The following is a 72,089-nucleotide window of genomic DNA, read 5'->3' as shown; positions in this document are numbered from 1 at the left end:
CTAAGGAGAACGAGGGATTATATGCTCATGTATGGTGCTAAGGATCTTATCCTTACAGAATACGCTGACTTTGATTTTCATACTTATAATTATTCGAGGAAATCTACACAAGGATCAGTGTTCACTTTGAATAGAGGAGTAGTACTATGTAAGAGCATCAAGCAAAGTTGTATTGCTGACTCTACCATGGAGGCTGAGTACGTAGTTGCATCTAAAGCAGCAAAGTAAGCTATATGGCTTAAAAAGTCCTTCACAAATCTGGAAGTGGAACCAAATATGCATGTCTCTATCACCCTTTATTGTGATAACAGTGGAGGAGTTGCAAATTCTAAAGAACCCATAAGCCATAAATGCGGGAAGCACATTGAGCAAAAATATCATCTCATCTGAGAGATTGTCTAATGAAGAGATGTTATTTTGAAATAGTTAGCCTTGGAGGACAACATTGTTGATCCGTTTACAAAGGCACTAACGGCTAAAGTGTTTGAAGGGCAGCTAATGAGTCTAGGACTTCGAGTTTTATAAACTACGACAAGTGGGAGAAGACATGGATATATGTTGTATGCCCTAGTTTATTGTATTTATCTTTTTCTCTTAAACTCAACATTATGTATATATTTTCCGACTAGAGTTTTAGTCCAAGTGGAAGTATGTTGAGTTTTATGTCCTAAAGCTCGTGGATTGTAAAAAATAAAACATATTATATATTCTATAAAGTTGTTAACGTTTATTAAATAATGTTGTTATTGAATTAGTGATTTGTAATCCTAAATACAATAAACTAAGAACCATTGGCTATATCATGAATATTGAACATTATGTATAGACATAAAACTAGATCAAGTTGGATTAAATAGCCAAAACATTTTATAGTATAGGGATAAGGTTGGGTACCTTATCTTGGGGAAACTATTGGATGTGACTCACTTTGTATTTGATATAAATGATGTGATTTTGAATCGTTCATGTGGAGACATGTGAGTGAAGGTGTCCTTTGCAATGAGTTTACATAAGTTCAGACCATGAAAAAGTCACTTTTACTTTACAACGTCATTTATTATTAAGACTGACTATTTCAATACGACGATCTAGGTAACTCGATCTAAATTATGAGCTAACAATGAACTTCTGTCTACTTAAGATTATCCTTAGATCTACATGGGTGAGAGTGGGTAAAGTTTGGTGCTCAATAAGCCCCCCATTTCAAGGGTAAGGCTGGGTAGATAGTTGGGGACATAGGGTACGAGATGAAATTCACTCCTACCTGTTTCTAGGGATAGTAGAGAGGTTGTTCCCTTAAGTGTTGAGTCACAAAAGGCCCCACCCCCTCACTGATCTGAGAGGGACTCGGTTTGGTGGTTAGGCAATAGATCAATTGTTCATTAGAGGATTAGCATGACTTAAGGAACAAGAAGTAATTACATGAGTAGAACGGTAATTTTGACCTAGTTGTAATTACGGACAACTTGTGAAGGATTGACTTACTGATCATGGTTATATCAAGTGCACAAATATATATTTATAGTTAGGAGAGTGTAGCTATTGGGCTTTAGTGAAGTGTCCCAGTAGTTAACGAATGTTGGTTAACAAGTTTAAAGAGTTTAGCCGGTTAAACTCAGATCGTTGAGCTAATGATCTATAGGTGCATTATGTCCCCTTGCTATCTCATATCAGGTTAAACCTTAGAGCATTGTGATGAGCGAATTTGAAATGTTTGAATTTGATTAAAGGAATAAGGGTTAGTTATATACGTTGTACTTAAAACAAAAGTCATTTAATTATGAATTAAACAACAAGAAGCACTGGAAATATTTCAATTTCATTTAAATATTGTTTTTCAGAGATGTTGGGATTAAGTGTGAATATATTAATTTAATATTCTATTTTAAATTAATTTAAATTAACTAAAAGGTTTAATTAATTATTATTTAATTAAAATGTTTAATTAAATATTTAAATATTTAGAATTGTTTTATTTAAATTAATTTCATTTTAAAATAATTTTAAATTCAAAGTGGATTTTTTAAACTAAAATTAAAAATTGAATCTAAGAAACTCAATTTAAAATGGTTAGTGGATTTAGATGGATTTTGACTAACCTACTTGCTTGAGCACAATCTAAATCCACATCTTGCCACATGGATTTCACCAAAGAAGTAGGCAAATTTTTTGTAAATTTGTTTTTAATCCCATCATGCGTAACTTTTTCTATAAATGGAAGAAAAGAGGATGACACTTGGGGGCAATTCTATAGTGAAGTAATGCCAAAATTCTCTCTAAAAAATTTTCAACCAAGAACACCTAAATTCTAAAATTCTTTAAAATTGATCACAAATTTGGATCCCACATTTCGTTTTAAGATTAAAAAATAGTAGGGAAGACTCTAGCAATGGCCCACAACGTATTTGTAATCAAAATCATCGAGAGCAAAGGGACAAATTTGAGCTATAAAGGTTGTTATTCTTAAACCCATTGTTTCCCTTTCATGAACAAGCATGCTTAATCCGTGAAATTAGTGTAATTAGAGTTTTTTTTTTAATCCATGAAATTAGTGTAATTAAATTTTTTTTTTTAATCCATGTTTGTAACTCTATCAGTGAACTTCTAGGGAGAATGTGAAAATAAATTGACATATCATATACATTTTTTTTTTCGTCCCACTAAGTGTTTTAAACTTAGGTTTTATTACTTAGATAAATCTTGCTAATAATTTATCTAAGTCATTGTTAAATTTGTCTAATATAACACTTATATTGGATAGTTTAACAATATATGGCCACTATTTATTAAACACTTTATTAAATTTAATTATGTATTACATGCTTATAAACTATATGTCTAATTTATCTTCCAGGTCGATTCCTAGGTAACGTCGTTCTGTTTCCGTCAGCTTAAATACCCAATTCATAGACAAAACATACCTTAAACAAAGGTCCCTTATAGCAAATATTTTATAAATGGTGAATTAATTTTAAACGATTTAAAATTATTAAGATCTATGTTTGTATGCAACTCTTGATTATAGATTTTAATCTATTTCTTTAAACTTATAGCTCTTACAAATTAATGAAATATTAAAACCTATAACATGCATCTAATGAAATTTATGAAACATAACAATTATACTTACTAAATAATCTCATGCTTAATGCATCTCCATTTTCATCATATAATATAACTTTTATGTTAAAGCATGATGCATGGATATGCTTTATGAAACATACAATCATATAATATAACATTTATATTAAATATGATGCATGTGCATGCTTATAATTTTATACAATCATATGATATAACATCTATATTAAATATGATGCATGAATCATGTTTATCCTATGGTGAGATTTTAAAAAAAAAAAAAAAAAACTGTATGACATACATTATGCAACATATATTATTTAGCTATACATCACGTGCATTAATTAAATAACAGCAAAATAAATTGAATTTTTTCACCTCTAACCAAATAATTAATCAAATTAAGATAATCATATTCTATTAATTTAATTAATATAAAAAAAATGAAGGAAAAAACAAATAAAACTACTGCAAACACCAAGGATGAAACCCATGTCTAGAAACTATTTGTGGCGCGTCTCATCCTCCGACGGTAATGACGCTCTGCCCAGAGCATAGCTACGTTGGTTTTCTTTTCCGCAGTGTAACACTACGCTGCGGCACGTCGTTGCTACACTGGGCATCAATATTATTATGCTATCGCCTAGCACAGCGATACTGGGCCTTCTGTGTCACAGCATAGCTACGCTGTGCGTTACGCTTCAACACAAAATGTTATCCTCTGCCTCAGTCTTCATCCAAATTACTCCGTTTTTTATCTTTTTATTAGGGTTGATGCCCTAAATCTCGTAGAATCCTATAATTTGTAATTGACAAACATCTTATTTATCTAATAAAATATATTATGTTTTATTTGATATTTAGTTGCATTAAACTCACAATCCAATAAACTAACATCCAAGGTTATTTTGTAGCTTAAACATGTATGTAGAGACATACGAGTGAATCATGTTTAAGTGATAACCTAAATGATCTGTAGTAGATGGATAAGGCTGGACACCTTATTTTAGTGATACTACGAGTATGACATGTTTTGTAGATGTTACAATTGTTGCAAAGTGCTACAAATGATCGGATTCTAATCATTCATATGGAGACATGTGAAACCGTCTTATTATATAACACCTTTCATAATAGAGACTTACATTTCACCAGGATAACCATAGGTAACATGACGTAAATCCTGAATGAGTTGAGAACTCCTACCTATGAAGATGGTTCTTTGATTTGTATTGGTGAGAGAGGCCAGATCGTCGACTCAACAAGCCTACCATTTTGGGGATTCGTGTAATTAGGGAACTGGGAACGTAGCTACACAAGAAAGATTCACTCCTTCCCCATTGTCAGAGTAAGTAGATAAATCGCTCCTTTAAAGGTTGATTCCGGGGCTTAAACAATGTCGTGCCACACCATCTCTTGGCTCGAGAGGGGTTTTGATCATAGTTGGACTATGATTTATTGTTCATGACAGGGATCAGTGGTACTTAAGGAGTTAAATGTAACTAAGGGACAAAACGGTAATTTTGGCTTAGTGTACTTACCAACAATTTGTGAAAGGTCATTTTACTGTTGATTGGTTATATCCAATGATATAAAAATATATTTGTAGTGCGAAGAGTGCAGCTATCGGTCTTTAATGGAGTGCCCTACAGTTAACGGATGGTGAATATTTTAATTAAGAGTTTAATTAGTTACTAACGAACCATTAGAGCTTCAGGCTATAGTTCCATGAGGTCCGCTCTGTAGCTCAATAGGAATTAATGAAAATCATTTTTTGGATTAATTTGAATTATTCAAATTAAGTGAGGGAATTAATTATATGTTATATAATTATTTTATTTTAATTGTATATGATACAATTACTGTAGGATCTAAAGGCAACATAAGAGGGGAGCGAATAGGGTTGACTACCAATTTTTAAAAAAATAATTTTATCTTCAAACAATGCTCAATAAAGTTAACCCACTAATTTGATTAAAGAAAATTTATGCAAGACAAAACTTAAATCATACAAGCTATGATAACTTCAAATCTAAAAACAATTTAATCAAGGACAAATTTAAATAACACACTAAAAATTAAATCATACAATTAGGAAAGATTAAAAAATAACTAAGACAAGAAGCAAAAAATTTGAAAACAAGAAACAAAAGAAAGAGAGGAAGAAAAAATACCGGGAATTATAGTGGTTCAGCAAATTGCCTACTCCACTCTCCAAGACTCTTCTTGGGTATTTTACTAAGTGATCCTCTTGCAAGTGAGGACCAAACCGACACACGACCCTCTTTTTACTAGGCTAAAGAGAACCCAAGATCCTTTTTACTGGTTCAGGATCAAACCAATTTCTTTTTCTCACAACCCAAGGTGTACCTACACCTTAATACAATTCCCAAAAAAATAAAAGAAAACCTCACAATATTACCTCTTGAAGGCTAAATACAGAAGTTGAGCACTAAAAAAAACTCACAAAAATAACTCTAGGCCAATTTAGGAGCAAGGAGGACAAGAATTTGAGAGCTTAAGACTTGATAGCTTTTGGTGTGTCAATGAAGAGTAAAATCAAGTCGAATTTATAGGCGAGGGGGATAAATTTTGGCCATTGGATATGATTGCAAATGAAAGGTAGAGATTGAATAAAAATAGAAAAGGAAAGGATTTGTAATTAAGAGAGAAATTGAAAAAGAATTTTGAAAGATTGGAATTATTGAGATTTGGAGAATAAAAAGGATTTGAAGGATGGCAATTTAGAAAGGAAATCAAATTTGAAAAGGCTCAAAAATCTTAACCCACGCCACGTGTCGCCATACTATTGATCCGTGTGTCAATTAACGATTTTTCCTCCTTTAAAAATCAGCTACCACTTGTCATTATCTCATTTGTCCACGGTCGCCACGTCACTACCACTTTGTGCCACATCATCGCCATGTTAGCAAAAAGTGACTGGCTGGAGTGCCACGTCAACAATATTGACCGTTGGAGCACCACATCATCTGACACATAAGCTGCCACATCATCAACATGGACCGTTTTGTGTGCCACGTCAGCCGCCATGTCGGATGCCACGTGTCACTGCCACGTTGGATTACCTCTCCAATCTTCTTTTGCTTATAACTTTCTCGTTTGAACTCCAATTTGAGCGATTCAAATTTTGTTGGAATCGTCTTTCCAAGCTCTAAGAGATAGTGACTTTGAAATACTGAAAATATTAGTACAAAAAATCTGAGTTTGTTATCATCAAAATACTTGGTTTGATTGAAGCCTTAAAGCTAACAATATCCCCATTTTTTATGATGACAAACCACCATAATACTAAAAATACTTCTCCCCCTTTTGTTATCAACAAAAAGATATACAAGTGATTTTTCTCCCTCTCAATAAATTATAACATAAATTCATAGAAATATGAATAATGCTCCCCCTATCAAACATAATTAGGAACTTCTAATAATACCAAGTGCAAGTCTATTTTTATAAAAGGCTTCTTCATTTAATGCCTTTGTAAGAATATCTGCTACCTGGTTCTCAGTATTAACATAATTAATGCCAATATTCTTTTTTGCACATGCTCTCGAAGAAAATGATGTCTAATATCTATATGCTTTGTTTTAGAACGTTGAATGGGATTTTTAGTTAAATTAATTGAACTAGTATTATCACAAAAGATTTTTACTTGTTCAAAATTTGAACCAAAATCACGCAACGTTTGTTTCATCCATAAAACTTGAGAAAAACTAGTAGCAACAGCAATATACTCAGCCTCAATGGTAGATAATGCAACAAAATTTTGCTTTTTACTATACCAAGATACTAAAGAACTACGTAGAAAATGACATGTTCCACTAGTACTTTTTCTATCAGTTAGACTACCAGCAAAATCAGCATTAGAATATGCAATCAAATCTAAAGATGCATTTTTAGGAGACCATAAGCCTAAATCAATGGTACCAAGCAAATATTTAAAAATTCTTTTTACAGCATGCAAGTGCGATTCTTTAGGACATGATTGAAATCTAGCACACATGCATACACTAAACATAATATCAGGTCTACTCGCAATTAAGTAAAGCAAGGATCCGATCATACCTCTATAAGCTTTAATATCTACGTTTTACCTTTTTCATCCTTATCAAGCTTTGTAGTGGTACTCATCGGGGTCTTTGCTACTTTTGCATTATCGAACTTAAACCTTTTGAGTAGATCCCTTGTGTACTTCTCTTGATTTATGAAGATTCCATCTTCAAGTTGTTTAATTTGAAGCCCAAGGAAGAATTTAAGTTCTCTCATCATGCTCATTTCAAACTCACTATGCATACACTTAGAAAATTCCTACAAAGAGAAGAGTTAGTAGCACCAAATATAATATCATCAACATAGATTTACACTAATAAAATATTATTATCTTTAATTTTGATAAAAAGAGTAGTATCAATAAGTCCCATTTTAAAACCATTTTCTAGCAAAAATTTACTCAAACGGTTATACCAAGCTCTAGGAGCTTGTTTAAGACCATAAAGTGCTTTATTTAATTTAAAAACATGATTTGGATTATCAAAGCTTTCAAAACCAGGAGGTTATTCAACATACACTTCCTCCATTATGAAAGAATTTTGAGAAAGCACTTTTTACATCCATTTGAAGTAAATTAAAATTCTTATGAGACGCAAATGCAAGCAGCATGCGAATAGATTCTAATCTAGCAACAGGAGCAAATGTTTCCTCATAATCTATTCCTTCTTCTTGACTATAGCCTTGAGCAACAATATTACCAGATTCATCCATTTTATTTCTAAATATCTATTTAGTACCTATAATAGGATGATCACTAGAACGCGGGACTAGTTCCCACATATTATTTCTTTCAAATTGATTTAATTCTTCTTGCATAGCAATTAACCAGAACTCATCAGATTCAACATCTTTAAAGGATTTTGATTTAATTTGAGACACGAAAGCAACATTATTTAAAGCATTTAAAGAAGAGCGAGTTCTTACCCCTTGAGATACATCACCTATTATTAACTCCTGAGGATGGTGAGTGGAGAATCTCGAATCCTGAGGGAGGGATTTTTCTGGCTCTTTCTAAGATTCATTTGATACTGCTTCCTTATCTTTAATACTAAGATCTTCAACAGGTATTTCTAATTCATCACTAGCAGAAACTTTATTAGTGGCAACATGTGTTTCATCAAAAACAACATTCATTGACTCTTCAAGTACATGAGTTCTTTTATTAAAAACTCTATATGCTTTACTACATGTAGAATATCCTAAGAATATGCAATGTCCGTTTTTTACTCAAACTTTCCAAGTTTCCCTTTGTCTTTCAAAATAAAATATTTGCAACCAAAGACTTTGAAATAGCTAATATTTGGAGTTTTTATTATTAAAAAGCTCATAAGGAGTTTTATCTAAAACATGTCTTATTAAAACACGATTCATTACATAAGATGCAATATTAACAGCTTCAGCCCAAAAAGATTTGGTAAATCATATTCATTAACCATGGAGGTAGCTAATTCTTGTAAAGATCGATTTTTCCTTTCTACAAACACCATTTTGTTGAGGTGTTTTTGGAGAGGAAAAATCATGAGAAATTCCATTTTCTTCACAAAATTTTTCAAAATAAGCATTTTCAAATTCTCTCCATGATCACTTCTAATTTTCGAAATCATAAAACCTTTTTCATTTTGAATTCTTTTTGAAAAGCTAATAAAAGATTTTAAAGCTCATCCTTATGAGAAAAAAATAAAACCCAAGTAAATCTCGAAAAATCATCAACTATAACAAAAACATAATGTTTTCCACTTAGACTTGCAACACTAGTAGGTCCATATGTAACAATTGCAAAGGTCTAGAAGTAGAAACCATTTTCTTTGGTTTGAAAGAAGACTTAGTTTGTTTACCCATTTGACAAGCATCACAAACTTTATCTTTTTCAAAGTTTAATTTTGGAAGACCTCTAACAAGGGATTTCTTAGAAATATTTGAAATTAAATGCATGCTAGCATGACCGAACCTTCTATGCCATAACCACGAATCTTCATGCAATGCAGATAAACATTTATTTTTTTACTATAGGACAATCTAATAGATCAATAGTATAAACATTTTTATCTCTGTTTCCTACAAACATAACTTTTCCATCACATGCATTTTTTATTGTACAATTTTTATCACTAAAAATTACTCTATATCCTTTATCACATAATTGAGTAATACTTAATAAATCATGCTTTAAACCATCAACCAACAAAACATTTTCAATAAGAAAATTCGAACCGTTACTAATATTACCTTTGCCAACAATCTTACCTTTTTTATTGTCATTGAAGGTAACGTATACTCCATCTTTATTTTCTAGGTATGTGAATTTTGTGTGGTCCCCAGTCATATGTTTTGAACATCCACTATCCAAGTACCACTTATTCTTTACGGATCTCAAACATACCTCATCGTCGTCGTCGTCGTCATCTCTAAAAGCCACAATGCACAGATTTGCTACTTCTTCCTCGCTTTTAGATTCGCTTTCATCGCTTTCATCCCAAGTAGCTTTCACGGCCTTCTTGTTTTTTTTTTTGAAATGGCTTTTCTTTGAGGACAGTCCCACTTCATGTATCCGGGTTTTTTGCATTCATAACAGATGATTCTATCTCTTTTGCTCTTTTCTCCTTTGCCTTCTTGATTGTTGACTTTCTTTGAGAAGTTCATTTTCCTAAAATGTTTTTTGAACTTCTTGATCAAGTAAGCGAACTCCTCATCATTTAGTTCAACTTCAGTTTCAGAGTCCTCGTGAACTTGAGTGGACTTTAATGCTAGGCTCTTCTTTTTGACATCTTCTTCCACATTGGTCTTCATGATTATCTCATGTGTCATTACAGATCCAACGAGCTCCTCTAGTGGAAGTTTTGAGAGGTCTTTTGCTTCTTGAATCGCCGTCACCTTAGCTTCCCAACTCTTAGGCAATGATCTAAGAATTTTTCTCACATTTTCAGAGGTGGTATAATATTTTCCTAATCCCTTCAAAGCATTAACAATGTTAGTGAACCTAGTAAACATTTCAGATATAGTTTTATTTACATCTATTTTAAACAATTCATAATTATGAACTAACATGCTAATCTTTGACTCGTTAACTTGATTAGTTCCTTCATGAGTTACTTCAAGCATATCCCAAATTTCTTTAGCAGAATTACATGCAGAGACTCGATTAAACTCATCATGACATAAAGCACAAAACAGACAATTCATGGCTTTAACATTAATAGAAAACTTCTTTTTATCTTCATCATTAAACTCTTTTTCTTCCTTAGGAATATCTTTATTATCAACTATCTTAGTAGGAATTAAAGGGCCATTAGAAACAATTTCCCATAGATTATAGTCAATAGAAATCAAATAAATTCTCATCCTAGTTTTCCACCATGCATAATTATTTCCATCAAACAAAGGTGGCCTAGTGGTAGATTGACCTTCACCATACCCATTTATTCCAGTAGTTGTCATAAGCTCGAACAATTAAGTTTTTCGAAAAAGGAAGAGAATATAATAATTTTTTTTAAAGATTTTTATAAAGAGAAATACTTTTCCAAAATTTAGATTTTAATCAAAAATATTTCAAAGATTAAGAAGTAGAGAAAAATAAAAGGTTTTAATAACCAATTTTCAAGAAAAAATTTCTAATGAAAACGACTTTTAAAACTCATTTTTTCAAACTTTTTGCAAAAACTAGAAAAATTCCAGATTTAATAAGATTAAAAATACAGAATGTAAAATCATGAAAAAAATTACAAAACCTTTTTGAAATAAGAGAACCGAGCTACCATACCAATTGTAGGATCTAAAGGCAACACTAGGGGGGGTGAATAGGGTTGACTACCAATTTTTTAAAAAATAATTTTATCTTCAAACAATGCTCAATAAAGTTAACCTACTAATTTGATTAAAGAAAATTTATGCTGCATTAGCTACAAAAATAGAACATTGAATGCATAATTAACGCAAAATAAGACAAAACTTAAATCATGTAAGCTATGATAACTTCAAATTTAAAAATAATTTAATCAAGGATAAATTTAAATAACACACTAAAAATTAAATCATGCAATTAGGAAAGATTAAAAAATAAATAAGAGAAGAAGCAAAATATTTGAAAACAAGAAATCAAAGAGAGAAAGGAAGAGAAAACACAGGAAATTATAGTGGTTCGGCAAATTGCGTACTCCACTCTCCAAGACTCCTTATTGGGTATTTCACTAAGTGAACCTCTTGCAGGTGAGAACAAAACCGACACAGGACCCTATTTTTCCTAGGCTAAAGAGAAACCCAAGATCCTTTTTCCTAGTTCAAGATCAAACCAATTTCTTTTTCTCACAACCCAAGGTGTACCCACACCTTAAGACAATTCCCAAAAAAATAAAAGAAAACTTCACAATATTACCTCTTGAAGGCTAAATATACAAGTTGAGCACTTAAAAAAAAACTCACAAAAATAACTCTAGGCCAATTTAGGAGCAAGGAGGACAAGAATTTTAGAGTAGAGAGAATTGAGAGCTTAAGACTTGATAGCTTTTGGTGTGTCAATGAAGAGTAAAATCAAGTCGAATTTATAGGCGAGGGGGATAAATTTTGGCCATTGGATATGATTGCAAATGAAAGGTGGAGATTGAATAAAAATAGAAAAAGAAAGGATTTGTAATTAAGAGAGAAATTGAAAAGGAATTTTGAAAGATTGGAATTATTGAGATTTGGAGAATAAAAAGGATTTGAAGGATGACAATTTAGGAAGGAAATCAAATTTAAAAAGGCTGAAAAATCTTAACCCGTGCCACGTGTCGCCATACTATTAATCTGCGCGTCAATTAACGATTTCTCCTCCTTTAAAAATCAGCTGTCACTTGTCATTATCTCATTCGTCCACGGTCGCCATGTCAGCAATATTGACCATTGGAACGTCACGGCATCCGACATGCCTGCTACCACGTCATCAATATGGATCGTTTGTGTGCCACGTCAGCCGCCATGTCGGATGCCATGTCAGCAAGTTGCCATGTGTCACTGCCACATTGGATTTCCTCTCCAATTTTCTTTTGCTTATAACTTTCTCGTTTAAATTCTGATTTAAGTGATTCAAATTGCTTGGAATCGTTTTTCTGAGCTCTACAAGATAGTGACTCTGAAACAGTGAAAATGTTAGTACAAATAATATGAGTTTGTTATCATAAAAATACTTGATTTGATTGAAGCCCTAAAGCTAACAATTACTATAATGTATTTGATACATTATAATATCAAGTTTACTTGAGAGAAATTAAATATTTGAATATGATTCAAATATTAATTATGTTAATTGCATTCATATAATTAAATTTAATATAAATGGGATTTATATTAAATATCATTGTTGAGAGAATTAAACTATAGGTTATATTGTATCCATTGTATTGTATACAATATTAAACTATAGGTAATATGTTATATTTGATATAACATATAGTTTAATATATATTGTATAATAAAAAGGTTATCATATACGTATATATTAAAGTTTTTATTCAAATTATTTTATTTATGTGAATTATTATTATTTTAAATAATTTTAGGGAGGGAGTTGTAACTCTCTCCCCCTTTTTTTCTTTACATCATGAGAGTGAGAAGCAATTCATTCTTTCCTTTCCTTCTTCCTAAAGAACATTATGTAACGGTTATGTAGGTTTTCAATCTCTTCCCAGTCGCTTGCTCTTATCTCATAAAAATCATTGTCTACCAAAATAGTCAGAGTCCACATCTCCTAGATTCTCATCCAGAGAATACAGAAACTTCCACGTGGTGGTGTCCTTTCGGTTCGAGGGGTTTTACTTGAAGAACAGTTCTTCAAAGGCAAGAGTTTCTAAAGCCATTTTTTATTCCATAATTTTGTTTTAAGCGTGTTGTAATTATCTCTTAAATGTATAATTTGTATGTTTTGTTTTCTGTAAAATTTAATTATGTAAATTTTGCATTTGGGACCAATCCCGTCTTCCGCTCAAGGACCTTCAATGGTTCCTTCACTTTTTTCTTAGCAACACTTGCCAAATTAAAGTACATGGACTTACAGACTCAATAGCAAAATTTAAATACCCAAAACAATGAGCCCTTACAATTTTGATCTCATCAAAATAGTAAACTAAAGTTTCAAAATTCGAAAACATCTATTTTGCAATCCAACATTCAAAATGTAGAAATTCACCCACCCTTTCTCTTATTTTCGTTTCAAAAGAGGAAATCAAAGGCACAACCTAGCTCGGATACCAATTGAAGGAACTGAATTCCTCACGAAAGCATGTGAACGTTGTGCAATGGACAGTCAATTTTGAAAACTCCAAAAACAAAGAAATAATAAAGAAACATAGGATAAACGTTTAAATTATACAACATGCATTTTAAGAGGAAAAAGATGTGAATAACTTATCCTTGTAGAAATTTCTTCTTAATGTATTTTCTCTCTATGAAAAGGTCTTCTCAATATTCACAAACACCAAACTCTCTATCAAACGAAAAAAAAAAAACTTTTTCACGAGCAAGAATAGCCATGAGTAGTGAATGGGACACAACCACTCAATAACCTTGCTATTCTCTAGAATAAACACCAAGGATGTGTAGGCTCCTTGTTTTGGAAGGGGGAGTGAAATTTGTTTAGGAGAGATTTTGTTGTTCAAAGAATTCTTTTTGCAGAAGGAAAATTATATTCCTTCTGTATTCTCCTTCTCATTTTTAACGAGAGAACTGGGGGAGATTGTAACTCCCTCCACCACTATCGAAGCTATTTTGATTTTTATTAGATAGTATATATATATACCCATCTATCTGTGTGTGTATTATTAAATTATTCTAAAATTAAATATCACATATTTAATATCTTTGAATCATATTCAAACCACACTCTCTCATATAACATATAGTTGTAATATAAATTCCATTCATATTAATTTAAACTTATAGTTTTATATGAATCTTACTCATATAGATAATATTTGAATGTTATTCAAATATTTATCTTTCTTTTATTATAAAGTATAATTTAGAATCTCATTCATATAATGTATCTATATACATTATATTAATTGTATTTTATACAATTAATTTCCTCATTTAATCGAATAATTTAAATTAATCCAAAACTTATTAATACATATTTTTAACCCTTGATGAGCTACCAAGGGGAACTTGTGGACCTACAGATTATAAGCTCTAACGATTCAAGATTAATTGATTAAACACTTAAATTAAATTAATCAACATTCATAATCTGCGAGTAACTCCACTAAAGACCCACAATTGCACTCTTCGTGTTATTAATATATTTTTGTGTCTATGAATAGAATCAATCAACAGTAAGTCAACCCTTCACGAATTACTCGTCACTGCAACAAGGTCAAATTATCATTTTAACCCTGTAGTTACATCTAACTCCTTAAGTATCGCTGATTCCTCTAATGAACAAACAGTTTATAGTCTAACTATAAACTAATTCCTCTCGGACAAGTGAAAGGGTGAGGCCTCAATGTTTAAGACCCATAATCAACTATAAGGGAGTAATCCATCTACATACCCTAATGACAGGAAGGAGTAAATTTCATTTTGCATAACTGTTTTTCCAGCTCCATACTCAGACAAAATCCTAAAATGGTAGGCTTATTAAGTCCGCGTATCTGGTTAATCTCACAAATACAGATAAAAAAATTGCCCTTGTAGGCAAGAATTTACAACTCACTCAAGATTAAGGTCGAGTCACCTATGGTCAACTCCAAATATGTTTAAGTTACATAACATAACATTTTATCTTAGTTTATTGGATTAGATTAATGCAAACTAAATGTAGAATAAGATATTATTTTATTAAACAAATAATTCGTTACAACTTTACAAATTACAAATCTCATGAGATTTAGGGTAGCAACCCCAACAAAATTATCATAATAAATACGTATTGCACTTGCAAACTTTGGCCATAATGAAATATCTTCAAGAGAAATTTGAAATCATCTAGCTTCGTTGCTTTACTAAGAGTTGTAAACTCTAATCTTATAGTTAAAACGTGCTATACACATATATTTTGAAGATTTCCATGTTACAACTACTCCACCAGATAAAAATATATTGACTTCTTGATTTAGTCTCCATGCTATAAAAAAAAATATAATTAGCATCACTAAATCCTTGTAATATATATGGATACATCGTATAATGCAATACATGAATGAACTCGTATGAGGAGAACCTTGAGCGGAAGGAGATCAACCAAATTCAATTAATTGCTCGTAAGTACAACTGGGCTAAATTATCGTTTTGCCCCTATAGTTACATCTAACTCCTTAAGTACTACTGATTCCTCTAATGAATCATAGTCCTACTATGACTAACCCCTCTCGGGCCAAGAGAGGGTGTGGCGCCACATTGTTCAAGACCCATAATCTGCCCTTAAAGGAGCAATTTATCTACTTACCCCTGCTTTGGGGAATGAGTGAATTCAATCTTATGTAGCTATGTTCCCAGCTATCCAATCAGATGAATTTCCAAAATGGTAGGCTTGTTGAGTTGCCTATATGGCCACTCTCACCCATAGAAATCAAAGGACTACACTCATAGGCAGGAGTTCACAACTCATTCAGGATTCAGGTCATGTTACCTATGGTCATCTCGGTGAAATATATGTCTATATTATGAACGGTGTTATATAATGAGACTAAACATTTCGTGGTTTGGTCTTATACAAACTTCTTTGTATAGAATATCCTCGCTCACATGTCTAATACATTAATGATCAAGATCAGATCGTTTGTAGCACTTTACAACAGTTGTAACACCTACAAAGCGGGTCATACTCGTAATGTCACCAGGGTAAGGTACTCAGCCTTATCCTGTTAGAACCAGAGAACACTCAGCGGAAGTGAAATAGATCAATAAACATTCTAATTCATTAATTTTGGATTTAAATTAAGCATGCTCATAAACTAATAAGAGGTTTTCATGTACCTTTGTAGAACCACTTGAATCTCGATTTGAACTACAACTCTTCTCCAAACCAACATGTGAACTACCTCAAGGCCTTCCCTACTATTCTCTTAGTACCTTAGATTGAGTTGTGAGACTCAAAATAAGTTTGATTAAAGGAAATTTTGAGAAGAAGATCACTGCTACACCATGTAAGAAGACATTTTCCAACCTTAAGTTTTTCAGCAAAAACTCATATGTTGCATCAGTTTCATGCTCCATTTCCACTTTAATCTTCTCTTGTAAGATCATCATGCAAAGAAAATTGCTACATGAAATGCACCTCATGCTTGGAAACTTGACTCAAGGAAATGGTGAAAAATGAGTGAGCAAGTTGGAATGGAAGTGGAGAAATCCCACTTTTTCCATTTTCCAACTTTTCAATTTTGTTTTACAAATTGATTTCCGAAATCATTTTTTGTTTTCAAAATTGAAAACTTTATTAATCTTACAAAATTAATTCATTAATTAATTTTCTAATAAAATTAATAATAAATAAATAATTAAACAATTTAATTAATTCTAATTAATTTAATATCAAATATTAAATTATTTTTTCAATAATTCCTCCATCATGAATCTCTATTCAAGAATTTAACATTTAAATCATATTTAAATATTAATTGATTCTCCAATTCCGTTTAATTCTGAAATTAAACGTGTAATTATATCACATATAATTACTAATTCCCTTAATTCTATTTTGAACGTTTCAAATTAACTTATCATTCTACTCTAAGGCTAATCTATTTACGAGCTAGTAGGGGACCTCGTAGACCTACAGATCATGGGCTCCAACATTCCGAGATTAATTGATTAAACTCTTTACACCGAATTAATCCCCATTCGTTAACTGCTGGGTCACTCCATTAATGCCCAGAGTTGCATTCCTCTCACTATAGATATATTATGTCCACTCGATATAACCATGATTAGTAAGTTAACCCTTCACAGGTTGTTCGTAATAACAGCTGGGTCAAATGCCTATTTAACCCAGAGATTATCTCTTGTTTCTTAAGTCCCACTAGTCCTCTAATGAACAATTAGTTTGTGATCTGATCAACAAATCGAATCCCTCTTGGGCCAATGAGAGGGTTGGGCCCTTTGTTCAAGACCCGGAGCCAGCACTTAAGGGAACAACCACTCTACTATCCCTAAAAGCGGGTAGGAGTGAATTCCATCTTGCACCTTATGTCCTCAGCTATCTATCCTTTCTTACCCTTGTAATGGAGGTTTATTGAGCCGACGTTGTTGAGCCAACCCCCGTCTATGTAAATCTAAGGATAATCCCGAATAAACAGGAGTTCATAGTTAGCTCAGGATTAAGGTCAAGTTACCTAGGTCATTGCTTTGAAATAGTCAGTCTTAAACAGTAAACAACATTATAAAGTAAGAGTGACTAATTTCGTGTTCCGATCTTGTACAAACCCATTGTACAGGATACCCTCACTTCTTATATCATAACATGTACGAATTAGGATCACATCGTCTGTAGCACTTTACAACTCCTTGTAATAACTACAGAGTGGGCCACATCCGATAGTGTTACCAGAATAAGGCACCCAACCTTATTCATATATTATAGACCATTTTGACTATTTACTCAAACCTGATCCACTTTTATGTCTCCATATAAAGTTCAAGTACTCATGTAATAGTCATGGATCTTTTTGTTTTTTTGATTTATTTATAAAACAAAATAAGCAATTCATATATTCAATAACAACTTATTGAATTTTCAGAATAAGTTGTATTGTTTACAAATCACGAGTTTTAGGACATAAAACCCAAAATATCCATCTACTACAGATCATTTAGGTTATCACTTAAACATGATCCACCCATATGTTTCCACATACATGTTTAAATTACAAAGATAACCTTGGCTGTTAGTTTATTGGTTTGTGGTTAATGCAACTAAAATATCACATATTTTTAGACAATGAATAAAGTATCGAATACTTTATTAAATACAAAATAAGTTTGTTCATACAATGTTTACAAGCTATAGAACCCTACGATATTATTTAGAGCATCAACCCCAACAATCTCCCACTTGACCTAAAGTTAATGGGGTACACAATATAATAAAAATACAAACTACACAAACAATAAACTAGGGCACAACACGCCTAGTACAATATCTCCCACTTATCCTAGTCTAGACGTGGTCTGTCCCATAGACCCATATGTTGGCTTTTTGGCCTTAATCTTAAATTAATTAATTTTAATTAATTAATTAATCAATGTTTTGATGATAACCAACTCAATTTTTAATTACTGAAAATCTTAGTGTTTTAATATGTCCATAGCGTAGAGCTCGGAACAACTATTCCAACACCTCTTGAATCACTCAAATTAGAGCTAAAACGAAGACGATATGACCGAAACAAGTCTATAGAGAAAATACCGTGGTGGATGACGTGGCATAACCAGACCATTTGCATATAGACATGTGGTAGCATATTGGTTGAATGATGGATCATTAAGAGATAAACATATGATGGAATTTTGATTTTTGGATTGATTTAAAATAAAAAACATTGAAATTTAAAAGAAATTTAAATGGAAAATAAATTTAATATTATTTTATGTTTGTGTCTAACGGCTAGTTTTTTACACATGGTATATATATTTTTTTAATTTTTGGATTGACTTTAAAGAGAATAAATTTAAAAAGAAAATGAATTAAAAGGAAAATCAATTTAATATTATTTTATGTTTGTGTCTAACGGCTAGTTTTTGACACATGGTATGTTTTTTTTTTTTTTTTGGATTAATTTTAAAAAGAAAAGGAATTTCAAAAGAAAAGAAATTTAATATTATATGTTGTTTGTATCTAACGACTAGTTTAGTTTAAAATCTCCACCATTGATTTTTCTCTTCCAAAATCCAATGGTCCAAATTAATTGTGGTTTCTAAAAATTTTTCCATCTCTATATAAACCTTCTTCCTGTCCAAATTTTAAACCAACAAATTTTACATTTCATAATCCTCCAAAACTCAAAAGTTCCATTGTTTCTCTCTCTAAGTTCCCAATTTTTTTTCATCTTATTCTTGAGAGAGTGTTATTGTATGTGAGGATAAACTTGTTGAATTCTTAAACTTGTAAATCCACTCTAGTGAGAGTTGTATTGTTTTCTTCAAAAATTCCAACATTTGTAACAGTTTGATCCTAAACTGTGGAAAGGATCGGGTTTGATCTTGAACCCGTAAAAAGAGCGGTGGTGTAACGGTTAGGCTCTAATCCGTGGAAAGAGTTGGAAAAATTTTATTCAAATTCCCAAGAGGCGCTTGGGGAGTGAAATAGGTCAAGTTTGACCGAACCACTATAAAAATTATGGTGTCTTATTCTCTAACTCTTTCCTTTTTATTTTTGCAATTAATTTAAGCAATTATTGTATGTTTTAGTTTGTTCTTATTTATTTATTAAAATTTGATAGAATTAAATTATCACATTTTTTGTCATCTTATTTGTTGCATAATTTGAATTTTTCTTATTATTTATACAAAGTGTATTAATTAGTTTAATTGGGTTAATTTAAAAAAAATATTAATTAAACCCTATTCACCCCCCCTCTAGGGTTGCCATATCAATCCAACAATTGGTATCAGAGTGGGCTAATCTTCTTGAAATATTTATTTCTTGATAAACTTAATTGTTTTTGAGCTATGACAACTTTAGGTTTTATCCCTTTTACCGATAGTCAATCTATTACAAAGTCTCCTTTCTTTAATGGTACTAATTATAGTTATCGGAAAAATAGAATGAGATTTTTCTTGCTTTCTATTGATTATGATTTATGGGATATTGTTGAGGAAAGTTTTAAAATTCCAACAAAAGATGTTGATGGTGTTAGCACTATAAAATCTAAGGAAGAATGGTCAATAAATGAAAAGAAAGCATGCTCTTTAAATGCCAAAGCTATTAATTGCTTATTTGGTGCTTGAATGAATTGAGTATAATAGAGTATCTATTTGTAAAACCGCTAAAGAGATATGGGATAAATTAGAAAATTACTCATGAAGAAACTAGTTCAAGTAAAAGAAACAAAATTGACATGTTCATCAATATGAAAATGTTTAAAATTGATGAAAATGAAGCTATTTTCAATATGTTTATTAGATTTACTAACATTGTCAATGCTTTAGAAGGACTTGGGAAAAAGTACTCAAATCTTGAGAAGATAAAGAAGCTATTGTGGTCTTTGCCTAAACAATGGGAGGCTAAAGTCACCGCCATTCAAGAAGCAAAGGATCTCAAATCTCTCTCCATTGATGAACTCATGGGCTTGATGTTGACGCATGAGATAAAGATCAAGAAAAACATGGAGGATGAGAAGAAAAGAAAGAAAAGAGTAGACCATCCTTTTAGAAGTTGACTCCCAAGATGAAGATGACCTTGATGAAGATGATGTTGCCTATATTTCACGTAAGTATAAGAACTTCATCAAGAGAAAGAAGCATTAAAGAAGTATCTCTCCAACCAAAAAGATTCAAAAGGTGAAAAGAGCAAAAAGGATGAGGTAATATGCTATGAATGCAAGATGCCGGGTAATTTAGAATCGATTGTCCTTTTCTCAAATCATCCAAGAAATCAAGAAGAAAGCAATGAAAGTTAACTTGGGATGATAGTGATGAAAGCGAAAGTGGTAGTGATAATGAAGAAGTGGCCAATTTTTGCTTCGTGGCTCATAGTGACAAAGAGGATGAACAAAATGATGAGGTAACTGTAGAACCTCTTTCTTATAATGAATTGTTCGAAGCTTTTGAAAATATGCAAAATGATTTAGAAAAATTTAGTTCAAAGTATGTTGTGCTTAAAAAGAAATATAATGTTTTATCTAGTAAAAATAAGTCTTTACTTGAAGAAATTGCTTGCTTAAAAGAGAATGAGCATGATGCCATGCATGTTAATGAATGAATATCTCTTGTGACAAGCATGCTTTTGATTGTGATGAGAAAAATGTCTTGCTTGACAAAGTTAAATTTCTTGAGCATGATAGTTGTGAAAAAGATTAATTTGATTAAATTACTCAAAGAAAAGAAAATTTAGTGCTTTGCAAGAACTTGATAAGGCTAAAGAATTTATTAAAAGTTGACATAGGTGCTCAAAGATTAGACAAGATAATTGAGTAGGCAAGCTTTTGGTGATAAAAGAGGTTTAGGCTATATTGATGAATGTTCTACTTCCTTCAAGTTCTAAAACTATCTTTGTTAAAGCATCTCATAATATGCCTAAAGCTTAATATGCCTAAGGTTGTGTCTAAGCATGTTAAATCTAAACTTTGTTCCTATATGTTATTATCGTGGTGTTGAAGGCCATATTAGACCTAAGTGTTTTAAATTGAAAATATGCTCATACTACTTCTCCAAAAAGAAATTATTCTCAAAGGGCAAAGTTTCAAATGCTCTATGGAGTAATTCTCCAATAAAAGTAGAGTGTATAAATTTGTTGTAAGAGATAAATCTTTGCATAATATTGTTTGTTTCTCATGTGGCAAGTTTAGACATACAACTTATTCTTATTACTTGTCTAATCCAATCCTTAAATGTCTATGCAAAAATGAAAATGATTCCCAATTTTGTCAATGTTAACCATCTAGGACCCAAACAAGTGTGGGTACAAAGAATCAAACTTGAAACATTTGTGTTTGTAGGTTTGTTTGAAAGTCTCTAAGAAAACAAGTGGTACTTGGATAGTGGTTGCTCGACGCACATGACGGGAGACCATCGAAGTTTGTCTTTCTCTCCAAAAAGGATGGAGTCTTGTAACCTTTGGTGACAACAAGAAAGGTAAAAATAATTGGTAAAGGGGGTATAGGTAATGAATCTTTCTATTTCAATTGAAAATGACTTTTGGTTGATGGTTTGAAGTATGATTTACTTAGTATTAGTCATATTGTGTGATAAAGGCTTTAGAGTTGTGTTTGAAATAAAAAGAATGGCATCACTGAAAATGCTAGTGATAGAAAAGTTATATTTGTTGGAAATAGAGATGAAAATGTTTATATATTGATTTGAATGATGTCCTAATTAATGATAAAAGTTTATCGGCTTTTGCATAATGATTCTGGGTTATGGCATAGAAGACTAGGACATGCTAGCATGCACTAATTTCAAAATATTCCATGAATTCTTTTGGTTAGAGATCTTCCCAAATTTAAATTTGAAAAAGACAAAGTTTGTGAAGCTTGTCAAATGAGTAAGCAAACAAAGTCCTCTTTCAAATCTAAAAAATGTAATCTTTTACAACTAGACCCTTCAACTATTACACATGGACTTATTTGGCCCTTCTAGAATTGCTAGTTTTGGAGGAACTATTATGCCTTAGTGATAGTTGATGATTTTTCAAGATTTACTTGGGTTTTGATGCTAAAACATAAGGATGATGCTTTGAAAAGTTTTTTCTAGTTTTGCAAAAAGAGTTCAAAATAAAAAAGGTTTTTTGCTTTCTAAAATTGGAGTGATCATGTGAGGGAGAATTTGATAGCCAATATTTTTTAAACTTTTTGTGAAGAAAATAGTTTTTCTCTCATAATTTCTCCGCTCCAAGAACTCCTCAACAAACGGTGTAGTTGAAAGAAAATTTCGTACTTTGCAAAGAATTTGCTAGATCAATGTTGCATGAGTATGGTTTACCTACATACTTTTGGGCGGAAGCCGTTAACACGCTTGTTATATTTTAAAAAAGAGTTTTAATTAGACCTTCTTTAGATAAAACTCCTTATGAACTTTGGCATAACAAAATTCCAAATATTGGGTATTTCAAAGTTTTTGGTTGCAAATGTTTTATTTTGAAATAACAAAGAAAAACTTGGAAAATTTGATTTCTAAGACAGATGTTGGTATTTTCCTTGGCTATTCCTCTACTAGTAAAGCTTTAGAGTTTTTCAATAAAAGAACTTTAGTAATTGAAGAATCTATGCATGTAGTATTTGATGAATCTTGCAATGTTAATTTCTAATGAGCCTATTTATAGTGATGTTTTAGAAGGAAATTTTGGAGATTTACTTGTTAGTGTCAAAAGGCAAGGAAATTGATTCAAGTAAGCAATAGGTGAGCTTATTCGAAAATAACGAAGTTGGTTCTTCATCCATGCATAAAGAGTGGAGGTATGCTCCTTCCCATCTCAAAGAATTAATTCTTGTTGGTCTCGAAAAAGGTGTGAAAACTCGTTCCTCTCTTAATATGTTTAATAATCTTGCTTTTGTTTCTCAATTGAACCAAAATGTTTTAAAGTTGCCAAAAATGATGAATTTTGTATTTTAGTTATGCAAGAAGAATTAAATCAATTTGAAAGGAATAAAGTTTGGGAGTTAGTCCCTAGGCCCTCATGCTTCTATAATTGGAACTAAATGGGTCTTCAGAAATAAAATGGAAGAAAATGAAAATATCATTAGAAATAAAAGCTAGACTTGTAGCTCAAGGTTATTATCAAGAGGAATGAATAGATTATGAAGAAACTTTTGCACCCATTGCTAGATTAGAAGCTATTAGAATATTGCTTGCTTTTGCTTCTTATATAAGAATTTCATTTTGTATCATGGAGGAAGTTTATATAGAACAACCTCTAGGGTTTGAAAGTTTTGATTTTTTTTAATCATGTCTATAAGTTGAAAAAGATCTTTATGGCTTAAAACAAGCTCAAGAGCTTGGTATGATAGACTTAGTAATTTCTGCTTGAGAATGGATTTAAAAATGGGTAAAATGGATACTACTCTTTTTATTGAGACTAAAGAAAATTGATATGCTTTTAGTACAAATATATGTGGATGATATTTATTTTTAGTTCTACTAATCCATCTTTGTGTGAAGAATTTTCCTAAGTGTATGCATAGTGAATTTGAGATGAGTATGATAGGAGAACTTAGCTTCTTCCTTGGACTCCAAATCAAACAACTCAAGGATGGTATTTTCATAAGTCAAGAAAAATACACAAGGGATTTGCTCAAAAGATTCAAATTCAATGAAGGTAAAATTGCAAAAAACTTCTATGAGCACATCCACTAAGCTGACAAGGATGGTAAGTGTGTGGATATAAAAACTTATAGAGGTATGATTTGGATCTTTACTTTATTTAACCGCTAGTAGACCCGATATTATGTTTAGTGTATGTCTTTGTGCTAGATTTCAATCTTGTCCTAAGGAATCACATTTACATGCTGTTAAAAGAATTTTTAAATATTTGATTGGTGCTATTGATTTAGCCTTATGGTATCCTAGAAATGTTGAATTTAATTTGGTAGGATATTCCGATGCGTATTTTGCGGGTAGTTTACTTGACATAAGAAGTACTAGTGGGACTTGTCAATTTCTTGGTAGTTCCTTAGTTTTTTGGTTTAGTAAAAAACAAAATTCAGTTGCTTTATCCACTACCGAAGTAGAATATATATTGCAGTTGCTAGTTGTTGTGCTCAAATTCTTTGGATGAACAAACTCTTTGTGATTTTGGATTAAAGTTTGATAATGTGTCTATATTTTGTGATAATACTAGTGCTATTAATTTGACTAAAAATCCTATACATCATTCTAGAACAAGCATATTGATATTAGGCATCACTTTATTAGTGAGCATGTGCAAAATGATAAATACTAGGCTCTATAATCAATTAGCGGATATTTTTCCAAGCCTTTGAATGAAGAAAACTTTTGCAAAAATAGGCTTGAGCTCGGTATTATTCGTTGTGATGCCTCTTGATTTTATAATTTTACTTGTTAGATTTTTTAGAAGGCATTTTGATAGGGGGAGATATGGAAAGCATGTGTTAATATTGTTAGGGGGAGTTGTGCTAAATTTATGTTCATGTTTTTAAGGGAAACATTTATGTAGTTCTAAATTTTTCTTAATTATTATTTTTGATGATTCCAAAGGAGGAGAAGTTTAAGAAAAATATGCTATAAATTTGTTATGATTTTGATTATATTAATTAGGGGGAGAATTTATTTTTTTTTTTAGTGAATTTTAAGAATGATATTTATGGTGCTATGTTGAATTTTATTATGTGTTACATATGGTTTACATGTATTTCAATGTATTTTTCTTGAATGGTTTGTCATCATAAAAAAAGGGGGAGATTATTGGCTTTTTGGCCCTTAATCTCAAATTAATTAATTTTAATTAATTAATTAATCAATGTTTTGATGATAACAAACATAATTTTTAATTACTGAAAATCTTAGTGTTTTAATATGTCCATACGTAGAGCTCGGAACAACGATTCCAACACCTCTTGAATCACTCAAATCAGAGCTAAAATGAAGACGATATGACCGAAACAAATCTATAGAGAAAATACCGTGGTGGATGATGTGGCATTATCAGACCATTTGCATGTAGACATGTAGCACCATATTGGTTGAATGGTTGATCATTAAGAGATTAACATATGATGGACTTTAGATTTTTGGATTGATTTAAAATAAAAAAAAATTAAAATTTAAAAGAAATTTAAAAGGAAAATAAATTTACTATTATTTTATGTTTGTGTCTAACGACTAGTTTTACACATAGTATGTTTTTTATTTTTGAATCGACTTTAAAGAGAATGAATTTAAAAAGAAAATGAATTTAATATTATTTTATGTTTGTGTCTAACGGCTAGTCTTTAACACATGGTATGTTTTTTATTTTTGGATTGTCTTTAAAGAGAATAAATTTAAAAAGAAAATGAATTAAAAGGAAAATGAATTTAATATATTTTATGTTTGTGTCTAACGGCTGGTTTTTGACACATGGTATGTTTTTATTTTTTTTTATTAATTTTAAAAAGAAAATAAATTTCAAAAGAAAAAGAATTTAATATTATATTTTGTTTGTATCTAACGACTAGTTTAGTTTAAAATCTCCACGATTGATTTTTCCTTTCCAAAATCCAATGGTCCAAATTATTGTGGTTTCTAAAAATTTTTCCATCTTTATATAAACCATTTTCCTCTCCAAATTTTAAACCAACAAATTTTACATTTCACAATCCTCCAAAACTCAAAAGTTCCATTATTGCTCTCTCTAAGTTCCCAATTTTTTTTTCATCTTATTCTTGAGAGAGTGTTATTGTATTGTGAGGATAAACTTGTTGAGTTTTTAAACTTTTAAATCCACTCTAGTGAGAGGTTTAATGTGTTCTTAAAAAATTCCAACATTTGTAACGATTTGATCCTAAACCGTGTAAAGGATCGGGTTTGCTCTTCAACCCGTAAAATGAGCGGTGGTGTAACGGTTGGGCTCTAATCCGAGGAAAGAGTCGAAAATTTTTTATTCAAATTCCCAAGAGGTGCTTGGGGAGTGAAGTAGGTTAAGTTTGACCGAACCACTATAAAAATTACGGTGTCTTCTTCTCTAACTCTTTCCTTTTATTTTTGCAATTAATTTAAGCAATTTATTGTATGTTTTTGTTCTTATTTATTTGCAAAAATTTGATAGAATTTAATTATCACATTTTTTGTCATCTTATTTGTTGCATAATTTGAATTTTTCTTATTATTTATAAAAAATGTATTAATTAGTTTAATTGGGTTAATTTAAAAAAAAAAGTTTAATTAAACTCTATTCACTCCCCTCTAGGGTTGCCATATCTATCCAACAGATAGGACCTCCCTAAAAATAATATAAAAGGCTAACTATTACAAAAAATAAGTCAACTAGTTTGAAACATGAGAACTGAGTCTTGAACTGCACGAACCGAACCACTCTTCAAAGAACACCTTGCAACTGATCATGTAGCAAATGCACCATGCGTCGAGTATGAAAATATTATGCGATCGTGTAGCAAATGACTATGCGATGAGCATGATAATCTACATGATCGTGTAGCAATCAAGCATGCGTCGAGCAACAAATTACTGTGCGATCTTGTAGCAAATACAATACGATCATATAGCGAATTTTACACGATTGTGTAGCATTAGCTATGCGATCGTTTAGCAAATGCTACACGATCGTGTAGCAAATTCTACATAATCACATAACAAAAGCTACTCGATCGTTTAGCTATAGTTGCACGATCTACAACCTCTGTTTCGTCTTCTCTATCGAAACTATGAACTGCAACCCTTCTTTGAAGCCTCATGAGCGACTCAATACTAACAAATTTTCAGACTCGATTGCAAGAATTATGCCTAAAAACACAGGGGCCCTTACAAACCAACTTTGTAAATTTAAAGAAAGCCTTAAATCGATAGTTCTATACTGTAAACATCCATCAACAAAGCCATCCACAACCATTCATCACATAAACAGAATGCAGATTATAAAACTCACCAACACTGTAAACGATTCAATACATGAATGAAATTTGGAATCAGAAACCTACAACCTGACTCTGATACCAATTGAAGGAACTCGTATGAGGATAACCTTGAGCGTAAGTGGATCGACCAAATTCTATTAATTATTGAATACAAAGTTTACAGTAAACATACAACTAGATATGCATTTACAATTAAATTACGACATACTTTATAAAGAAAAGGGTTTCAAGAAACCTCACCTTTGAAGAACTTTTTCTTCACGAATTTTCCTCGAACAGTCACATACAACTTGAAGACCTTCAAAATTAAACTCGAACCAAAAACCCGGACACTTCCACAATAGAAATCTTGGTATTCTCAGGGTGAAAACCCAGAAGTGGTGGACTTTGAATATTTTGGTTTAGAGGGAAAGTTTAGGTGGACGAAGAGGATTGAGAAGTATCACACAAGAACTCAAAAGTAAGATAACATTTCTGTTAACAATTCTGAATCGTTTTTCATCAACGTAGAAGAAGAAGAAAAAAACAATTTTCTTTTATTTTTCTTGCCATAAAGAATAACCACCCCCACTAAAGTAGGTGGAGAGAAAAGATGGGGAAGCGAGTTGTAATTCTCTTCCTTACTATCAAAATAATAATAAGAATATAAATATAAATATGATAACTAAGTTATCCTATATATATATATATATATTATATTATATTATATTATATTATATGTTATATCAAATATAACATATAACCTATAGTTTTAATATTGTATTCATATACAATATAGCTATAGTTCTTTTCTCTATTCTATGACATTTAATATAAATCTTATTTATATTAAATTTAACAACTATGAATCGCATTCATAGAAAATATATTTGAATCTCATTCAAATATTTATTTCCTCCCATTAAACTATAATATATCAAATACATTATGACAATTATATCATATATAATTGTAACAATTTAATTATATCATATATAATTAAATCCCTCTATTAATTTGAACAATTAAAATTAATCCAAAAATTTATTCTCAACTAAATCTTATTGAGCTACAAAGGGGACCTCGTGGACCTGTAGCTTGAAGCTTCAATGATACATGAATAATTAATTAATCTCTTTAATACATTATTGACCATCCGTTAACTGTCGGGCACTCCACTAAAGATCGACAGCTGCACTCTTCGCACTATAGATATATTTCTGTGTCCATTGGATATAACCAATCAAGTACAATGACCCTTCACAAATTGCTTGTAAATACAGCTGGACCAAATTATCGTTTTGCCCCTATAGTTACATCTAACTCCGTAAGTATCACTAATCCCTCTAATGAACAAAAGATCATAGTCCTACTATGAATAAACCTTTATCGGGCTAGGAGAGGGTGCGGTGCCACATTGTTCAAGACCCAGAATCAGCCCTTAAGGGAGCAATTTATCTACTTACCTCTGCTTTAAGGAAGGAGTAATTTCATCTTGTGTAGCTGTGTTCCCAGCTTCCCAATTAGACGAATCCCAAAAATGGTAGGCTTGTTGAGTCGGCGATTTGGCCACTCTCACCCATTCAAATTAAAGGACTGCCCTCATAGGCTAGAGTATACAACTCACTCAGGATTTAAGTCATGTTACCTATGGTCATCCTAGTGAGATGTAACTCTCTATTATGAACAGTGTTATATAATGAGACTAAACATTTCGTGGTCTGGTCTTATACAAACTCCATTGTATAGAATATCCTCGCTTGCATGTGTAATACATGAATGATTAGGATCATATCATTTGTAGCACTTTACAACCGTTGTAATCACTACGAAGTGGGCCATACTCGTGGTATTACCAGGATAAGGTACCTAACCTTATCCATCTATTATAGACCATTTAGGTTATTACTGAAACATAATCCACCCGTATATCTCCACATACACGTTTAAGTTAAAAAGATAACATTGGTTTGTGGTTAATGCAACTAAAATATCACATATTTTATAGACAATGAATAAAAGATCAAATATTTTTATTAAATACGAAATGAGTTTGTTCATATAATGTTTACAAACTATAGGATCCTATGAGATTTAGGGCATCAATCCCAACATTACATAATTTAGATTTGTGTATTTCAAGTACCTTAAAACTCAAACTAAAGCATTACAATGATGAATCAAAGATATGTATACACCAATGATACATGAATTTAAATGTATTAATGATAGACATATCAACATTATATACAACTAAATTGAATCAGTATTTACAATGGTTTGAAATGCAATATTTGCAAAGTCCACACTTCTATGTTTTTGGAGAAAAGTTTCATTTTATTTTAGATTTTAAGAGGAAAAGTAATCTATAGATCATATATTTCATAAATTTCTTTAAATTTCTTTATTTTTTTAAATAATACTTTTAGTGTTAATTTTGAACAATTCTATCCTTTTTTCATTTATTGATATTCCGTTTTTAATATTCATTTTTTCATATTAATGAATCTCACTTAATGTTGGAGAGAGATGATGCATTTATTATGGACTGAAAAAATGTATTTAATATGATTTTTTCTATTTTCATGTTGAGACAGGAAGTACATTCAATATGATTTTCTTATTATCAATTGGATAGAGAAATATGCATTCGATATGATTTTTTCCATTTTAAATTAGAAAGAGAAAATGCATTTAATATGATTTTATTTTTCATTTCGTTTTTCATGTTTGATTTTTGATGAATTTAATATGATTTTATTTTCCATTTCATTTTTCATGTGATTTTTTATACTATGTGATATATTTTATTGTTTGTTTTCATGTAATATATTTCATTGTTTATTTTGTGCATAAATCGTAGTTATTATAATAGTATGCACTTCTAATTAGATATCACTTGTACATGTGATATATTTCCCCAATGTTCTAAGAACGGCAATATATTCCATTATTTGTTGGTGTATATATCCTAAATGTATGTGCTTCTAATTAGTTATTGCTTGTGCCTGTAATATATTCCTTCAATGTTCTAATATGTATGTCAATATTGGAATATTGTCTTAAATGTTTGCAAATATTCCAATCAATATATGAAATATACCGGTAAGATTGATTATAAGTTCAGCATAAATTACAATATGTATCATAAATTCCATTTATATGATAATATATATCATAAGTTCTATTTAGGTAACCAGAAATCCCAATAAATCAAAACCTAACATAAGCTCAAACTTCAAATTCATTTTCAAACCAAATAATTTTCAAATATGAAAGCTATCTACCACAGTATATATATCACGAATGGACTCAATATTCAATATATATGTGTATATATCATAAAATAGGAAATCTAAATATATAAACAATTATATACATCACAATATATATAAAAAATCAAAGACTCATATATCATCAAATCGAACCAAAGTGGTGTTACTGAAATGAACAAACCATGGTAGTGAGATCTGAGGAAGAAATTTCTTTATAAAAAAATTGGACACAGGTTACTCTCGACACCATTTCTGACAAAGACCTACCAACTGGTGGACGATCCTGCCACTGACGAATGAGTGCCATGTGGCCACTAGTGCAGATGGGATTGGCGGCGAGATCTTCATAGACAGGAATGGTTATGAGATCGAAAACGAGATCTGGGTTTGGTCAGAAAGACGAGAGAGAGAGTCAAAAGAGAGGATTTGAGAGAGAGATTGAAAAAGATGGAATTGGGAATAGCCCAGGGTTTTGAGAAAGAGATTGAAAAGATGGAATGAACATCAGTGCATAAAACCCTAGAATATACATGAGGGAGAGATATACAAAACCTTAGTATTTTTTCAAATTTGTTTATTTTATAAAAATCATGGATGAGGCTCTAATGATAAATAGATAGCAAAATTAGTGAAAATGTGTAATCTATTGGACTATTTTTGCAATAAATTGAAGGTAGAAGACAATAATATAATAATTAAAGGATGTAGAAAGCCTCTTTATTTTATTTTCTAAATTTGCAAGGTCAAATAGTATGGCCCATTTATAACAATCCATAATAGTGACTTGTCTTAGTCTTGTAAGTGCCCCTAAAATATTTGAATGGGCATTGTTGACTAATTTATTGTTATTATTTTATATTACATTAAGAGTGGTAGAGAAAATAATTTGTAATATCTAATTAACATTATTATCCACATTAATAACCATTCATTTAACTATTATTATTCTAAACAACACAGAGAGTCTAGATTTTTTCTTGCCAAACTCATGTATGCCCTAGTATAATCCTTCCAAATAAATCATGCAACAAGATATGGCTTTTCGGCTTATAGTATGTCTCAACAATTAAACCTTTTCTTAATGTTTTTCAGTTTTAACTTGTATGTCCCTAAGAAGGAAATGTTTTAAACTGAATTGGTGTTGGTTTGGATTTTTAATCAAAATTGGCTAATTGGGCTATTAGAATTTCTAATAGGTTGAGGGATCGACAGATTCAACATAATTAATTGGTGCCAAATGAAAGAAATTGCATAGGAACTCTCCCTTGCTCTAGAAATTAGATAGACTCATATCCTAGATTACATTTACCCTTTTATTTGAATTTCACACATGCTATCTCTTCCACATCGAAACCCCCCATTTATCACTCTGGTTAGAAAATTAATTTAACAAAACCAATCATGCTTCTTTGCGGATCGACTCGAGGTTACCATTATTGCTATGTTTAAGTAGTGATAGGAGTACTTTGGTATTTACAAGTTTCGTTTTTGATATGTCAATGATTCCACCCTCGTTTCTCTCTGAGTGTTCACGATGTGAGATTCATGTTTGGCCTCATGATACCCTGGGAGCATCCCCCTTAGGATGGTGTTTGCATGAGTCAATATCAAGGTGAACGGAGAGAGTGTTTATAGTAACTGGGTGAAGGGTGTGTGTTCTATGGTCTCCTTCATTGGTTCGTACCGTGAGATCATTCTTGCACTCCCTCATGGCACCCTGAGAGTATCCCCCTTCAAATGGATTTTATGCAGTTGGTCAATATCAAGGTGAACTCCATAAATGGATAGGACCACTTTAGTTTTTTCCCCCAATTGGATTTTTTCCCCTTTGGATTGGCTGCTTAGGACAAAACTCTAGGGCCTAAAATGGCGGGTCACATTTACGGGAAATTGTTAACAAAGATAATGATTTCTTGACAAAATCAATGATGGCTAGTCGTTATAGGAGGAAGAGTTTTTCTGGTATTAACTGGTTAAGAATGTCTCAATTCAGAGGAGGGATAAATTAACCACCCTTCGGCGGCTTTTTTTCTAAACCTTTGGATTGTCATTGTGAAACTAGATGTCACACGAGGTTTATATTAGTTTTTCTAAACCGTATTAGATGTATGTTTTTTCAACGAGTATTTGCTTAAAACCTAACGTAGGTCAATATGTTTTTTGTTTTTAGCAACATGTTTGATTTTTCGTTAAATACCTCTAGTTTAACCGGTTACATACAGTGGAAAGAGTCTTGTAAAACATATTTCGTGGTAAACGACCTCGAGTTTGTCATGGTTGAGGAGTGTCCTCAAGTCCCGACCCTTGATGTACCACGAAGTGTTTGTAAAGCATATAAGTTGTGGATGAAGGCTAATTCATGGGCCCGACTTGACATTTTGGCTACCATACCTGATGCTTTGGCCAAAAGGGTTGAACACATGGTCATTGCACGTGAAATCATGGACTCGTTGCAAGATTTGTTTGAACATCAGTTCTTACTTTTCGAGCACAGAGGGATGGATGACAAAGACACCAGCAGTGTCAGTTCCCAAGTTAAACTCTAGGAAGAGAAAGCAAGTATTGCTAACTCCATTGAAGTTCCTCAACGAGAAGTGTTCTTTGACATTGAACTTAGAGCTTATTTAGGTTATGATACTGATCCCACTACTTTTCGAAAGAGGAAGATGTCTAAGGACAGTAAAGGTGATTTATTAGTCCAGGAGACGTATTTGATAGAGAACGATGATTCTGCATGGATCATTGATTCCAGTGCTACTAATCACGTCAGTTTTTCTTACCAAGGATTCAGTTCCTGACAAACGTTGCCACAGAGAGAGATGACTCTTCTAGTCGGTACTGGTGAGGTTGTTTAAGTTATTACTATACGCAACCTGAAGTTGTTTTTGGACCAAAAATGTTATCTGTTACTGGATAATGTTTTCGTAGTTCCTCATATCAATAGGAACTTAATCTTGATTTCTTGTCTCATTGAACAAGGTTATATCGTCTCCTTTTCTGAGAGTAAAGTGTTTATTTTGAAGAATGGTATGGAGATTGGTTTTAGTTCAATGGAAAGTAACTTATATGTACTAAGGCCGTTAGTCATAAAAGCCTTGTTTAATACTGAAATGTTCGGTACAACGACAACAACTAAAAGACAAAAGGTTTCTCCTAAGGAAAACACCAATCTTTAGCATCTAAGGTTAGGTCACATCAACCTCAATATGATTGAGAAATTGGTAAAATGTGAACTTCTAAAGAGTTTAGAAGAAACCACTTTTCCGGTGTGTGAATTTTGCCTCGAAGGCAAGATGACCAAATGACCTTTTACTGAAAAAGTTTACAGAGGAAAGGAAGCCTTGGAGCTTGTGCATTCAGATCTTTGTGGTTCGATGAGTGTTAGGGCTCGAGGTGGGTATGAATATTTCATGTCTAGCATAGATGATTATTCAAGGTATGGGTATCTCTACCTAATGCAACGTAAGTCTGAAGCCCTTGACAAGTTCAAGGAGTATAATGATGAGTTGAAAACTTGTTAGATAAGAAGATAAAAACACTACAATCTAATCGGGGTGGAGAGTATATGGATCTCAAATTCTGAAACTATATAATAGAACATGGAATTACATCCCAACTCTTGGCCCCAAGTACACCTCAATATAATGGTGTATCGGAAAGGAGAAATAGAACCTCGTTCGATATGCTTCAGTCTGTGATGAGTTATGCTCATCTTCCATACTCGTTTTGGGGTTTTGCAGTGGAGACTGCATGCTACATTCTGAACATCGTTTCCTAAACAAGTATTTCTAAAACACCTTTTGAGCTATGGAGAGATCGTAAAGGTAGTTTATGCCACGTCAAAATTTGGGGATGTCGATGATGACATGCAGAAATGCATGTCATTTTAGGCCTTTTACTTAGAATTATAAAGGCTGTTAAGCATAATATGAGGCAGTTATGTTAGGAATTCATAAGAAATTGAGTTTGCGTTGATCATGAATCTCGGCTAACCCATTATTATGTGTTATTATGCGATGAATTGTTTATTTTTGTAGCTAACGCAGGAAGTGGATGCAAACGCGGAAATCGGACTGCCGCATAGACGATCGCATGCGGAGAAAAATCTCCATCGTAAAGGCAAACACGTTCGAACAACGCATGGGTGTTGCGATAATAGGCCGCATGCGTCCATCGCCTGGGAGTTGTGCTCGTCAAGCAATTGCGGTCATCGTGTCGAAGTTACGATATTAAGCGAATACGGTCACTGAATAATTGCGGCTACACGATAACGCATGATAAAGGGATTAATGCAAGGTTGGTGGAATGAACGCATCAACGCATCTACCTCGGGAAATCAAAAGATGATGTTGACATTTCACTTACCACGTCATTAGTAGCAGAGATTCAGAAAGGACTAAACACGCTGTGAATGTCAGAATCAGAGCAGTCCATTAATGTTGTCGGCGAATCAAGCTCTATATAAAGAAGCTGATGAGCAGAATTCCAACTGGTATGGGGATTACCCCTGTAACCCAGGGTTTTCCTTGCGATCCAGACAAATGCTTGAGAAGAAGCTTGAGAGTTTTTCACCTCCTTCATTCATTCTGAGTGATGACTGGAGCCTTCGACCGGAGCTAGATCTCGGGAGAGTTAGCTCTACCGCCCATCAATGGCACCACCGGCCGCCTTGACACACATCCGCTAAAAGTAAGTGTTGCTTCCAGCCAATCATTTCATTTTCCCTTCTTTTCCTATATTGTATTATATGAAATTTTGTGATTAAGGAATTAATACATTATGCTTTCAGTGCATTTCTATGTTCCTTCGATTCCATCTCCATCTTCTTTACATAGCATCCTTAATCTTCATTGCATCACTTAGTAAGATTGCTTGAGTATTGCATTCTTAGTCGTGCGGATTAGGGATATGAAGCATGTAGCAAACCATCGAGCGGTGTGCATTGTGCGAGTATATGAGAAAACCTTATTTGTTTAGTGTGAAGCTGTGGCAATGCCTATCTATAGGCTAACGCATTAATTGTCTATGAGTAAAGTCAACAACAACCAACTGCCTGGGGGGTAAGTGGTTGGTCGCATTATGCAATGTAAGTCATTGTTCACTAGAGACAAGAACAATCTTATGTCAGCAAAGTTCATGCAGTTATCTTGTCCTATGAGTGCATCATTTATTATTTAGGCATACTTGAGATAGTAGTCTAAAACCCAAATCTAAGACTCGAGAGAGCGGATTAGAACGCATAGGCAAGAATGGGGAACTTAAAGATAAGCTCCGTTTGCTTTCACACCATATATTCACCCTAAGATGAGATATTGCATGCCTTCAGGAAGTAGGATATGGTGGTTATATGCGGTCATCTCGACACTTATGCATACCCACCCCCATATGTCCTAGATTTAGGCTTTAGTGTGTGTGGCATGATCGCATGGTTTGTGTTGACTAAGGTTGCCCTTGCGGTCACTCTTAAGGGTTGCAATGAAATCATCTCCACATTTTATCCATTTTCCCATTCATTTGTTTCATGTCATGAGTTGTCGTGTATCTACCTTTCTTTCATATTCTCATTGCGTTGTCTGTTAGCTAGAAGTATGAGTAGTATTAGCTTAGCAATCCCTCTATCATTCTTTTATTTAACCACCACATGCACATTACCGCATTCATCTAGCTACAAGTCCCTGTGTTCGACCTCGGATCACCCGAGAAACTTGCGTTCGCGTTATACTTGGCGTGAGCGCAAGGAAACTTGTGACACGACGGCGATGTCATCGCATACATTTGTAACGAATAGTCATTCCAACACATGACACGACACATGATAAACAACGCATACTTTAAGAACATGCATCGTATATTGTGTCCAAGGGATTTTAGCTGTTGAGAATTTGACATCTAATTTCTCGTCATCAAGTTTTTGGCGCCCTTTTCGGGGACTTGGAGCTAATTATTTGTTGAGTTTTGTGTCTCTGCAGGCAACCTTTGTATCTTGGGTATTTCAGCTTGTGCGACCAGGTTTGCAAACAATATTGAAATGTAGGCGATGCGTCGAAAGTCAGTATTGACCCCAAGGTAGAAGGGCAATCATTGCAAGAGCTGAAGGTAATTCTAAGCAAATGGTGGCCAACATGCGCCCAACAATTGCCAAGAAGTTCCAATGGTCAAGGAAACTTGACCCAAGTAGTTGAGAGCTATCTCTTGCATGGAAGACTCCTTGCGGTGACAACACTCCTACATTTCCAGGGATGTCTTCTACTCTATTTTTACCTTGCTTTCTTAGTTTAGGTTATTTTTATTGTTATTGTTATTTTGGATATCTCAGTGCACAGTACAACGGAAGAATTCCTTTAATCTTTCAACGCATGGCTTCGATCGCGTGAATTCCAATGCATAATCGCATGCATTGTTTTGCCTAAGGTATTTTCCTGTTAACTTGTATGCCTTATCCTTTTGAAATTCATTCTTTCCCGAGTGCGCTGCTTTTTGGTGTTTCTATGATGGTACGTATAATTTACCGTATCTTCTAATTAATCATCGCAAGACCCTCTTTACTTTTAATAGCTTCTTTCAATTTTGAAAGTCTCAAGTTTTATTTTGTGCAAACCTTCACTCAAACATTTATTACCGCATTCTTGTGAGTTTTTTTAGCTTTTCAGTGAGAATCCTGCCAACCTCTAAGCTTGGAGGTGGCAGCAGTCTCGAAGAATTGTGTTCATTGCATTGCGATCATTTAAAAAAAAAGAAAAAAAAAAGAGAAGGAATTTTGAGAATAATAACTCCACTGTCAACACAATGGGGAAACCCATGTTGATAAGAGTTAAGGTGTGAAAGGAACTTGTTTGTAGTTGGATGTCCGCATGACACACGTGGGGGCAAGCTAAAAAGAAGGTAAGTCGCTAGGAACAATGCATTAGCGCAACTCCTCTGTCTGGCGCAAGCCAAATCAAGCAAGATAAAAGTTTAGTTGAATATGGAACGCAACCGAAGTTGGATGCCCGCATGACACACGTAGGGGTAAGCCAAAACGAAAGGCGTAACCAGGTTCAATGTCGCAGTCGAATAAGTCATCGCAAATTTTTGAAGTATTTTGAACGAACACATTCTCAAAAGCTAAACACAAAGTTACGGAGAATGAATAAAAAGTTTTTGAGCAATGGCTTGCTGGACATAAACTTGGAAAATATTTTTTTGAAGAACCAGCCAAAGTGGAAGAGAGCATTGCGGCGATGGTTAGAGGCATGAGTAAATTATGTTCTGAGAAACTGGTCATCGCAAAGGAAAGCCAGAAGGTGAGATAGAATTTCTTGAGTATAACGCATGCTTGAGGACAAACATGATTTTAAGTTTGAGGGTGTGATGACATGCAGAAATGCATGTCATCTTAGGCCTTTTACTTAGAATTATGAAGGCTGTTAAGCATAATATGCAGCAATTATGTTAGGAATTCATGAGAAATTGAGTTTGCGTTGATCAGCATGATGAATCTCGGCTAACCAATTATTATGTGTTATTATGTGATGAATTGCCTATTTTTGTAACTAACCCAGGAAGTGGATGCAAACGTGGAAATCGGACTGTCTTATAGATGACCCCATGCGGCGAAAAATCTCTATCACAAAGGCGAACGCGTTCGATCAATGCATGGGTGTTGCGATAATTGGCCGCATGCGTCCATCGCATGGGAGTTGTGCTCGTTATGCGATTACGGTCATCATGTCGAAGTTGCGGTATTAAGTGAATGCGTTCACTGAACGATTGCGGCTACACGATAACGCATGATAAAGGGATCAATGAAACGTTGGTGGAAAGAACGCATCAATGCATCTACCTCGGGGAAATCAAAAGATGATGTTGACATTTCACCTATCACGCTGTTAGCAGCAGAGATTCAGAAAGGACTAAACGCGCCGTGAATGTCAAAATTAGAGCAGTCCATTAATGTTGTCGGCGATCCAAGCTCTATATAAAGAAGCCGATGAGTAGAATTCTAACTGGTCTGGGGATTACCCCGTAACCCAGGGTTTTCCTTGCGATCCAGACAAATGCGTGAGAAGAAGCTTGAGAGTTCTTCATCTCCTTCATCCATTCTGAGTGACGATTGGAGCCTTCAACCGGAGCTAAATCTCAGGAGAGTCAGCTCAACCGCCCATCCATGGCACCACCGGCAGCCTTGACGCACATCCACTAGAAGCAAATGTTGCTTCCAGTCGGTCATTTCATTTTCTCTTCTTTTCCTATATTGTATTGTATGACATTTTGTGATTAAGGAATTAATACATTATGCTTTCAATGCATTTCTGCGTTCCTTCGATTCCATCTCCATCTTCTTTACTTAGCATCCTTAACCTTCATTGCATAACTTAGTGAGATTGCTTGAGTATCGCATACTAAGTCATGTGGATTAGGGATATGAAGCATGTGGCAAACCACCGAGAGGTGTGCGTTGTGCGAGTATGTGATAAAACCTTATTTGCTTAGTTTGAAGCTGTGGCAATGCCTATCTATAGGCTAACGCATTAATTGTCTATGAGTAAAGTCAACAACAACCAACTGCCTAGGGGGTAAGTGGTTGGTCGCATTATGCAATGTAAGTCATTGTTCACTAGAGATAGGAACAATCTTATGTCAGCAAAGTTCATGCGGTTATCTTGTCCTATGAGTGCATTATTTATTATTTAGGCATACTTGAGATAGTAGTCTAAAACCCAAATCTAAGACTCGAGAGAGTGGATTGGAACGCATAGGCAAGAATGGAGAACTTAGAGATAAGCTCCGTTTGCTTTCACACAGCATATGCACCCTACGGATGGGATATTGCATGTGTCTAGGAAGTAGGATATGGTGGTTGTATGCGGCCATCTCGACACTTATGCATACCCACCACATACATCTTAGATTTAGGCTTTAGTATGTGTGGCATGATCGCATGGCTTACGTGCCCTTGCGGTCACTCTTAAGGGTTGCAATGAAATCATCTCCACATTTTATCTATTTTTCCATTCATTTGTTTCATGTCATGAGTTGTCATGTATCTACCTCTTTTCATATTCTCATTGCGTTGTCTGTTAGCTAGGAGTAGGAGTAGTATTAGCTTAGCAATCCCTCCATCATTCTTTTATTTAACACCGCATGCACATTACTGCATTCATCTAGCTACAAGTCCCTGTGTTCGACCTCGGATCACCCGAGAAACTTGCGTTCGCGTTATACTTGGCGTGAGCGTGTGAAAACTTACGACAGGGCACATGGTCATCGCATATATTTGTTAACGCATAGTCATTCCAACACATGACCATGATGCATGATAATCAATGCATACTTTAAGAACATGTATCACATATTGTGTCCAAGGGATTTTAGCTGTTGAGAAATTGACACCTAATTTCCCGTCATCATCCGACCCATGTGCTTGTGACTAACCCGAAGATGTTGGAACCGTGTTCGAAAGTTTGCCACTTTGTAGGCTACCCAAGGAAAACGAGGGGTGGATACTTTTATGATCCGAGTTAGAACAAAGTGTTTGTTTCTACAAATGCTATCTTCTTGGAAGAAGACCACATCAGGGATCATAAATGATGGTATTTTTTGTTTCTATAAATGCACCGTGGGTGTCCCCCTAAATGATAGTATTTTTGCATGATGCTTTATTCAAACTCCAACAATGGATAAGGTGTCTTTAATTTGATGTCCCAATCAGTTTTTCCTTACAGTTGGCTCATCTGGGCGGAACTCTAAGACCTAAAAGGAGGAGTTACACTTACAAGAATTGTTAAACGGGTTTAACAAATTCTGGATCGAATACTGGTGACAGATAGTTACAAAAACAAGGAGTTGTTCTTTCTATTGGTTGAGAATGTCTCATTTTAGTGAAAAAGCACTTGTCACGCTATGATGACTTTTGTCCTGTCTCATTAAAATATCATTGCAAAATATATGTCACTTAGGGTATATAAGACATTTTTTCTAAAATTGATTGGTTGTCTTGTAGGTTTAATTCAAGTAAACTAATAAAAAAGAATACGTAGGTTTCAACAAATTTATTTCACAATGACTTCTGCAACCTTAAATCTACTCCTAGCTGATAAATTAACAGGCAAAAACTACACTTCATGGAAAAACACGATCAACGCAATACTTATCATCGATGACCTTCATTTTGTCCTGATGGAGGTCTGTCCTCCATTCCAACTCCAAATGCTGCTCGAAATGTTCGAGAAGCATATGAGCATTGGATACGGGCAAACGAAAAAGGCCCGAACGTATGTCTTGGCGAGTTTGTCCATAGTCTTGGCCAAGAAGCATGTGTTTATGCTTACAACTCGTGAGATCATCAAGTCCGTGAGGGTAATGTTTGGACAACCGTCCACACAGCCTAGGCATGATGCTCTAAAACACATCTTCAATGCCTGTATGCAAGAAGGGATATTTTTTTGATAACATGTTCTTAACATGATGGTTCACTTCAACGTGATGGAGATGAATGGGTCCATTATCGATGAAGCCAACCAGGTTGACTTTATTTTGGAATCTTTACCTAAAAATTTCTTAGACTTTTATAGTAATGTTGTTTTGAATAGGATTGACTACAACCTAACCACCTTACCCAACACATACCAAAGGAACGAGAGGTGGTTTCTTTTTTGACCCTAAAGAAAAAAAAGTACTTATATCGACAAACCCTACTTTTCTAGACGAAGACCAAATAACGGAGCACAAGCCTTACAGTAAGGTTGTGTTGAATGAACTTTCCAAGAAATCTACTGAACCTTCAACAAGAGTTGTTGAAAAACCTAACACTTCAACAAGAGTTATTGAAGTTGGATCATCTAGTAGCTCAAATCCACCTCAAGTGTTAAGGGAACCTCGATGCATTGGGAGGGTTGCGAACCCAATTGTCCATTATATGGATTTAACTATAATCCTAACTATGGTAGCCAATGAAGATGTTGAGGATCCATTGTCTTATAAGAAGGAAATAAAGGATGTTAACAAAGATGAGTGGGTCAAAGCTATGAATCTCAAAATGGAGTCGATGTACGTCAATTCAGTTTCAGATCTTGTAGATCTACCTTATGGGGTTAAACCTATAGATTACAAATGGATCTACAAGAGAAAATATGGTGTTGATGGGAAGGTGCAAACATTCAAGGCTAGACTAGTGGCAAAAGGTTATACCCATGTTGAGGGAGTTAACTATGATGAGACTTTCTCACCTGTTGCCATGCTTAAGTTTGTATGAATCCTCTTGTCCATTGTATCATATTATGACTATGGGATTTTGTAAATGGACAACAAGACTACCTTTTTGAATGAAAATCTTGAGGAGACCATTTATATGGAGCAACCTGAGGGATTCATAACCTAAGGTCAAGAGCAAAAGGTTTGCAGGCTTAATCGGTCCATTTATGGACTGAAGCAAACATCTCGATCTTGGAACATAAGGTTTAATTCTACAATCAAATCTTCTGCCATTGATCAAAATGTTGATGAGCCTTGTGTATACAAGAAGATCATCAACAATTTAGTAGCTTTTCTAGTGTTATATGTGTTGGGTTTTATGTCCTAAAACTCGTGGTATGTAAACAATATAACTTATTCTGAAAGGTCAATAAGGTGTTATTGAATAGATGTTTTGATTAAGATCCAATAAACCTAAAACTCTTTTGACTATTGAATGAGTACTTAAACTTTATGTGGAGACATAAAGATGGATCAAATTCGAGTAAATAGTCAAAATTATCTATAGTACATGGATAAGGGTGGGTACCTTATTTTGGTAACACTATTGAATGCGGTCTGCTTTGTAGTTATTACAAGGACTTGTAAAATGCTACAAACAAAGTGATCCTAATTCGTTCATGTTGGGGCATGAGGAGTGGGGATGTCCTTGTGCAAAAGGGTTTGTACAAGATCGGATCATGAAACTAGTCACGTTGTTTACTGTTTAAACAAATTCCTCTAAATTTTCTAAATTTACAAAAAAAGAATGATGGAAATGGAAGATTTAACAAAATTCATGTAAATATGGTTACCCGATAGAATCTAACATTTTAAAATTCTAAAAATATGGGGAAAGATTCAAATTTGAAGATAAAAACTAACCTCTTCATCGTGGAAAATAGAATTCTCAATTTTCGAATCTAAACTATGACAAAATTTGATTATTCAAGTATCAACAAAATTAGAACATTCTCATATTTTCCTATATATGTATGTAAATATATTGAACTTTTTTTTTTTTTAAAAAAAAAAATAATAAAAATGAAAATAAATATTTTAAAAAACATTGAATGTTAATATAAATTATAAAATCAACATTTTAAATCAATAAACAAGCACGATGTTTTACTTTCTTTGTTAAACAAGTATATGAATTTCCTATTTAGTAAATACTTATTTATTTCTTTCTTTTTCTCTTAGAATCAATTTCTTACAAGAAGACTAAAGATTTGAAATAATAAATCACCTTATCATACCACTTATTTATTACAATTTTAGTTTTGATTTATCTATTATTAAAAATATTATGACGGGTTGTTAGGGCAAAATAGGAATTCTCAAACGTTTAAAGAGCAAAAAGGAAAGAGAAAATTTTAATAAAATATTTCTAACAAAATTTTAGTTTTGATTGAATATTTATTAAGTTTAATTATTAAGTGTTCGACATGAACTGAAGTAATTTAATAAATATTGTTTAAAACTATATATTTATTGTGTCAAGTGAACTATATTTATCGTAAATTTTTGGAAAAAAAAAATATGCCTCAAATATTTTCAATTGCATCACCCCATTATGGTTGAAATCTTAAATTTGATTAGATACTGATAGAACGGTGCAGCCGCCTAACACCGGGAGAGAGAAAAAACCAAGCTAAGAGAGAGAAACTGCCGCCACAAATGAATCCAGTTGGAGTGGGTCTTTTGTTGCGCCAGTGGAGCTGGTTTGTTACCTATTCACAGAAGGTGGCTGTTTAGGGGTGTTGTGCTTGGTAAGTCCATGGTGGACGCATGGTGTTGGTGGCCGAATAATGTTGTTAAGAGTTGTCTAGACGGGATATGAAGAACATGTCAAACGCATGGTGTGGATGGCCGAGAGTAAGGGCAAGGCATTAGCCAAGGTAATTAGAGGTGAATTGATCGTTTGAGGGGCAAGTCAATGCCTACACATTGAAGCCATGTGATGGCTAAGTCATTGTGAGGTTAGATAAGGCCTCATGGATGTATGTGGCAAAGTTAGCCTAGGTGAGGAAGTTGCATGCATTGATTGCGTGTGTTCGTTGGAGAAACCATGCAACGGCCTAAGTATGGATGCTGAGCACATGAAGGTATGCATTGGCCAAGAAGGGCATGCGCCAAGGAAAAGCCATGCGTGGGGAAGGAGAGAGTGGCCAAAGGAGGACATGCAATGGACTTGAGTTTAGTGAGAGCCAAGAAAGAGTGAAGTATTGGACGAGAGCATGCGTTCTGAGAGGGATGCAGCCATAGGGATAAAGCATGCATTGACAAGGTGTGTCTTAGAGAGCAAGGATAAATTAGCAACTCTTTTGAAGCAGTGGTTAACCAAGGGTGATTTGGGCTTCAACGGCCATCAGCCCACCTAATAACCTCCAAAGGCTGTTTTGTTGGAAAATTAGGCCTATTTTAATATTTTTAAAGAGAGTAAACTAGTTATTTTACTTTTAGTTATTTTTTTTTATTAAAATAGAATTTTTGGAGAATTTTTGGACTAATATGGGATTTCTTGAAAAGAAGAGAAATTCAAGGAAACCTGGGCGAGGAGTTATGCTAGGAAAATTCTTGAAGAATAAATAGGAAGACTATGAGTGGTTTTTATTATTTTTTTTTTATGTTGAATTGTATATATATGTATATGTGTTATTTTTGGGAAGTGTGTTTTTTGAATTTTATTGGTTGATTTAATTCATGATATTTTACTTGATGTGACTTTAATTGGAAACTGAGATTGTACCCTGAGGAATTGTTAGCGTGCCTATGGCACATTTAGCGAGTTATAAGGGTATTGGAATTATTTCCACAACATTCATGTTGGGAATTCACGGGATTACCCGAGGAGATACATGATCATGCCAGGGTTATCTAGATACCAGGCTGGAATGGTTGCATTGTTGTTGTGATGAATATCTTCGTATGAAAATTGTTTTCCCACAAATGACTTCCTAAATCAAACTTGTTTTCATTTTTGAAAGGTACCACTCATTGGGCTTTCTAGCTCACGTTTTCCAATGTTTTACTTTCCCCCCAGGTAGTGGGAAGTAGAACATTATGGAAAAAGCCACCCAAGGATTGGAACTGCTACTCTCTCATAGTGTGGGACTTCAACTGGGTTATCTTTGAAAGTCATTAGGATTGTTAATGCTAATATTGTATTATAGTACAAACCTTCTAACTGTTCATAAAAATTAATTAGGTTCTCATTTATTAACTATTTGTGGAATGGTATGAAGTTGGGCAGTTGGTATCACAAGGGTTGTATCAGCTGTCTTCACATCTCCTTCTGAGTCTGGGAGACAAGGCTCGGGAGGGGATGTTACAATAGGTCCACCAGGTCCCCTCATTAGTTCACTAGAGGATATTTAAGAGGGATAATTTGAATTTTTCATATTAATTTGAGGAAACTATATATCAATGTGACTAATATATAATTAATTATGAATATGATGTATAATTAAATTGGAAAGTAATATTTGAATAAGATTCAAGTTAATTAATTCAAGTGAGTTCGATTCACAAACAATTAATTAATAGAGAAGTTTTACACATATACATAGTATGTATATGGTAATTAAGTATATACAGTAAATTGGGTTTAATTAAATGGATTAATTAAATAAATAAATGTTATTTAATTAATTATAGAAAAGGAAAATATTAGGAAAAGGATTTGGCCCATCTCTATATAAAGACCTCCTTATGGCCCTTTGGGAAGACACGCACAACATAATACACAATACCATAGTGTTATTGTGCAAAACCTTTTTTCCTAAGCCATAAAGAAAATCCTTTTTATTCTCCAAAAACCCTTTTCTCCTCTCCCTCTCCCAATACTTGGATACCACCTATCTCTCAATTGGAATCCCAGAGAATAACAATATTACTCTTGTGATAGTGTTCAAGATTGTTCAAGAAGTTGTTTGTGAACAAGGTTGTTGGAGATCTGTTCGTTAGAAATAGGAGAGGTTGTTTGTGACACTTGGGAATTTACAAAAATAAGAATCGTTCTAATATTTGTCCTAATGCATGCTAATTTTTATGTTTATATTCTATTTGGTATAATAATTTTATTTAATGTAAAATCGATTTGCAGGATGCAAGACATTTTAACAAAACACTTTCGCTACGGGATTCAATCCATTCAAACGAAAGCTGAAAATTTCGATCACGATTGAGATGTAGGAGAAATGTCACGATTGAGATGTAGGAGAGATGAATCGATGTGTGAGGGTAATATGAGCTTTTCTTTTAAAATTCAAGGTAAAATAGGCCGTGAAAATTTCTCCAATTATACACTCATTTAATATAGTATTGATAGCTGGCATCATGTCATTTTCTTCCTCCTCAACAGTGGAAGCATATTCATTCTTAGCATCATCAATCACTGCATTTATAGATTCCAACACTACATGTTCAATTGTTGTAAACTCGATAGACTCTGATATTCACAGAGTATCCCACAAATATGCCTTCATCAGATTTAGAATCTTACTTCTTTTAAGTCTCCCTATCCACCACAAAGTAACATAAGACTGCCAAATATATGAAAGTATTTGATATTTGGTTTCTTTCGTCACCAAATTTTGCAGTTTGTGCAAGACGTACAAGGAAGTAGAGCAACTCTTTTATGAATATGACATGTTGTATGAAGGGCCTTAGCCCAAAAGTGATAAGGCAACATTTTTGCGTAAAGCATTACACAAGCCATTTTTTGTAGAGTTCAACTTTATGGCTCCACCACACTATTTTGCTGAGGAGTTATAGCGGCAGAGAATTCATGATGAATACCTTCCGAATTGCAGAAATATGAAAATTGAGCATTATTAAATTCTCACCTATGATCGCTAAGGACTTAGTTGATATGAAGGTTTTTCTCCTTCCGAAGCAGTAAGCATAGGATTTTGAATGCCTTAAAGGCATCATACTTTTTCTTGATAAGTGCACACATGTGTACCTTGAAAAGTCATCAACACACACAAGAACATATTGTTTCCCACCGTGATGTGAAACTTGCATGGGCTTCATAAGATGCATATGAATAAGTTGTAATATACGATTTATTTTTGTATGGGATACCTGTTTACGAGAAACTTTAATTTGTTTACCTACATGACATCCCCCATAGATGACTTAATTATCCATATGCAGAAAGGGAAGATCGATAATGATATTTTACGAAACTGCCTTCTGAATAGTTAATACTAACATTGCCAAGTCATCTATGCCATAAAACATTCTCATCTCAAATAGAGAAATTGCACACCTGTCTAGATACATTGGGACAACACAAATAAAAGTTATCAAAAGAGTGTGTATCTATATGACAAGAGTTTGGTCATTATTTGGGACAACACACTTATCCTTAGTAAAATTGACACTGAGACCTTAATCAGAAAGCTAACTTATGCTAGTGAGATATTCAGGAAGTTCTTCAACTAATATAACATCATCCAACAAAAGTAGGATGGGATATTGAAGTTTCCCTTTCCGAATAATCTTCCTAATTACACCATCACCAAAAGTGACTCGTCTGGAATTCATAGTCTTCAACACCGAAATATAATTCTTCTCATGAGTCATATATCGTGAGCTCCCACTACCAAAGAACCAATAGATGTGAAAACAACAATGCACCTGTTGGAGGTATCTTTGACATGTAACTCTTGTTTTGTTCTAGAACAACTTAAATCGGTAGGGTTGTGTTTCTGAGTTAATGAGGATCTATTCCAGTTGTAATAGTACCCATGTAGACGAAAATAGAAAGGACTTATGTGGCCCATTTTTCCTCAATAATGACGAATTCAGTTCATCTTGTATGATCTATTTGTTTTATGAGCAGAGTGATCGATAGTGGATATTGAACGTTTGCTAGGAACATTTTTGCACTCTAATAAACTTCATGTTTGCCCTCTAATAAACTCCATCTTTTATTTTTTGTTATAAGAGACTCTCCAGTCAACTTTGTACCCTAGACCAAAGTGTCCTAAACTAGATACATCACTAGAACACTCACCTTTTGTTAGAATCATATCAAGCTTCTCGGATCCAAAGTTAAACATTCTCATTGATTTGCACATTGAGTCTTTTTTTGCCCGCACTTTATTCCGTTCACGATTCAAATCAACAATAATGGGCATGATTTTATGGTTATCAATTAGAAGAGATTCAATCAAGTCCTTTTAAGTAACAATAGATTTTGCATCCTCTTGCCACTTTTGACGTAACATAGGATAAGAAAGATCACATCTCAAGTCAAATTTTCTTATTTTCATTGCTTACGAACACATCAAGGTTAGGATTTTCATATGAAGAAGTAACAAACAATATATAATTGATAAGAGCTTTAACATCCTCCTCGGATTCACAACTTTCTCCAAAATCGTCATCAGATTGGCTCATGACATAACTTTTATCTTTATTTTTTAGAAAATTTGAACACTCAAATTGGAATTGTCCGTATCCATCACATGCCCTGCATCGAAGATTTTTTCTTCCCTGGGCTAACACCATATCAAATTTTGTCAGCATCCTTTATGAAATTTTGTGATCTGTAGTGTTTTGTAGATGTTACACCACTTGTCCTACTACTTCGAGGAACATAAGTTCTATATCTCTTCTCAAACTGCTTCATCACTCTGTTAATTAATTGTGTTGATAACAATGATATTAAGTCAGTAAGAGAATCTTCTGATGCTCCAATAAAGATGGCGCTAAGAGCATGAGATTTTCCAAGAGAAGCTTCATCACTTGTCTCAGTCATCCACTCAATTTCAGGTTTTAGAACCTCCTTACTATCATCAATAGTTTAGGGATGAGACAAACACAACATATTTTCCAGTCTTGTAGTTAATGGGCTTCATGAATGCTTTCATTCAAGCCTTGTAATAAGAGTACTTGGCGCCATCTAAAACAGGAGGTCGAGCAGTAGAATCACCTTCTTTTGTTCCTTCCATGATCGATGCATCTAAAGGTGACTCGGTCTGATATCATTTGAAGTAAAGGTTATTTACCACAAAGTATAATGATGTCTCACACAATACATCAACTTTTGTATGAACAAGCAGAAAATCAAATAAATAAACTCTAAAAGATATAACACATGGGTTGGTAACCCAATTCGGTGTTATACCACCTGCATCTGAAAGCAATATGCCCAGGAAATATACTTTTACTAATATGAAGTGATGCATGAATAACTTCACTTAGGCCCAGAATCACCTGCATCTGTAAAATAGACGGTAAATATAGTGATGCGTGAATAACATAACTTGATGAATGATCACTTAGGCTCTCCCTAAATGTGAGACCTCCTCTCAAGTAAACTCAGGCGCCTCGTAATTATGTGTATATAAGTGAGAAATTACTTAGACTCCCACTAAGTATGAGATTCCCTCTCAACTGTAAGTTTTGCTCCTTCTAGTGAAGATCAATTCACTTGATGAACTTAGGCTCCATCTAAGTTTGAGAAGCTTCCCCTAAGAACAAGCCAACATTCTCACGAAGCATGCTTCCGTGTCGATCTAGAATACAATCTCAAGATCTTCAAGAACTATGAATTACAATCACGGAGATTGGCATGCAACCACAATATTCAGCCACCAGCTTACAAAGCGAAAGACTTCAATAAAAATATTCAAAAGTGACAACCCTAGAAAGACAACAACATGCTCTTAAATAGGTACAACGAAAAAGGAAAATACGCCATTTAAAATTTGTAGAGTATAAATAAGGAAAATATCCAAAATAAATAAAAGAATAGGATATTCCAAATAAAGAAAAAATTATCTATAGGATCAACATTTTGAGCGATATCTTGCGAGACAATTTTTGAGCTATCTAGCAAGAAAACTTTTAAACAAGTATAGCAAATTTCAAATCTCTAACAGTTTCGGTGTACTAACTTTTTTATATTCTTTTTTATGCACCTTTCTTTTGTGTATTTGTATGGGTTTTAATGTGATTTCATCTACTAAAAAATTGAATAAAATACATAAATTTTTAAATATTTGATAGGTCTATTCAAATCTATTGGGTTCTTGAAAAAACTATCATTCATTAGATATAGCTTTATTTTATTTATTATTTTTGTTTTTGAAAATTTAAAAAACAAAACAGGGTGGAAAATATTTAAGATTCAATTGCATTCATATAAGACTTTTCAAATAATTAACTAATAGAAATTTAATATGCTAAAAAATCAATACATAAATAATTAAATAATGTCTATTGATGCATTATTTTATGCGATGAAATAATGGAATAGAATGCGATGGTGACATGTACATTGTGCAAACAAGTTTTCTCAGCAGGACCCAAGTATAAATCCTACTGAGTTTCCTGGTAAGCCCAGGGTCGAACTCAGGGACTAAGGAAAACAAGATGCGGTGGTAATTCTTAGATTACTTTGCGGTAACAAATAATTCAAGGAGTTGGTTGGTTTGTTGTTTACAGTATAAAAAGTATGCAGCAGATTTGAGATAAGAGTGATTGTGTGATAGATATACTGAGTAAGCGGCAGAACGGGTTAAGAAGGTCTTTATCTAGCGTTTCCCGAGAATGTGTTCAAACTATGCGATCATACTACACTCATACGACAGCAAATCATCTTCCAATACAAATGCAGTGGCTCCAAATTTTAGGACGCATGCAATGAATGCGATAGTGTCTATAGAGCTTATTCCTAAGTCTCTACTTCTTGCCTATGCGATGATGCGAGATGCACACAAGGACAAGGTGACTGCATACAATTATAACCTATCTCTAATATGCATGTGATGCGTTAATAGCAAACAGAGCTTATTCCTAAGCTTCTATCTCTTGATTATGCGTTCTAATCTGACTCTCCCCAGCCTAGATTCTAATCCGAATTTTCCAAGCCTAGATTCTATCCTTAGACTACCCTCTCGAGTATCTCTAATAGACGAATGATGCATACATAATACAAGATAATCGCATAGAATGAAGATCCCCAGTTATGCTAGCTAACTGCTCCTCAACCTATTCGACAGATTTAGCTACTCAGCATAATGTACAGAAAGTGAACAGATATAAAGATGCAATTTTCATTTCTATAAATAAGCTCGGAGTACAAAATGGCAATGAAAAATAAGGGTAGAGAGCCTGGTAGAAATTCTTTGCTTCCTAAGGCTTTTACACTGTTATCTCTATTCTGCTCAAAAGATGTTCTTCCTTTCGCAAGAGTTAGCCCTCTCTCAAGTTTCGACACTTCTGGCACTCTTCCAAGTTCACTAGGATGATCTCTCAGAGTAATCTCCCTTCTCTTGCTTCCGCCTTCTAAGTAAAAAGAAAAACTATAAGCAAGGTTATTCTATCTATGGGGAAATTCTCTAACTGAACGAACTCCTTCACTGAATGTGGCCTTTGGTATTTATAGAGCTTCAGGGTGAAAGGCTTCTTCTCTCTTATGATTACACTGATAGGATGGCATTAATTCTCGGTCTGATGCGCCGAATATTTGTCACCGAAAAGTTGAGTGTACTTGGTACAGTAGGTCGTTAATAGCTTGTCAACTTTCGAAATCGACCGTCATCAGCTTTTTGTCCCATCGTGATTTATTACGCTTTTCACTCAGATGCGTCCACCATGATGCGCCGGCTCTATGCGGCAACCTTCCTGAGCAGATATTCGCGAGTGCAAATGATCGCATAGCCTTGCGTTAACGTAATCTCTTAATGCGCTCGGACGTTAATTTCTTTGGATCGCATTTTCACCTTGCGTCAACGCATTTTCTGCACAAAAATACATAAGTTAGCTATTTTAATGCGAAGGACGCATGCAATCGCAATGTTGTGAACTTAATGTTTTTGGACGCAATATTGTATATTTTTATCATCGCAATCCTACATTGTTTTATGAATTTGTGCTGTAATAACGTGCATTTCTGCCCGTTATCATCTATCCACAGGAAATCTACTTTTAACTTATCAAATACCATTTAAATAACAAAGCTAGCTTGAACTATTACACAAACGTTAAAATTGAAATAAATTGGGAACAAATATCATTTTATTTATGAAGTTTTGGGTCTAATTTCTATTTTTTTCCTTAAATTTCAAAATTTGATACATTTAATATTTAAGTTTTGAGTTTTATTTCAATTTAGTATCCAAATTTCAAAATGTTACAATTTTACCCTTACAATTTGAATTTTGTTGCAAGTTAGTTCCTAAGTTTGATGATGTACACTTTTACTCTCGATTTTACACAAATACTCACTTTTCGGTCATTAACGTTAATGTCAATTGATTAATCCAAAATAATTATGAAGTGAAATCTTAATTAATTATATTTATTTTAATTCTTCTAAATTAATTAATATACATTAATATAGGAAATGGAAAGTGCACATTGAGTGAAAATTGATTTCAAAAGTGTATCTTGAAACTAAGCAACAAAATTAAAACAAAATTAAAATCTGAAAGGAAAAAGAGTAACATTTTGAAACATAAAGACTAAATTTGTAACGATTTAGGCCTCGTTTGGTAATTGTTTAGTTTTTTTTTTTAATAAAATTAAACTTATAGACATTATTCCACCTCCAAGTTTCTTTCTTTATTATCCACTTTATACCACTAGTTTCAAAATTCAAGCTAAATTTTGAAAACAAAAAAAGAGCTTTAAGATCCCGTTTCGTAATAATTTTGTATTTGGTTTTTGGTGTTTGAAAATTAAGCCTATAATTTGCATCTTTCTTAAGTACAATGGTTGAATTCTTAGTCAAATTTAAAAAAAAAAAAAAAAAATTTAAAAGCTACTTTTGTTAGTTTTCAAATTTTGACTTTTTTTTTTTTAAATTATTGGTAAGAAGTAGAGAAAAAAAAATTTGAGGTTAAAATAGTGTTTTTGTTTTTGAAATTTGGCTAAGAACTCAACTATTGCACTTAAAAAAGATGTAAATCGTTGTAAGAAATGGGGAGGAAATAGATTTTATTTTAAAAAACGAAAAACGAAAAATGAAATGGTTATCAAATGAGAACTTAGTTTTTTTATTTTTATTTTTTAAAATTAAGCCTATACACACTACTTCCACTTCCAACTTTCTGAAAATTAGCTTAATATTTAAGAACCAAAAATAATTTAAAAAATGGTTATATAACGGGACCTTAAAGTGTAACATCGTTAAACTTAAGGACCAATGGGTTTAGTATATTTTATTCAGAAAAAGATGATCGTTAGAAACATAGTAGATTATATTAGTGTATGCATGTTGTGGGTTTGGAAGAAGAGAAGTTATGTAAAGAAGCAAGGTGTGAGACATAGAATGTATAGGAGGAAAAGTATACATAATTAATTTCATGGCACGTTGTGGGCTTGAACAATATTCATGATATCGCTGATTATTTTATCCAAAATGATAATAAAAATGATTTTAGAAATATATATGATTATTGTGGTGTGTGAGTATGTGGTCATGGGCAAAAGGTAACATCATAGTTGGTTGTACTGGTGCAAGTGAAAGTGCTATTTTCATCGTCATAAGCATAGCTGTAAGCGTGTGGGCATTCTTCCTCGAAGATCTCGGCAGAGATGCTAGGTTGACATATTTTTGGGTCGCTAAATTCAGCCGTGCAACAATCCTCTGGTCGGTTATATGCGAGACAGGAACTCTTACAGCCAATAACCTCATTTTTCCCTTGGACAATCAAATCGGATGGGCACACCATATTAACATCTGAAGAACATTTGGGCGATACACATTGTCCTGTTCCACCATTTGGAGTTATGGAAGCAGGTAAGTTGAAGCCGTCAACGAGGCTGATATCGTAGAAATCTGTGCCTCAATTTTGAGCTAATGTGAATTCAGCTAACGTAGTTAGCGGAATTCCTCCAGCGCCATTGCAAAATACGGAGCCAGTGGCACAATCTCCAGTTTCACAAGAAAATCTCGAAGAGTCATCTATGGTGCAACCTGTTCAAACCCAAATTCTACCAGTCCATGGTGTAGGAACATTTATAATCTCATTCTCTTCATAAGCTAATCCAAATCCAGTGGCAGATAATTGGCTTTGTGCGCTGCCACTAGTTAATGTTGCGGGCCATATCGTATGTCTACAATTATTTTTAATCACAATTATAGCGGCATTACCTGTTTAACAAAATTGTCAATTATCAAATTCAAGACGTAAAGAGAAAAACATTAAAACACACAAAAAAAAGGTAGTATTATGTAAATCTTACTCGAGGACAATAGCAAAGCAAATGTGAAGAGGGTTGCTTGGATGAATGCCATTTAATTAATTTCAAGATATTTCTTCTATTGCTAATAATCAATATTGTGAGTTATGTTGAAAATCACATGTGTTGCCTCCCTACTTATACTTGTTGGAAAAATAGCAAAAATTCATGAGTTTGGCTAAGCCAATTTCTATGGGGCTGCCAGTTTAGTTTATTTACAATATAACCCAAATAAATATTTAAAATGCTTAATTTGTCATTTTCTAAGTTGACCATGGAATTTAATTGACATATATATAAACTATAAATTCATAATAGCTGCCCAAGTTGTAATTTAATTTGTATAATATAATACTTAATTTCTTTCTTATCCATATTCATGTGCTAAATAATATCACACCTTAACTTCAACAAACGCATCACAGTTAAAACTAAGTGAATTCTATTTTTTTTTTATTTTATGAATTATAATGATTTTAAATTCTAAATATTCTTTCAACCAATAATTTTCGTTTTGATGCAAAAAAAAAAAATAAATAAATAAAATAAAATAAAATCTGAAAATAGGGAAAAGAATCATGTATTGTGTATATAAAAGCTACGCCTGCTCGGAATAACTATAGCTGCCCAAATTGTAATTTAATTTAATTTAATTTTTTATTAAAAACCAAAAAAATATATTCATGTCTGCCAAATATTGCAGCCTCCATTTACAGAATTTAAAATTCACACGGTGTAAAATGAATTCTATTTCTATTTCATTCGTTTCGATTTCTAAATATTATTTTTTTACAAACAAACCATTTTACTACTACAATTTATTCATTGACACACCTAAAATTTATAAATTTCAATGTTTAGACTAACCATCCCTTTTATGAAAGTAATTTAGTGGACAGTCATGAATATTAAGAACAATGTTGTAACACTTTTGCAAAACAATACAGATAAAGATAGAGAGCAAAAATATAGATGTAACTAAAAAATTGGTAACTCAGTTCGATAAAATACAATGTTGTAAAGTAAAACAATATTAGCGTTAAAATACATGTCGTAGTAGTGTGCCCATAAAATATAAATTCATTAATGTAAAGTAAAAAAATTACAATGTTATACTTATCTATAAAAAGAATTCTACTACAACAAATATCACTTACAATAGCATTAAAAAGAGCTATCGTAGATTTTTTATAACGTTTTTAAACGCTATCGTAGTCCATGTTATTGAAAGTTCATGACTTTCCATAGCGTTTCTTTAATGCTATAAAAAATTTATTTTCAATAGCTTAAATTTATAGCTACGGAAACTTTCATAGTGTTAGTTAAAAACGCTATAGGATGTATTTTAGGTCTTGTTTGTATCACAAATTTTCCAATGGGATTTCAGATAGACATTTCATTTAATATTCTTGATTGTCTCAAAGATTTTTTTTTTTACCCAAATATTATTGGGGATTTCCACAAATAACAATTAGACCCAAAATATATATAAAAAAAATGTAGAACAGAGATAAACATATTAGGGATATGGTATAAAATTAGCGGCAGATATCACTAATAGTAGTTATCAATGATAGTTATATAGGTAAAGTACTAAAAATCCCTCGTGCAACCCATTATTTCACGTTTCTTTTTCAGATTTTCTCATATTGAAAACTATCACTGATAGCATCTATGAACGATAAAAACAAATAGTAGCTATCAGTGATAGCCATTGATAGCTATTATTAGTTACTTTCATTGATATCTGGTATTAGTGATAGTTTTCAATTTGAGAAAATAATAATATAACCTTAAAATAGTAACACTTGAAATGTGCTATCAGTTTTCAATGGCTTATCATTTATACACTTTAATTAATTGGAATCAAAGTTGAAATATTAACACCTAAGGCTATCAGCAGATAACAATGATAGACTTTTTTAAGTAGTTATCAACTTTTGAAAGGAAGTTATCATCTTTTAAAATTTAACATTTGAAGCTGTAAGTGATAGATGTCTATTAACACCTAAGAGCTCTATAGTTACAATCTCTGATATTTACCTAAGTCATATCATCAATATCATCAATATCATCATTTTATTGATATATTTTTAAGTCATATCACTAGTATACGATATCATTGATAGCTATGACTATCATTCATAGCTTCAATCACTGGCTATCACTGATAACTTTTAGCAATGGATATCAATGATAGACTTTTGTATCATTGATATCATCAATAAATAGATATTACCTCAATTTTATCACTGATATCACTAATATCGTAGATATTGGTGATAGCTTCTATCATTGATAACATGTTATTAGAGATAATTTCTGTTATTCCTTTTTACCATCATATAACATATTATCGGTATCACTCATAACATGCTAGTAGTGGGAACTTCTAGACCTTTCACTTACACTTTAGTTTGAGATTAAACTTTACTAATTAAGTTCATTCATTTAGCTATCAGTGATAGACTTCTATAAATGGATATTAATTGTGAAAAAAACCATCAAAGATTAAGCTATCGATAATAGAAAATATTAGTGGTTACCACTGATAGACTTCTACCAATAATATCTACCTAAATTCTATATCACTAATACATTAATATGATTGATATCTTTCTAAGTTATATCACTAATGTCACTAATAATTGTTACTATCAATACACAAATATTATGGTACACAAATACACAAATATTTCAATTTGTACACTACATTTTGGGCCATCTATGCCACTTTTTAAAGTTTATTTTTGATAGACATCATACTCTTAAAGTCCTATAAAAAATGAAAAAAAAGTACTATTAGCCTGTTTAATATCGTCCACATTTCTCAATTTTTGAGAAATAAACCTGTTTAATAACTATTCTCGTTTCTTATTTGAAACCTTTAAGAAATGTTTCTGGTGCAAATTGTGGACTAGAAAAAGTAGTTTCTTTCAAATCTGTTTTCATTTGCTATTTATATTTAATGTTTCGTTATAATAATCAAATTTGATGATTCACTTTTTGGTGTTATGTCACTTATGAATTGGATACTTTCAAGTCTTGGGTACGAAACTCAGCCTCATAATTCTTATGAAAAAGGGACAAAGAAAAAATCAGATAAAGGAAAGAAAATTAAAAAAAAAAAAGAAAAGAAAAGAAAGAAAGAGAAGAAGCAAAAACTGGAGAAAGAAAAGAAAATTGGAAGAAGCATAAACGATAGAAAGAAAATGAAATAAAAAAAAAATAAAAGAAAGAAGCATAAAGTGGAGAAATGAAAGAAACCCAAACTGAAGAAAAGAAAGAAAATAAGAAAAAAGAAGAAGAAGAAGAAAGTGTACAATAAGATAAGGGAGGGTGAAATTGGAAATTACAAAAAATTCAAAGATTAACTAGTCAATACTTCCATATTTTTAAATATTTTAAAAAGGTAATATATTTTTAGATTTTTTCTCTTATTTTACTATCCATTAAAAATATTCATATTATTATTCAGAGAACTTCAAAACTCATTTTACATGGGTTTTTAAATATCTTGTTAAAGTTCGAGATTTTTTTTATCCTTGGGAGATGACCAGTAAAAATATAACTTATTTAGTTCATAAATTAATTTCAAATACTCATTATTATAAATTTTAATTAACTATTAAATATAAATATATTAATTAGATTTAATAAATTTCAACAAATATCTTTACCATTCATATTTTATACTATCTAAACCATTTAGTATAAAATATTATTATGATGATTATTAATATTCTAATTATTTTATAATTATTTGATTATTTATATTAATTAATTTAAATTAATTAAAGACGTTTAATTTAAAAGTATTCATTTATTTTTATCTTTTTTGATTAAATTATACTAAATTTATTTGATGACTACAATAATTAGTCTTTTGTATTTAATTTTAGTTTCTATGTAGAACATTGGTAAATTGAACATGCATACTTAACTTCTAGACATTAATTGGGCATCATATCCAAACACAAACATTAATTATCCAAAACTTATAAAACCCAAACATTCAAATCCCAGATATTTAATTGTTATATCCATGAAACAATATTTTTGATCCAAACGGTACCTTATAGCATATTTCATAGCAATAAAAAAAATACTATGAAAGACTTTCTACAGCGTTTTTAGGCATGTTGTTGTAGCTGATGTTATTAAAAGTCTTTTACATTTTATAGCATTTTTTCAACACTATAAGAGAAACTACGAAAGTTCACTTTCGATTGCATAATTTTAGTTTTATTAAAACTTTTTATAACATTAGAAAAATGCTATGATATACTTTCCCTAACAATTTTTTATAAAAGAATGTTATGATCGACTTTTAATAGCATTTTTTATTGCTACAAACATTGCTATAAAATTTTAAGTTCTCTAAACAACCATGCAAGACATGCACCACTCCACGAATACGTACCAACATGCTCGAAATCAGACAGTAGCGGGAGGAACATGAGATGCACTAGATTATTTGACTTGTCAGCGAACAAAAATCCTCCAATAAGCTGCATCATGTATGCTCGTGCATACCTACATATGCTAATGTTGTCGGCATTGGGAGGTAATTTTGGAAACTGAGACGCCAACTAAGGGATACTCAATCTTGATCCTTTCAGTACATCTGGTAGAACGCCTAATAGCTCTTCATAAACATTCTTCCAATCATATTGTAGTGAACCTATCAATAATTGTCCATCCACTCGTAACCCAAACTGTATGTCAACATCGTGCAGCGTGATTCTACATTCTCCACAAAGCAGGTGAAATTTGTGGGTTTTTGGTCTCCAACGCTCAATTGGAGAAGTAATGAGGTGCCAATCAAACTTGATAAATCTTATTTATGTAACCCCAAGAAAATCTGCCTGTTCAACATAGGGAATAATGCAATGATCAAATGGGATAGTATGTTATGCAGATGCCTCCCTTCTCCGACAACTCAAAACTACTGTAGAAGAAGTATCCCATACCGATTGTGAATGATGTGTATTTTGTTGATATAGTTGTATGGGATTAGAAGGACCAGGTTCCACTACATAAGAAGTTCAAATTATATTACATAATAAAATCCATCACATAAAAGATAAATAAAAAGTACATAAAAAGATAGAATTACATGAAAAATAAATCATTACGTAAAAAGTACAATTACATAAAATTAAACTATTACATTAAAAATATAAGTATGTAAAAGATACAATTACATGAAAAATACAAGTACATAAAATATACAATTACATAAATAAATATAATTACATAAAAGATACAATTACATGAAAAATACAAGTACATAAAATATACAATTACATAAAAACTATAAGTACATAAAAGATACACCTAATGACCTGAAAACGAAGCACCTAATGTACATGGTGGACAAGTACGTCTGTTATGTCCTTCTCTCTTACAAATTGTACATCGAACTTTTTGGCTTACTTTTCTCCAATCCATTTCATTATGAATGCACGTACTTTTTGGTCGACCTTGTTCTCTTAGTAAGTTCGCATTCGGACGAACTTCTGTAAATGATAATTTGGGCCAATAATCTAGGTGTTCTATTGGATGGAAGCGAACTTCAATACATCGTTTGATATTGGACAATTTGTAGCATTCACCAATAAGTGGTATGTATGTCAAATGCATGTAATTACAAACTACAATTACATGAGAGCATGGAATCTTGAATGACTGCCACTTATTACAAGAACATGTTCCTTCTTTCAAGCCCAAAACTTGTATGTGTTGTCATTTCTAGGGAGAAATCATACTTATGTCAATTTATACTTTCAAATTTTGATTTCCTTGTCAATAAATTTCATCGTATGTGCAGATGCTCGTTTTTCCCACCTCTTAAGTTTTCTCAGGTCATATTTTGTATACATGTCTCCACGATCGAGTGTTTCACTAACTTCTTGTCTTTGACGTTCAAAATACAGTATTGTGCGATAAAAGTTAGCCTAACCAAAGAAGTAATTGGTAACATTGTAGCACCTTTGAAAACACCATTCATGCATTAATTGCTTGTCATCCACCCATTCATGTGATTGGGTCCATTTTTTCCAAGTGAATATCTGAAAAATATTCAAGGTAGTCAGGGTTCAATTGTTTCAATTCTTTCATGCACCGAATGAACTTGCGCCTTTGGTGTTGATTTCTTATCTAAAACACCAAATCTTTTAGTTACTTTGATTTGTATTTCGTATTGAAATTATTGGCAACATGGCGAAGATAATATCGATAGTACGCTCTAGGTTCACTCCAACCAATTTTCTCATTATTAATTTCAGCAAGAATGTCCTTATGTCTATCAGAAATCAAGCAACACCATCTCTTTGGGTAACATATTCACGCAATGCCCACAAAAACCATGACCAACTAGACGAATTTTCACCTTCAACAATAGCAAAAGTAAGGGAAAATATATGCCCGTTTGCATCAATAGATAAGGCGGTCAATAATTTTCCCTTATACATTCCGAAGAGATGAGTTCCATCGATCTGGATTAATGGCCTACAATTTTTGAACCCTTCTCTTGAAGGACTGAAGGACCAAAAAGCTCGACAAAAAATAGTCGTATATGGCACATCAGACGGAAGAAAATACCAATTTGTTCGTGTTCCTTGATTGTAATGAACAAGAGCACTCAACCAACAAGGAAGCTCTGAATATGATTTATCCCAATCACCAAACACAGCAATCAACGATTTTCTCTTGTTTTGACACACTCGTCTATAATTAACATTATAGCCGTATTGTTTTTTAATTGCTTCTTGGAGTACGGCCACATGTACCCCAGGATAATTTCTAACCAAATTTTGGATTTCGATACTCATAAAATTTGAATCAAGTTGTGAATGATTCTGTGTCAATTCTGAAAATAAACATGAGTATTCCCCTTGAAGTTTTATGATTTCGAACATCCCATGAGTTTTACGCCAACATGCCCGTAACCTCCAATCACAACCATCCCTCCATGATTTACATCTGACAATCCAAAGATCTTGATTTGATTCAACTACAATAATATCGTTGTGTTTTGTCATACAATATTTTTTTTACAGCAAGCTGTAAATCTTCTTTAACAACATTCCATTCTAAACTAAACTACAATTATCTACACCTATACTCCTTTCCTCCAAAGTAGACCATAGTTCACATGTTGAATTTGTAATTTCTCAATCTATTTGATTGAACAAATCCGACGATACCAACTAAATATCATGTTCCCCACTACTATCGTTTCCAAATAATTCATCAACTTCAACATAAATATCACTGTCTCCATCATTTCTAGGTTCAAGAATAACTAAATCATCAACATATTTATTATGATTTTTTCAACTGTTATAGTTGACAAAAAAATATGTTAATATGTCAACCCAACAAAATTCATCTAAGTTCAACATATAAAATCTAAATATTATACATTTAAATCAACTCAAATCTAAGATCCATAAACTATACATTTAAATCAACCCAAATAAAAATAAAATAATAAATCCATGAATCATAGATTTAATTCAGCTCAAATACAAACAAAATAATATATATATATGAAGCAATCTTCATTTTTTATAAACATATACATATATTTCTAAGTTCAACCCAACAAATAAATAATCATCCAACAAATTAATCATGAAAAAAAAAATAGTCCAACAAATAGGCCAACATAATCATCCAGAAAAATAGCCCATCAAAATCTAATTTCTAAGTTCAACATATATCCAAAAATAAATCATGGATCTATAAACTACACATTAATTTCAGCCCAAATGCAAACAAAATGATATATATATGAAGACTATACATTTAAATCATGGATCCATAAACTATACATTTTCGAACTTGATCATCATTTTTATAAGAAAATACATATATTGGGAAAAATTAAAGAAAAATTTTACCTCAGTCAAAGAAAATGCTTCGGATGAAGAAAATCATTCGATAGATCGACTCACGGTGGCAGCAACAAGAGAAAATAAGGCAAAGCGGAGGTTTTGAGACGATGTTTGGACGGAGGAAGATCGAAGTTTTTGGAGGAATAAGAAGAACCACAACGGTTTAATGGAGAAGGAAATCGTGTACTCGGTACACGACTTAAGGTAATCGTGTACCGGGTACACGATTACTCTTAGTCAACGTTGTATGACTGCTACATTGGTAATCTGCACGTAAGAGCAATAGGAACTTGTGTACCGGATACACGATTTGTTTCTTTAATGTTATTGGGCTTGACCCATAAATCAACAGCAACACACCTATATAAATATATGTTTACATTTGAAGAATGAAAAAAGAAAGTGCCAAGAGCAAAGAGCTATTTTATCCTTGCGTATTTTTCTTTTTTCTTTTTTGGATGGGGGTTTCTCTTATTATCTATTCCAAGTTGTCGAATTGCGGTACTAGATTCAAATAATTATTGTTTGGATTTTTTAGGAGTGATTTATAAACGTGAGTTTTGTTGTCTTTCCAATCTCCATCATAGTTGATCTAGTAGTTGCAGAAAATTGGACGTAGTCCCGAGTTTGAGACAAACCAGTATATTTTTCGATGGCCTTCTCTTTTTTCCTTATCTCTTTATTTTGATTGATTACTTATTTGGCTCTAACCTGTAAAGTGAGAATCAATAAACTTGACATACCACAATTATCAAGTGTATTATCTTTCTTGACACGAAAATTATATCAAAAAATATTTTTCTTGACGTTTTTCCAAAGTCAAGTTATCACATTATACTTGACAGTCGAATACTCGACGCTTTTATAAACATCCGATATATCCTTCATTTAACATTGAAAAAACATCACGTAATCCAATTTCTATAATAGTGTATAATTTTGTTTATTTCATATCTAGTTATATCTCACATAAATTTCCCACCAGCAGAAACATCAGGGGGCAAGATGTCACTTGAAACCTATCAGATTGCAACTACCATATAACGTGATTTAATTTAAAATTTGAAATAAAAAACCACTTACCAATGCTTGGAAGGCCAATTGTCGTCATTAATGCGAATTCATCACTCCAAAGTCACTTGGACCTTGAATAATTGGCAGCTCAGACATTGTTTTCCGTTTTAAAGAGAATTAGTTGCTACAAAATTGACTTGCATAAGCCTAAGGCAACTCCGAGGAATTCAAACTAGATTGTGTCAAGGGCTTTGGTAAAAACATTTGTAATTTGATCATCAGTGCAAATATCTCCAAAACAATTTACTTGTTCTCAACTAATTATGTAAGTAAGTGATGTCGAATATCAATGTGATTCATTCTGCCATGTTGAACAATTGTTTTTTCAAGATACTTATCATACTCAGGTTATCGCAGTACAATGTCTTAGCATCATGTGAAACATCATATTCCTTTAACATTCACTTTATCTATAGTAATTGTGTATAAAACTGCTTCCCACCGCAATATATTCTGCTTCAGCTATAGACAAAGAAACATAGTTATGTTTCATACTAAACCAAGAGATCATATTATTACCTAGGAAGAAACATCCATTTGAGGTGCTTTTTCTGTCCTCTAAGCTGCCGCCCAATTTGCATCATAATAACCAATAAGAAAGTTGTTAGTGTCAAAGGAGTATAACAATCCATAATCATAAGTGCAACTGATGCACTCGATTATCCTTTTGGCACCGAGTAAGAGATTAGACCTGAGAAAAGATTGATATCTAGCACAAACACTTACAACAAATGCTATATCTGGTATATTAGCAGTGAGATACAATAAGGTTCCAATAATACTGCAATAGAAGTTTTCATCATCCTTAGTACCTTCCGTATCTTTAGAAAGCTTAGCATGAATGGAAGCTGGAGTGTGTTTTATACTAGATTCTTCTAAACCAAACTTCTTGGCAATATTCTTTGCATTATTATTTAGGAAACAAATATGTCGTCAAACAATTGTTTAATCTAAAATCCCAAGAAGTAAGTCAGCTACCGTAACATGCTCATTTCAAACTCATTTTCACTTGTTGTACAAATAGATCTATCATCTATTGGTGCCCTCCAAAAACAATATCATCCACATAAATTTAAGTGATTATGAGATTTCCTTAAGATTTTTAAATAACTAAGGTCTTATCAACTCCTCCTCAACAGTAATCATTCTTGGCAAGAAAGTCAGTTAGGTGATCACGAAGCTTGTTTTAGATCATAAAGGGCTTTCTTGAGTTTGTGCAGATACTCAAGACAAGGGGATCAACAAACTCTTTTGCATGCTCCACATATATTTCTTCATTCAAGTACCCATTCACAAAGGCACTTTTGACATCTATTTGATATAACCTAAATTTTAAGAGAGATGAAATTCCCAAAAGGAGGAGAATGACTTCTAGCCTTGCCACAAGAGCTATGGTTTCATCCAAATCAACGCCTTCAAATTGTCAATAACCTTGAGCTATAATTTTACTTTCAAAAATAAAAAATCAACAATTTGACTTCCATTGCATTTTTCACGTGTTAACAAATTGACTTATAATGCAATTTTGACCAAATCCATTTAATTTCAAAATTAATTCTAATAATAATATTTTAAAATTAAATTAATATTAAATAATTAATAAACAATTTTACTAATTAATTTAATATAAATCTAGCACTTATCCGAATTTATATGATGTCCATTCATATTCTTGATATTTAAATCTTATTTAAATATCTCTAATTTTCTCTCTCTTTATGTTTAATTCACTATTAAATATTAGGTTAAATATATCATATATATTTAACGCTTTGCTCCAAAAACCAAATTTGAACACTTCAAATTCGTTCACCATACTATTCTAAAGTTTAGTTCGATATGAGCTAGTAGGGGGACCTCATGAACCTTCAGATCATGGACTCCAACGATCTGTGATTAACCAGCTTAACTCTTTAACCTAATTAACCACCATTCGTTAACTACGGTGACACTCCACTAAAACCCAGTAGTTGCACTTCCCTCATTGTAGATAGATTATGTCCACTCGAAATAACCATGATTAGTAAGTTAACCCTTCATAGGTTGTTCGTAATAACAGCTGGGTCAAAAGTTGTTTTACCCCCGAGATTACATCTTGCTCCTTAAATCCCATTGATCCTCTAACGAACAATTGGTTTGTTATCCAATCATTAAACCGAGTCCCTCTCAGACCAATGAGAGGGTGGAGCCCCTTGTTCAAGACCCAGAGTCAACACTTAAGGGAACAACCTCTTTACTATCCCTAAAAGCGAGTGAGAGTGAATTCCGTCTTGCACCCTATGTCCCCAGCTATCTACTCGGTCTTACCCCTAAAATGGGAGGCTTATTAAGACGGCACTATTGAGCCAACCCTTACCCATGCAAATCTAAAGATAATCCCGAATAAAGAGGAGTTCATAGTTAGCTTAGGATTAAGGTCAAGTTACCTAAGTCATCGCTTTGAAATAGTCGGTCTTAAATAGTAAACAACGTCATAAAGTAAGAGTGACTTAATTCTTGGTCCGATCTTATGTAAACTCATTGCATAGGATGTCCCCACTCCTCATATCAATACATGAACGAATCTGGATCACTTCGTTTGTAGCATTTTATAACAAATTGTAAGAACTACAGAATGGGCCGCATTCCCTAGTGTTACAAGAATAAGGTACCCAACCCTAGTGTTACAAGAATAAGGTACCCAACCTTATTCATATACTATAGACCATTTTGGCTATTTACTGAACTTGATCCACTCAACATAAAGTTAATGTATTCATAGTATAGCCAAGGATCTTTAGTTTATAAGATTTAGACTTTACAAGTGCAATTCATATATTCAATTCACATATTCATAGAATACATTTAACATTACAAACTGTGAGGTTTAGGACATACAACCCAATAAACTCCCACTTGGACTAAAGCTCAAGTGGATTTTACATATATATAAGAATATATATACAATGTCGAGTAATGAGAGAATAGATAGAATAAGCTAGGGCATCAGATACCCAATACTTCTTCCACTTGCTTTAGTTGTATCTATTTCGCAGTTTTAGTCCCACTAGGTGACCCTCGAACACTTTAGCTGAGAGGGCCTTTGTAAATGGATTAGCCAAGTTGTCTTCAAAGGCAATCTGCATGACAATCACGTCTCTTCGGTATAAATACTCTGCTCCTATGGTGAAGTCAACAATACTACTTTGCTTGATAGTCCTCCAAACTATAGCTCCTCTGTTTAAGTGAATACTAACACTGAAGTAGATTTTCCAAAATCTATATCGGTCTCAAAGTCAGAATCAATGTATCCAGTAAGGATCATATCCTTAGCACCATATACAAGCATATAGTCCCTCATTCTCCAAAGATACTTGAGGATGTTTTTAATGGTACTCCTCAAACTATATAAGGATTTGACTGATATCTGCTGACAATTCCAATTACATAGCATATGCTGGGATGAGTACACAATATGGTATACATTAAACTCCCTACTATTGATGTATATGGAATTCATTTCATAGCCTCACCCTCTTGAGGTGTGTTAGGACACAGTTCCTTAGCCTCTAAACTTGAAGATGGCGAAGCATCGGTGAAACCATCGAACTTGAGCTTGACAAAGCATGGGTGAATCCATCGCATTTGAGTGACACGAAGCATCGATGAATATTCCACATTTTAGCTTGATGAAGCATCGATGAATCCTCTACACTTGAGTTTGACGAAGCATCGGCGAATCCTCCACATTTGAGTTTGATGAAGCATCAATGAATCCTCCACATGTGAGTTTGACGAACCATCGATGAATCTTTCGCATTAAGCTTGACTTCGTGACTTTGAGCATGAAGATGACATTGCGAAGCCTTTATACTTGAACATGAAGATGAAGCATTAATGAAACCTCTTAACTTGAAGATGGAGGACCATCGATGAAGCCTTTGAACTTAAAGATGGAGAACCACTAACGAAGAATCCGAATTTGACTTCAAAAGGGAAGTGAAATGCCATCCACAATGTGTGTTTATAATCTATTGTATTGCGTCCTCACAAGGGATGAACGTCTTTAATTTGTTGTGTTGCCCCCAGTATGGATGTACATCTTCAATTTTGAGTGTCATTCTATGATGGAAATGAACAACATCAATCTTGTAGTGTCACACTTAGGTGGATGTGATACCCCTTTTTTTATGGACTAAACTTAAATTTCTTTAAGTTGCCTACATACTCTCTACAAATTATGACGTAGTTCAAGTGTTGTATTCTTTTTTTTACTGGACTGAACTTGAAGTTTCCGTCGAGCTACTTATGTACCCTTTACAATGACAGGGATCAAGTCATAATGTAGTTCAATAAGAGATTTTTTTGGATCATTCACCTTTTAAACTCATGTGGGCCAGAAGCACCATGCAGTTTAGGCTCTTATGATTAGAAGCTTCTATATTTAAATTTCAAAAGCTCTAATTTCATCATGGCTTTAGTCATCCTCTGCATTTGTAGGATTTGTTAATAAGATGAGTTTTGGTTTCAACATCAAGGAACCTTCTGTATTTATATCAACAGACAACTTCTTCTTCATGCGTGAAATGATACGACTGTGAATCTTTTTGTCATTCTTTTCTTCATGAAATGGTCTTACCTTTAAGGTTTTCATCTTGCTTTTATATTGATCACTTGCCATCTTATGATGATCAAAAGTAGATGTTGAAGGTCGATCTTTCTTTAATGTGAAGATACTTAGCCTTTTAAGGATGAAGTTCTAATAGAAGTAGTCATTGGATATTGGTTTCCTTCTTTCATCCTGTCCATACTCAATATTTTGAAAACTAAAGATTGAGTAGTTGAAGGCTTGATACGATTAAAGACATAAACTCTTTGCTCCCTTTCTTTTGAGTTGTCAACTTCTTTAGCAGTTATATGACTGTTGTCGACTTCTACTATGCCAATAGCATGACACGCAATAACTTGTAATACTTCCTCTGAATGGTTAACGACGAAACCTTTTGGGAGGAATTATGCCAAAGTTACCGATCGACGAAGTCGGGGGAAGTTCTTGTCTTCTTTCTGCATGATCTTAGGCTTCCATGCCTTTTTTTTTTGTTCTTTTTAGTCTTGCTTCCTCTTCTTAATTTTGATGGACACGCCCGCTACTGTAGCATAATCTATGTTGAAATGTAGTCGATGTTAGAACACTAATCATAAAATGTAGTTGGTGTTCACACTTGAAGCTACCTCTACTGTAGCGTGATTTGTCTGAGCTACTTCATCCAAATCTAGCTCAATCTTCTTTTCACGAGCCAACTTTAGAATTCACTCCTTCACCACAGAGCACATTTCCACTAGGTGGTTAACGACTTGGTGATACTTACAGTAGTTAGGATCGTCTACTTTTCCTACTTGTTTCTGTCGTTGGCATTCCGGCAATTGAATAAGTTTCTTCTCTAGCAGTTGCTTGAACATGTCTGCCACATCAAAATCATGGAATTGTAAACCTTCTCCAATATTTCTTTGAGAGTTGGACGATGCTTCTGGTCGTCATCATGCTTTCTTTCAAACCTTTTTCTTTTTCGTTGGAGGAAAATTTTAGCAAGGTCACTAAACGATCATTGATTCTCTTGTGGCACTATCCACAATCATTTCAGTGTCCTTAGCTTCATTCTTGTGTTTTTTCCCTTCAGGGACTAGGAAATCTTTAGTTTCTCTATTGATCTCAGCTCCATATCATGAGCGCGTGTTGCCAACTCCTTAAATGTACGAGGCTTTATCTCTTGCAGAATGTAGAGAAGTTTCCAGTGCATGCCTTGAATGCACATCTCCACTTCAGATAATTCTGTGAGTCTATCTTTGCAATTTAGACTCAGAGCTCTCTACCAGCTGATGTAATCATTGACCGGCTCTCCCTTCCACTATTTTGTATTCGTCAGCTCCATCATGCTAATGGTGCGCTTTATGCTGTAGAATTAGTTGAGGAACTCTCTTTCCAATTGTTTCCTACTGTCAATCGCTTCCGGCTCTAGAGCTGTATACTAATCAAATGCATTTCCTTTCAAGGTAAGGACAAATTTCTTGACTAGCTGGTCACCTTCTGTTCCTGCATTTTTGCAGGTTTCAATGAAGTGAGCAACATGTTGTTTCAGATTGCCCTTTCCATTAAACTGTTGGAAATTTGGAGGTTGATACTCAACTGACATTCTTACGTTGTCGATTCTCTTGGTGTACGACTTGGAATACATATACGAAGATTGTGATGGTCCTCTATACTGAGCTCTAATGGAGTTTGTTATCATATCATGTAGTTGTTGAACTGATAAGATGGCAACAGATGTAAATTGTTGTGATTGGTTTTCCTACAAGACAGTCTTTCCTTTGTCATTGACTTTTGTAGATGGAGATTGACTCGACTCAGTAGTATCTCGAGCCTATATCTAATCTCTTAAAGAAGTGATTTCATGATCTCACTTCTCTATAGCCTTCATTAGGAAATTATCTTCTTTTCCATCTCTACAATGGCTGACTAAGTCGTTATATCAGCCATCATGATAGACACTACGTCAAGGTATGATTCTTCCTTTGATTAGAAAGAAGCAGAGGTATGGTTGTCAAACAAGGGATATTCTCTTATGACGATCTCACCTTTAGAAGATTCCATCATCTGTTCCCAAATTTTCTCCACAAAGATAATAAAACCTTGTTCTTTCTCCTACATGCTCTACTTTGGGCTCGTTGATCTTCTTGAATGATCGACCTTTAGGCTTGATAATCCTCTTAGACGATCGACCTTTGGGCTTGTTGATCTTTTTGGATGATCGGCCTTTGGGCTTGATGATCTTCTTGGAGGATTAGTGTTTGCACGAGGCTTCTGGAGAACTTGTTTCGTGCAGTTGAACTTGAGTTCGTGTTGATATTGATGTTGATTTGAAGGGGTGTGGTTCGATATTTAGTACTTGATCGTCTAATTCTCTCTCGGTTGTATGCGTATGCTTGATGTATAGAAACAAAGCGTGTGGATGTTCTTGGGCTGGAGTCTTGGAAGAATGCTTGTATCTCTAAAGGACTTCAGTCTTCAAGTGTCGTCAAAATGCTTGTATCTTAAAAGGACTTCAATCTTCAGAATGCTTGATTCTTCAATGGACTTTAGTCTTCAAGCATGGTCAAAATGCTTGTATCTTTAAAGGACTTCAGTCTTCATAACTCTTGTATCTCCAAAGGACTTCATTCTTCAAGCGTGGTCAGCTTCAGGAGTCAAGAGTCTTCTGAATGTAGAGAATTTCCTCTATGTTCTCTAGAGTGTAGAAATTGCTGACCCTTTCAAATGAGAAGAGCTCTTCTATTTATAGGCCTCTAATGGGCTTTGATAGCCTTGGGCCTCGTTAGTCCATTGGCTTGGACTTGGTTGATCCATGGGCCTAGCTTTTGGGCCCAATTAATTGGACTTAAGTCTCATTTGACATTCGGGTCAAAATTCAACCTATTTTTGACTTAGTTGAATTTTAACCCAAACAATAATATTAAATTGGTCAAATTAATCTTATCTGATTCAACGTCACATTTAAACCACTTACGTCATTGGACTTTGTCTTCAACTTCGATTCGAGACATATGTTCACTCCTAATTGGTCCCAAAATTGATGATTTGGATTTGGTTATTAATTAGTAAATGACATGGCAATTTGTGATTGGTCCAAAATTTCTCCTTCAACAACACTTAGAAAGATGTAAATCATTGTAAGAAATGGGGAGGAAATAGGCTTTATGTTAAAAAAACAAAAACGAAAAATGAAATGGTTACCAAATGAGAACATAGTTTCTGGTTTTTTATTTTTGAAAATTAAGACTATACACACTACTTCCACTTCAAACTTTCTTGAAATTGCCTTAATTTTTAAAACAAAAAATAATAAAAAAAAAACAAAATGGTTGCATAACGGGACCTTAAAAATGTAACTTCATTAACCTTAAAGGACCAGATATAATATATTTTTATTAAGAAAAAGATGATTGTTAGAAACACAGTAGGTTATATTAGTGCATTCATGTTCTGGGTTTGGAAGAAGACGAGAAGTATGTAAAGAAAGCAAGGAGTGAGACGTAGAATGTATAAGAGGAAAAGTATACATAATTAATTTCATGTAACATCATTAATCAGATGCATTTTATTCATTAGCTAGGCTCGAACAATATTCATGAATTCGGTGATTATTTTATCGAAATGATGATAAAAATGATATTAGGAATATATATGGTTGTTGTGGTGTGTGGGTATATGGTCATGGGCAGAAGGTAACATCATAGCTGGTTGTGCTGCTACAAGTGAAAGTGCTATTTTCGTCGTCATAAGCATAACTGTAAGCCTGGGGGCATTCTTCCTCGAAGATCTTAGCAGAGATGCCAGGTTGAACATATTTTTTGGGTCGTTAAATTCAGCTGTGCAACAATCCTCTGGTCGGTTATATGCGAGACACGAACTCTTACAGCCAATAACCCCATTTTTCCCTTGGACAATCAAATCGGATGGGCACACCATATTAACATCTGAAGAACATTTGGGCATACACATTGTCCTGTTCCACCATTTGGAGTTATGGAAGCAGGTAAGTTGAAGCCGTCAACGAGGCTGATATCGTAGAAATCTGTGCCTCCATTTTGAGCTAATGTGAATTCAGCTAACGTAGCTGGTGGAATTCCTCCAGTGCCATTGCAAAATACAGAGCCAGTGGCACAATCTCCAGTTTCACAAGAAAACCTCGAAGAGTCATCTATGGTGCAACCTGTTTCGAGCCCAAATTCTACCAGTCCATGGTGTAGGAACATTTATATCTCATTCTCTCCAGAAGCTAATCCAAATCCAGTGGCAGATAATTGGCTTTGTCCGCTACCATAGTTAATGTTGCGGGCCATATCGTATGTCTACAATTATTTTTAATCACAATTGTAGCGCATAACCTGTTTAACAAAATTGTCAATTATCAAATACAAGACGTAAAGAGAAAAACTTAAAACACACACAAAAAGGTACTATTATGTAAATCTTACTCGAGGACAATAGCAAAGCAAATGTGAAGAGGGTTGCTTGGATGAGTGCCATTTTTCAAGATGTT

General features: G+C 33.2%; 3 pseudogenes; 1 reads left to right on the top strand and 2 right to left on the bottom strand.

Moving 5' to 3' along the window:
• Nucleotides 1-23,731: 23,731 nt before the first annotated feature.
• On the top strand, nucleotides 23,732-45,205 carry LOC120077279 (annotated as a pseudogene).
• Nucleotides 45,206-53,268: 8,063 nt separating this feature from the next.
• LOC120077464 lies at nucleotides 53,269-54,089 on the bottom strand (annotated as a pseudogene).
• A 17,169-nt stretch (nucleotides 54,090-71,258) lies between these two features.
• Nucleotides 71,259-72,089, bottom strand: part of LOC120077278 — a 9,152-nt pseudogene continuing 8,321 nt past the window's right edge.

The sequence above is a fragment of the Benincasa hispida genome, chromosome 5 (genome assembly GCF_009727055.1).
Source record: "Benincasa hispida cultivar B227 chromosome 5, ASM972705v1, whole genome shotgun sequence".
Classification (NCBI taxonomy): domain Eukaryota; kingdom Viridiplantae; phylum Streptophyta; class Magnoliopsida; order Cucurbitales; family Cucurbitaceae; genus Benincasa; species Benincasa hispida.
Note: the sequence above shows the minus strand (reverse complement) of the source record. Positions and strands in the feature narration are given on the sequence as shown.